General features: G+C 39.9%; 3 protein-coding genes across 6 annotated transcripts in view; 1 reads left to right on the forward strand and 2 right to left on the reverse strand.

The window, feature by feature from the left end:
• Positions 1 to 573: 573 nt before the first annotated feature.
• On the reverse strand, positions 574 to 49,486 carry eml3 (EMAP like 3). 4 transcript variants are annotated; one of them, XM_061912384.1, is made up of 26 exons: positions 49,306 to 49,481; positions 36,186 to 36,295; positions 36,041 to 36,106; positions 34,766 to 34,942; positions 33,233 to 33,311; positions 32,585 to 33,058; positions 30,184 to 30,294; positions 30,088 to 30,116; positions 25,493 to 25,519; positions 23,351 to 23,471; positions 23,127 to 23,276; positions 22,975 to 23,044; positions 22,780 to 22,890; positions 18,826 to 18,921; positions 16,170 to 16,304; positions 15,897 to 16,035; positions 15,537 to 15,688; positions 13,891 to 14,016; positions 13,681 to 13,812; positions 13,540 to 13,607; positions 13,361 to 13,449; positions 13,190 to 13,287; positions 9,500 to 9,587; positions 9,310 to 9,408; positions 9,107 to 9,237; positions 574 to 1,168 (listed from the first exon to the last, which is right to left on the reverse strand). In XM_061912384.1, exons 4-26 carry the CDS (start codon positions 34,890 to 34,892, stop codon positions 977 to 979), a joined length of 2,844 nt encoding a protein of 947 aa, XP_061768368.1. In that variant the 5' UTR covers positions 34,893 to 34,942; positions 36,041 to 36,106; positions 36,186 to 36,295; positions 49,306 to 49,481; the 3' UTR covers positions 574 to 976. The 4 variants fall into 4 exon arrangements, with proteins under 4 accessions (XP_061768368.1, XP_061768367.1, XP_061768369.1 ...); XM_061912383.1 differs by lacking the exons at positions 36,041 to 36,106; positions 36,186 to 36,295 and having other exon boundaries at positions 49,306 to 49,486; XM_061912385.1 differs by lacking the exons at positions 32,585 to 33,058; positions 36,041 to 36,106; positions 36,186 to 36,295 and having other exon boundaries at positions 49,306 to 49,484.
• Positions 49,487 to 49,972: 486 nt separating this feature from the next.
• ecsit (ECSIT signaling integrator) lies at positions 49,973 to 52,934 on the forward strand. The gene is made up of 8 exons (XM_061912387.1): positions 49,973 to 50,087; positions 51,046 to 51,210; positions 51,285 to 51,684; positions 51,766 to 51,989; positions 52,062 to 52,113; positions 52,183 to 52,325; positions 52,387 to 52,492; positions 52,559 to 52,934. The coding sequence occupies exons 1-8, from the start codon at positions 50,085 to 50,087 to the stop codon at positions 52,828 to 52,830; spliced, it is 1,365 nt and encodes a 454-aa protein (XP_061768371.1). The 5' UTR covers positions 49,973 to 50,084; the 3' UTR covers positions 52,831 to 52,934.
• Positions 52,935 to 59,140: 6,206 nt separating this feature from the next.
• Positions 59,141 to 72,089, reverse strand: part of si:dkey-28a3.2 (uncharacterized) — a 16,826-nt gene continuing 3,877 nt past the window's right edge. Inside the window, exons 2-7 of the mRNA XM_061912388.1 lie at positions 69,316 to 71,777; positions 68,378 to 68,944; positions 67,965 to 68,023; positions 67,843 to 67,892; positions 67,450 to 67,764; positions 59,141 to 60,572 (exon numbers count right to left, since the gene is read on the reverse strand). Of these exons, the coding sequence (XP_061768372.1) occupies positions 60,556 to 60,572; positions 67,450 to 67,764; positions 67,843 to 67,892; positions 67,965 to 68,023; positions 68,378 to 68,944; positions 69,316 to 71,637 (3,330 nt within the window). The 5' untranslated portion in view covers positions 71,638 to 71,777 and the 3' untranslated portion in view covers positions 59,141 to 60,555. The remainder of the gene's footprint in view (positions 60,573 to 67,449; positions 67,765 to 67,842; positions 67,893 to 67,964; positions 68,024 to 68,377; positions 68,945 to 69,315; positions 71,778 to 72,089) is intronic.

Below are 72,089 nucleotides of genomic sequence, written 5' to 3' on the forward strand. Positions count from 1 at the left end.
TAACACAACAGAACAAATACCCAGAAACCCTTGCAGCACTAACTCTTCCGGGAGAGTTCCAGCAAACTGAGCAATAATTAACGTTTTATTCATGCATTTTCTCTTGCTACGTCAAAGCTTGAATGTTTGGTTCATTCATTATTGTTATTTTATTTTCAAATGTATTATTAGCCTGTGGAAAAAATTTGATATTTACCTCAGAAGATTGCAAATAGAAAAAAAGGCATTCAAATTTTTATTTAAATTTTATTTGATATGCCATTGATATTTTTATTATTATTATTTGAAACTGGATTTTACATGTCACTAAAGTTATATAAGCCTTGCTTGTTCAATATTTAATGCAAATCTTGTTTGGGTCCCTATTAAAAGGTTAATTTGTTCAACCTTGGCCCACGGCTTTGTTCCGTTTAAAATTTTGGCCCACTCTGTATTTGAGTTTGACACCCCTGCTCTATACAGAAGAAAATTAAATGAATTAAAGTGGGCACGGACACATTTTGTGTAATACGGATACAAAAACAGTCCTATGAAGGACAATATAAGCTAAGCTATTTTAACAAAACAGACCTCTTTGTTTTTGATTTTATAGTTGACAAAGCACATTTGTGTAGTATCTAATAATACATCTCATTTTATTTTTTAGAAAGTGCTGAGGGCCGAACGGGCAGCGGGCCAAAGATGACGCCCAGGCCACACTTTGGACACCACTGATGTAAGCATAAAGGCAGCCTACAGCCAACAAATAGTTTAACACATACAACATAGGAGCACTATTGTAAATCCACATCAATTACAGTGTCATACACCACCACATAGCCTTATAAAAACCCAGGAATGTTCTCTTAATAGTCACATTTTGCATTTAGTTTTAGTTTCACCAGCATTTTATATAGGTGTTAGTCCTGGGATGTTAGTCCTTCTCCACTTATGACAGTTTTCCAACGGCTTCATGTATGCCGCTCTACTTCTGCTTTTAATTGCTGCTGTCATTCTTTAGCTGTTCAGAAGAGCTGGCTGCGGTGGACGAGGCAGAGGTCGGCCGGATCACCCTCCATTGGAAAATGCTGGAGTCCTTGCCACCCATTGAGAGCAGGTGGGAGTCGCTGTGGGTGAAGCGCACGTTGGTGACGTGGCTGCCGTGGCCCTCGTACTTGTGACTGGGCGCCTGGAGAGGGCAGATAACGGTGGCATGGAGGGGGATACAGAAAAAAGCACAAAGGATACTATTACAGTCAGACTATTTTTGGTGTTTTAATGAAAGGGAAGCAATGTACTGTATTGCATGGTGTAATGAAAGATGTCTGACACTAGGGGCGCTAGTTCTAGAACAAGAGGCAAGGGTGTGCAAGCGTCTCCTGAAACTTAAAGGATGTGGGAGAAAGGGGATTCTGATATTTTTTAATTGGTAAAAAGGTTAATCCAAATTATGATAATACATTATATATAAAACAACCTGGATATTTTTTTTTGTAAAACTGATGAAGCATATGTTATTACCATAATACAAGTGCAGTAGCTGGGTTGCAATCACGTGACAGAGCAGGTGTAACAAACTTATGGCCCGCGAACAGGTTTTATCTGGCCCGCGGGATGAGTTTACAAAGTTTAAAAATCAACCTGAAATTTTTGAAAAAAAGAAACAGCTGTTCTAAATGTGTCCACTGGATGTTGCGATATCAATTCTTTGTATCTTTGTAGCTGATGCTACACATGTACAAAATAAACCACATGATGTTCGTGCATAAGTTGAGGAAAATGATCAAACTACATAAATAACATACTGTAATTTCATTTTGAAAAACATTTTTTTTATCTTAACAGATTGAAAATGAACACCAATGAGTTGACTGATGAACATCATCATATAATTTATTCAGAAAATATAAATAACAACAAATAAAAACAGAATACTATTAACCACAACATGTAAGTGTAAAAAAAACAAAAACAATATGATTTGTACAATTTCAGAATGTGCTTGTTCTATATCTAAACAAAGAAAATAATCTGAAGTTTTTATTTTTAAGTTATCGTGCCATGTGGCCCTCGATCTAAAATTGATTTGACACCCCCGATCTAAATGCACATCCGGGCACTTCCAGGTTTCAGGTGATGGTCTAGAGTAGGCCTGGGCAATTATCTGACTTGGGGGGCCAGATTTAGATAAAAAAGTTTGTGTGGGGGCCAGTATATATATTTTTAGGAATACTAATACAAAGCCTCACAATAATGATTGGAAGCTTAAAACTTTATGACAGACCGCCTTAAAAAACGGAATGGAATTTGAAATTTTTCTACTGAATGAGACACCCAGAATGTACATGAAAATAAAGAATGTGGATTTACAATATTAACTATGAATGATAAAACACTGAATATTGACAACATATTTTACAATCAACCGAAACGCAACCAAAATGCAACAAACATAGTGAAAAAAACCCCTCCTACAATCTGAGATACCTCATAGTGACCATAGTAACTAATTAGATGACCATAGTTAACCAGTATATGATGTTGATTGCAACCATTGAAAGACTTAGTATAGTTGAAGACCTACGGTCATTAGAAAACATCACTACACATCATAATGGCAGCTACACTTTCCATATCAAACATCTAAAACAATTATTTGGGAATGTCCGGCGGGCCAGATTGAAAAGCTCAACAGGCGGCATGTGGCCTCTGGGCCCTAATTTGCCCAGGTCTGGTCTAAAGTCCCACTAGGCTACTGTTTATTTACCTGTATCAGTGTGGATTAGGGTGTATTTTTAAAGGTTTAGAGGCAAATATATAAGCGATCAAGAAAAAAAAGATTTAAAATGGGATAGATTGGATTTATACACTCCTAGGAAAAATATATTATTTAACGATTTAAAGCATTTATCATCACCATGACGTTACAGCGAGTTACACGATCACTTCATTTGATACTAAAGGTATTTAGAGAAGAAAAGATTGGAGCCACATCATGTCTTTACATTTACGGGGCCACAAAGTAATTATTATTCGGTGAAAGACAAAATTGCAGTTATTCATGCATCGCTAAGTAACGTATTTGATTTACATAGCAAGTGCCGTGCTGCTGTGACCGTAGCGCTAATAATTTGTCATCTATGATTCATGTCTGCAGTTTTTTTTTGGTGTGAAGTTCATATTTTGTTTCATTATTTAGCTACAAATGTCCCTGTTGTTAAGTTTTTGATTGCGATGTCAAGATTTAGCGTTTGCTGTTTGATTTGATTTTTGATTTGATTTTTATTAAGGATTCCCATTAGCTGGTTGCCACAACAACCCACTAGTCTTCCTGAGGTCCACAACTCAACACAATTACAAGTAAAAGCATATAATTGTAACTATGCAATACAGACAAAAAATAATAATAATAAAAGCATCAATAAGAAAACAGGCAAACAATTTACAGTCACAGAATAATAATTACCATATAAATATAACTACACAATATAAAACCAAACATAAAAAATCATCAACGAGCAAAGTAATTTAAAAACTCAGATAAAATATTACTTTCATGGAAGTCGGGTTTTTAGCAATCACTTTTCCAAAGTTTGATAGTTTTGTCGTTTTCTAGCGCTGCAGAAGCGATGATGTTCTCTGTCGGGTGGCAGGCGGTCGGAATGCCCACGTCTGTGTGGGTTCTTCCGAGGATGTTGTAGTCGTAATGATTTGCGCAGTCCTTTGAGACATTTGTGATTTGGGGCTATATAAATAAACATTGATTGATTGATGATTGAAACCTGTTTACTTTCAGTGCCGGTGAGAATTTGAGGCAGGTTATTCCAGAGCGATACAGATCTATAAATAAAAGATTTCCGCAAAGCATTCTTTCTGGGACGAGGGAGTACAACATGCCCCTCACTGGACGCCCTGGTATTATGATTGTGCATAGTGCTACTGTGAACTATTTGGGCCATAAGAAAAGCAGGAGTTTTACTACCGGTTACTGATTTGAAGAAAATAGGAGTATTAGCTGACAACGTCTTCTGCACTGTTAGCCAGGAAAGAGAAGCCTGCATTTGGTGTACATTGGTTCTTAGTGAACAACCCAGAACCAGCCTTGCGACCCTATTCTGGATAATCTGGAGCTTACTGATCTCACCACTTGCAGCAGATGCCCAGACTGTAGAACAATAGTCCAGATGACACAAGACTAAACTCTTAACAATCTGACAAAGAAGAGGTGGATCAACAAAAGCAGAAAATTTCCTGGAAATACCAATAGCCCTTCCCATCTTTGTAACTATATCACTGATATGATTTGACCAGGATAGAGTGCAGTCCAGCATCACTCCAAGGAGCTTGGCACTTCTGACCTGTTGAACTGTTGAAATACATGACATGAGAGCCCTTTTCAGGGTTACATTATTGTTTTATTTTTCAATAAGTCTCTCAGTTGCTTTCCAGCAATTGTATTTTTCTCTCTCGCTCGCGCTCTGGCTCCAGCCTCCACCCTGTCTCTCTTCTTGGCTGCTGCTTATAACAGAGCGACAGGTGATTAGATAACAAGGCCCAGGTGGGCCATGTACCCACCTGTCGCTGATTTCGAGGCCGGTCCTGGGACACCCAAGTTTGCTGCAGGCCCACAGGCCACGCCCCCACCACAGTTAGCTTCAGGATAACAATGTTATTACAAAGAATAAGAGACCTATTATACTCTAGAAATGTTGGTCTTACTTAAAAATTCACACGTTTAGTTGTGTTCAGTGTTATTAAATATTATATGGCTCTTACGGAAATACATTTTTAAATATTTGGCTTTCATGGCTCTCTCAGCCAAAAAGGTTCCCGACCCCTGAACTATAGCAATATTTATTACTAGGACTTAACATGATGTTAATGTATTAGCACAAGCAGGTCTTCGTAGTTATATTTAGGCATAGCAGCCACAACAGAACACAAACGTTATGCTTAGTTCTCCTCTCAAACACTACTAATATAGCAGAGAATAAACTCGATTACATCACAGACAGTTTCTCAAACAAATCAAATGTTTAAACAAACATTTTACATAGTGATCACTGCAGACACAAGCATGTACGATTATATGCCACAAGATGATGACAGTGATATCTTAATAGCCAATACCTTCAACTCACTTTTATTTTTTTCCTGACTTTATGAACAATTTATTTCGGGACTTTCTGAAAGCGCTTTCCTATCTCTCTATTTGAACGATTGGAATTCCAAAGAACAGAACAGCAATATAGCATTTTCTGCTCAATCTCTACACTCACTCTCAATTTGTTTAGTGCTACGCTCAAGCTGCTTGACCGTGAATAAAGCCGCAAAGAAGAAAAATGGATAACATCATATGCAACCCGGCAATATCAATAATTTTTTGAAAATGTAGAAAAGTGTAGGGCAAGATGTTGTGCTTTCACTGTTTGTTAGCTTATCTGCTATGTGCTCAGCTTACTGCAATTCATAGCATTTCTCGTGTGGCTGTAACGGTCCACTTGTATCAGGACCAAGTTGGGCACTGACTTTCCAGATTCAACAGACACGGGAGGCCAAATGTTTTATCATTAAAAAAAAATAGTCAATGCAGCGTAAATATTGCCAAAAGGTTTGCTCAGAGGTCCAACATCTACTTTCTCCAACACTACTATATGTTAACAACTTATACTACAATGGAAACTGTTTATGTCTGCATTGACAAAATCCCGTCAGGTTAAGAGATGTACTCGTCACGTGGACATGGGTTCGGCCGTGACATCACGTAATTCAGGAAATATTTAGGCACCGTCCATCCACCTGTCGAGGACGAAATAGGAGAGAAAAAGCAACGGACTTGCTCTACTTTTGTTGACCGCTTTACTATACGCATTATTTTTTATCATAACATTTACATTCAACTTTGTTAAAATCACCTCAACTGCACTCTGGATCTCAGCATATTTCATCAGTAACAGTGCCTTATTCAAACTTTGAACTAATCCATGCTCACATCTCAGCGACCACTCAGAATGTGGTCGCAATCAATGTCAATGCCAGTTAGCCAGCCACAGTAAGCGGTTGTCGAGATAACCAAAATGAGTGATTGCTTGCACATTTAATTCTGACTTTGACGCAAGACACAAGAAGAATGGACGATAGTAAAAACATTTTGATGGTGTTGTTGACATACTGTAAATTTCCACCATTTTTTGCATGTTTATATTTAGATTGTTCTGTTATCTATGATACTTTACAATGGTATTCTAACAAAACTGCTGCAGGGATATCGGTGTACCACAATGACAATAAAAGACAACATGCTCAAATATTCCTTCTGGTGGCTATCAATTTGAAATAGAAAAAAAATTAAATGTGTGCATCATGTTAGTCGCTGTGGTAGAATCCAGGGCCCATATTCCTAAAGATTCTATGAATACTCTCCTAACGGAAAGGGGCTGTTTGCAACATTGACACAGAAGCCGAGAGGGCGCCAACTTTACAATGTATTTTATACTGTATATCCCGCCCTTTTATGGTTTCTCGTACTTGATGATGTAATTCCGTACGTACGTAACACGTGCACGCACATTTGCTTTGGAATTTTTGGGTAATAATAGCAAATTGGATAGCTAGGGTTAACTGTCATTGGATGTATATTCTATCATAACAACAATATGACTTCAAATTGTTTGTTGCTTCTCTTGGTCTGCTTTTGTATGTGTGCACACGCTGTTGATGAGACAGGGTAAGTGACCACCGTAAACACCAATCATTTTATTTGGACGGGTAACATTTTTTATTACATAAACTTTGTAATTGTGAAAAAACTACAGAAAATTGTCAAACAAATGTGTTCTGTAAAACCACTAATGGTAACATAAAAATAGTTGGTGGTGTTCTTGTTGTATTTTTTTGCTGTAAAAAAATGTTACTGTGAGGAAGTTGCTAACAACACCTTAACCTAAAAAAATCCTGGCAAAGAGTCTTTGCATCGGAGTGATTCCAGAACATTCTCAGATAACTCTGAGCAAGGAATGGACATACACTTTCTACCTTAGTGGTAGTTTCAGGTGGTTTTGCATTGTGGCAAAAGTAAGTGCATCTCTAATGAGATGAACCCCAGACATGATTCCTGCAAGAGCCTATCTGTACCATTTCATTATTTCACTATCATACAGTGTTTGTAGAATATCTCTCCTGCCTCTTTCGTCTGCCATTTTTTCATCTGCTTGGGGAAGTCTTGGATTATTTAGGAAAATATTTTATCTTTAGTAGGACCTACTGTTCATTGAGAGGGGAGATTCTAAGAAAACATCATGATTCTAATCATTTTCTTAGAATTTGGCAATTAAGAGCACTAAGAATCTTTAGGAATAAGGCCCCAGGTTAATACTGCCATGCTTTTTTTAAGCTCACTTTGCACTGGACCGGAAGTCACTGTGTGCGCATTTTAATGCTGTGTAATAGACAGTAGTTATGTTGCTTTTGTTCTTTCCTGCTAATCAGCAATTAACAATGAACTTTACAAGATTACAACACATGTTGACGTTAACAGGCCGATGATGTCAACTTAAGCAGGCACTTGATAGTAATAATGAAAACACGGTGTACAAAGATTTGATGAGTTGGTCGACATAGAAGGGTTGTTGACATAAGTAGGACCTACTTAAGTCTGTTCCAGTGTAAACAGCCTGCATCTGAGCTTTGTGTTATAGACAGAGGTATGTAATTACGCGTTACATTTACGCCGTTACATTTACTTAAGTACCGGTAATTTTTGGAAAAAAATTTACTTCTCTGAGTAGTTGTGATGTACTGTAACACACTTGAGTATTTTTGTGAAGAATAAACACCATTTTTACTCCGTCACATGAAGTTTCATTACGATCGTTACATATGTTTATATCATAGTTACTTATATTCTATTGATTAAGGCTTACGAAGATGAACTCTTTAATTTTTTTTTTTTTTTTTTGCGAAGACAAACTAATTTTTCAGCCAGCCTTCTTCCGGCAAGCACTGACACGTGACTCTGTTTCGCCAATCCAATGTCAGCTTTTCCGACCCTGGCTTGGAATAACAAGCCACTGGTATGATAAAATAGAAACCTAATTGTTGAAAAAGTGTCAGAATTTCCCAAAATTATACAATTTAATTATGTGACATGACACCAGCGGTTTGAGATGATTGGTAAACAGAAACCTCCTAAAACAGTCGACTAAAAAGCGATCTTTTTGTATGTCTCTGATGAGCCTAATAACCACAAGTGTTTTTTAACATATTACCAACAAAACTGCATTGCAATGGAAATTTATACTAATCTGTTAGATCTGGAGCTTGAAAGTTACTAGCGATAGCTTATTAGCATGTAGCACTCGCTTCTATTGTATTTACAATTCAACATACCTAAACAAACTGAAAAGAATACAATCGCTCGCTAGTTTATGAGAGGCACCCTGCAGATGGCCAACAGTCACATTCGAGATAATAGGATGAAAACTAGAACTTCACATGTGGATGCGAAATTAGAAGAAACTTAATTATTTGGCAAATCAGACTGGTTTAGTGCAAAGGAACGTACAGACTGTAAAACGCGACGTTGGCCATTCAGCACAATTCTTCAATGATTACTTTCAAACAACTAAAAAGAACACGTATATCATGTGCTGTCATCTGTGTCAGTAGAAATGTTCACATTTCAGCCGACAATAATTCCATGCACTTCCAACTAGAGAAAACATTGTGCAATAATTGGATATCATTTTTTGTTTTACATATGCATACTCACATTACCTATAAATTTAGTCCAATAACCCTTAAGAAATAGCTACTAAATAAATAAGAAGTTACTCACAAGTTACTCAATATTTGAGTATTTTTGTCATAGAATACTTACTTATTCTAATTATTTTAGTGACTACTTTTACTTGAGTCATACTATTCTAAAGTAACGGTACTCTTACTTGAGTACAATTTTTGGGGACTCTACCCACCTCTGGTTATAGGTGACAAAGTATTATATATATTTTTAAATTAATTTTATTGCCATTTTATGCAATTATTTTCTTGTCTAATATTATGTTTAAAAATCACCTGGTTATCTTAAATCCCAACCTTATAACTATTAGTGCGGCATGTACATTACCTTAGGTTTGGGACAAGGGTACTTGAAGAGATGGACTTTGCAGAAGTCGTCGGCCACCGCCACCACGCTCTCGCTGTGAGAACGACACAGCGCGTTTATGTCGGTGCCGTCAGAGCCCTCCAACCACACACCTGCAACAGAGCAACCAAAGGTCTCTTTCAACTCGTTCATAGCAGTGGCGCTCCTCCGGTTTGATCTCTAACCCATGACATGGAAGCCCAGAACGCAGGTGTAGGAGGCCCATTCCCTGTCTTTGCTCTCAAAGCGATTCCTCAACAATTTGCAGCCTGCAGCAATGTCCCCTGATAGAGAGAATGCAACAATTGCATTATTTAACATACACCACAATGACACTGCACTAACATGCACTTAAATGCAAGTGAAGTCACTTACAGTAGAGGATCTCGTAGTCGCCTGAATTCGACATAATGTAGCCCCCATCTTTGGACCAATCCAAGTGAGTTATGAAGCTGGAGTGGCCCTGATGAGATAAACATCAACATATCACAGTAGTATGCTACGTTCAGCTAATTTGTTTTTAATATGATTACTTTTGGGTTGATGATGATTAATCACAGTTTAATTACTTACTTGTATTATTTAAATCAACTTCAAGAACATCCCAATATTTGGACACTAATGCAATTTTATTGTCAGACTGTCATCCAGTAAAATTTTTTAAATGTTTTACTTAAATCCGTGACATTTTTTGGCTCAAAACTACTGGAGGCAACAGTTTTGTCTAAAGTCCCATTGGGGTGTATTTTGAAGGGAAATCTCCCAGTGAGCACATCAGTCGGAGTCTCCTAACTCATCTTTGCACTGACATATGCACTGATTTCATCACTGCCCTTATAACAACTCGCGCCTTATTTCAGGTAACTATCTGCGGTTCAGGTAGAGAAGCATGTACGGTCAAAATACATTGTGTGATTAACTTGTGTATGCAAAAATGTTGTTGTGACATGAGTTAACTCGTTATTTTTGACAGCCCTACTATTAGAATAATATTAGAATAATATTTGAAAAAAACATCCATCCATCCATCCATGGATGAATGGTGTTTTTTTTTTCAAATATTATTTTAAATATTACAATTATATTTGAAAAAAAACAAACACCATTAAAAACACAAGCAGACACCAATAATAATAATAACTTAGATTTATATCGCGCTTTTCTAGACACTCTAAGTGCTCACAGAGAAATGGGACTCAACATTCATTCACACCTGGTGGTGGTAAGCTACATCAGTAGCCACAGGTGCCCTGGGGTAGACACCAAAACAAATCATTGAATTTGTTTTGACCAGCCTCTTAATTGATCCAGCAGCTCTAAAATTATAAAATAATATTGCTGAATAGAATAAAAGTCTATTTTTTTGACAGTTCAAATATGTTGACATGCACACAGATGGAACATTCTCTCTCTATTGTCTGTCTTTGCCGATCGATCGCCTCCTTTCTCACAGCTATTTCTGTTTAACTGTACCAGTTTGCATGAACATTTCAGGCGTGTGGCCGCAGAACACTTTTAGCCTTGATAAATCACATTGCGAACGCAAAATAATTATATGATACAATCGGCCTTCCCGCCCGATTGTAGCTGAGATAGGCACCAGCACCCCCGCGACCCCAGAAAGGGAATAAGCGGTAGAAAATGGATGGATGGATATATATATATATATATATGTATGTATATATGTATGTATATATATATATATACATATATACATATATATATACATACATATATATACATATACATACATACATACATACATATATATATATACATACATACATACATACATACATACATATATATATATATATATATACATATATACATATATATATACATACATACATACATATATATATATATATATATATATATATATATATATATATATATATATATATATATATATATATATACACATACACACATAAGGGGGTATTTGCATTGAACCGTTTCGGTACGGGGGTTTCGGTTCAGTACGGGGGTGTACCGAACGAGTTTCTAAGCTAAAGTCTTAACAAGCTGCTTTGCTTCTTCTGCCTCTGTCTCAGCACCCAGCATTGTCCCACCCACACAACTATCTGATTGGTTACATATATAGCGGTAACAGCCAATCAGCAGTGCTTATTCAGAGCGGTAACAGCAAATCAGCGGTACGTATTCAGAGCGCATGTAGTAAATGCTTCAGCGTCCAGCAGATAGGTGTTTAGCAGGTGAGCATAAGGCAGCGTACTCTCCCCAAATGATAATAAACACCTCCCAGTCAACTACTACTAACATCACTATGAGACCGTTGACTTTCTAGAAACTTAAACTGCAGCTCAGCTCGCTCGCAGTTCTGGCTTGAGGTGAAGGCTAATTATCTTTTAGCGTAACGTTAACTCATTTTGCAGTGTGTGTGTGTGTGTGTTTTATGGACAGAAAAGCTTGAATGGCAGGGTCCCTGCTATCACATGTTGATAAAAATATAACATTTACATAATAAAAATAAACTACAGGCTTCCCAAATGCTGTAATAAATTAAGCATGATGAGTTGACTTGAAACTGTTTAATGTTGCACTTTTTTTACGGAGAAGAAAAGTTTTGTCATTTTATTTAATCTGAGCAACAATTTGAGGCAGTTTAACGTTGATTAAAGTGGACAGAATTATTATAGTGTTCCCAATGTTAAAAGGATAAAGCCATTGTTTACAAATTTGGTAAATAAATAACCAGAACATTTACATTTTGTTGTTTTCTCACTGTACCGAAAATGAACCGAACCGTAACCTCTATACTGAGGTATGTACCGAACCAAACTTTTTGTGTAAATTACACCCCTAACACTGTATATATATATATATATATATATATATATATATATATATATATGTATATATATATATATATATATGTATATATATATATATATATATATATATATATATATATATATATATATATATATATATATATATATATATCAGGGCTGTGAATCTTTGGGTGTCCCACGATTCGATTCAATATCGATTCTTGGGCTCACGATTCAATAATATATCGATTTTTTCGATTCGATTCGATTCTCGATTCAAAAACTATATTTTTCCGATTCAAAACGATTCTGTATTCATTCAATACATAGGATTTCAGCAGGATCTACCCCAGTCTGCTGACATGCCAGCAGAGTAGTAGATTTAAAAAAAAAAAAAAAGCTTTTATACAGTAATTGTAAAGGACAATGTTTTATCAACTGATTGCAATAATTTAATTTTGTTTTAACTATTAAACAAACCAAAAATACGACTTATTTTATCTTTGTGAAAACATTGGACACAGTGTGTTGTCAAGCTTATGAGATGCGATGCAAGTGTAAGCCACTGTGACACTATTGTTCTTTTTTATTATTTTTATAAATGTCTAATGATAATGTCAGTGAGGGATTTTTAATCACTGCTATGCTGACATTATAATTAATATTGATACTGTTGTTGATAATATTCATTTCTGTTTGATTACTTTTGGTTTGTTCTGTGTCGTGTTTGTGTCTCCACTCAATTGCTCTGTTTATTGCAGTTCTGAGTGTTGCTGGATCAGGTTTGGTTTTGGAATTAGATTGCATTGTTAAGGTATTGCTGTGTAATGGTTTGTTGGATTGATTAAAAAAAAAAAAAAAAAAAAAATTAAAGTAAAATAAAAATAAATAAGAAAATAGATTTTTTAAAAATGAAAATCGATTCTGAATCACACAACGTAAACGATTCGATTCGTATTCGGATCGATTTTTTCCCACACCCATAAAATATATATATATATATATATATATATATATATATATATATATATATATATATGCAAACTTTTATTAGATCTGGCCACCAGTCTTTTCAGTGCATTCAAACTGAGAAGTAATTAAAAATGCAGTGCACAGTAACAGACAGTACACAGTACTTATTGAAATCTACTGATGGAAGTATTCCATTTGAAACCCAGCAACATATGTGCTGGCAAATAATATACAACAAAAACACAATAAAATGAAATGTGTAAATAACCACAATAACAAATATGATGTAGCTTACATTGCATCTCCCAAAGCGAGTGTAGTGCCGACCATTTTCTGTCACATTGTAGATGTAGATAAAGTTGTCATGTGAGCCCACAGCCAGACAGCTGCCATCTGCAAACATGTTTTATAATACTGCAATGTAGTTTGGACTTTTGTCCGACGAGCTAATGGGTCAGTGTCTTACCAGGAGAGTACCTCATGACGGACAGCTGCTCGTTCCCGTCAACAAAATCAGCGATGACTTCTCTCGTCAGCAAGTCCAGGACCACCCATCTGTTGGTGGCGACAATAAAAACAAGCCACACTTAGCAATCATGTTAATTAACACAGCTTTTACTGCCCGAACATGTTTGCCCAAGCTACCTTCCTGTGCTGAGGCCAACTGAAACCACTGATCCATTTGGACAGAAATCAGCACACAATCCATAGTCCTGAAGAACATACGGGACGACATTGCCTTGCATTACAGGCTTTTTATGTACAGCAAAACAATGTGTTGCATACCTCAAGGGTGATGGACCAGTCCAGCTTGTGTTCCTCAGTGTTCCATACACACACCTGCCTGTCATGGCCACAGGAGAGGAAGACGTTGAGGGAAGGATGTGTCGCGAGTCCCCACATCTCATCCACATGACCCTAAGAGATGAGCATAGACAAGTTAGTCTTGTTAGCTGAACTTTCGGTCAAAAGTACAAAGTGAGGTGATGTGCTTACTTGCACAACGGCCACAAATCCCTCAGAGAAGGTGCCTCTGAGGATGGCGTTTCTTGTTGTTCCCACTAACACTTCCTCACCGTCCATATCAGCAATGGTGCGGGCCGCACCAAACTCCTCCGGAATCTGGACAAAACAGTTTAATTAATCCTGTTAACATACTGAAAAAAATAATTATGTCAGGGACATTTTGAGTAATTTTCCTAAAAGGCTAATCCAACATCTATCCATGCATTTTCTATACAGCTTATCCTCATTAAGGGGATCACTGGTAAACTGGAGCCTATCTCAGCTGATTTTGGGCGAGAGGCTAGACTGGTCAGTTAAAGTTAAGTTAAAGTTAAAGTGCCAATGATTGTCACACACACTAGGTGTGGTGAAATGTGTCCTCTGCATTTGACTTATCCCCTTGTTCACCGCCTGGGAGGTGAGGGGAGCAGTGAGCAGCAGCGGTGGCCGTGCCCGGGAATCATTTTGGTGATTTAGAAAAGCGCTATACAAGTACAACCCATTTACCATTTCCCCCCCGATTCCAACCTATAATGCTGAGTGCCAAGCAGGGAGGTAATGTGTTCCATTTTTATAGTCTTTGGTATGACTCGGCTTGAACTCACAACCTACCAATCTCAGGGCGACACTCTAACCACTAGGCCACTGAGTAGGTAAGTCGCCAGGCAACCGAATCTAACATGGATATGCTAATGATTTAGAGATAAAACTGCAAATCAATTACATTTTTCAAACGTTCTAATAGGGTGCAAGACAAACAGTATTATTAGTGTTATATGTGCCAACATTTACATTTGTCCTCGCTACATTATGCTTTTTTGTTTTTCCCCCTCCATTTGTGCTTTACATCCTTGAAATACTTTTACAAATTAGTTCCGAACGTTTGTGCTGCAAACTTTTTGTTAGTGCCATTACGTTTTTCTAAGGTATTCAAAAATACCTTATTTACCGTATTTCTTTGAATTGCCGCCAAGGCGCTAATTAATTTAAAACCTTTTCTCACTCCTGCGCTTACCAAAGGCATGCGGTAAAAGTAAGCATGCGCTAATTATTTTAAAACCTCTTCTCCCTCCGGCACTTACCAAAGGTATGCAGTAAAAATTTGAGTGTAATGTAAGCTTGCACCTTAAATCCTACTGAATAGCACTTAATCCTCTTCCCTTTATGCGATTTCAAATTACCGGTATGGAAATCAGCCTCCTCCATTTTGAAAGTGATGACAGGGGAAGTGTCACTCATGACGTCACGAGTTTGACCAGGCGGTAATACTAAGCATGCGCTAATTATTTTGGGAAGTGAGTTTGACCCGGCAGTAATTCAAGGCAGGCGCATACTATAGGCCCTGCGGCAATTCAAGGAAATACGTTATTCTAAAATGGACTAGTGATTTTATCCAGCCCCCCCACCTTGTCCACACCATTTCATTACAACACAACAAAGCCAATATGGGAACATGCATGATTAGGTAGCAACAGCCATTAGACACAGGGCATGCTAGCAGAAGTCAGGTGATAAATAACACCCCAAACTTGTTTCATTCATTTGGTCTACTTTTTTGCTGCAAAATGTTTTTTTTTAATTTCACTATTGTTGTAGTTTTTAAGTAATTAACATTTATTATATTTTCCCAGGTTCACCTCACACTCTCGCTCTGGCGCAAGGTCGGCGCTCCAGCGGATGATCTTGCGGTCTTTGCTCCCACCACTTAACACAGCACCGTCCTGCAGGATGCAAAGGGTAAACACGCTCCCTTCGTGGGCTTTGGTCTGTCGCATAATCTGGAAGGTTTCTAGAAATGTGGGCAAAAGCAGACACAAAGTGTTGTGTGAATGAAGTAAAAACACATAACTGGCAACACATCCATCCATTTTCTTCCATTTCGTCAGGTCTGGGTAGTGGGGTAGGCTTCTCAGTAATTTCCTGGTCTTAGGCCACTTCTTCACCCTTTCCCAGCCTTCAGTTGTAATGATTAAATGGATATTAGGTCCAGTACTGACCTTTGGCTCCTTTGCCAAGAGTTTTGATATCTGCGGCAGACTTGCCCCATGTCAGGATGTTTCCCTCCGAATCTCCCGTCAGAACCTCACCAGTCAGGCTAAACACAAAGCACTGGATAAACTTGGGCTTCTTGTATTTCTGAAAACAAAACAACACCTTTCTTAGCTCCATTGGAATTTCACTTCTGTTTGCGCTCTGGATTCTGCATTTACCGGTATCTTACACGCAAACACACCGTTATAAAAGTGAAAGTGACGTAAAGGGCGCCTTACTCCAAAGATGCCTTGCTTCTTGGTAAACTGGCCCGAGCTTAGAGTCCAGAAATGGACGTGGGATTTACCACAGGTGATGATGTTGGTGCTGTCAGCAGGGTGAAACTCAACGGCAAACACTGCCTCGTTGGTGGTCTTCAAAGACAACAACAAAAATGAGCCGACAATGAAACAAAGCTCCGTGTTGAAACCAAATTTCATGTAAGGACAAAAACAAGCTTTTCCTCTGGGGGCAGCTGTTATGATAACCCATAATGCCGGTTTGTATAGAGAACACACAAACCTTGAAGTTATTACATCACAAATATAGAAAACATACACAAAGTAAACATCACCTTGCTTCCCAATGGTGTACAACACGGCCATTTAAGTTTGGTTTAAAACATTTGGAAAACACAATTTTTTTTAAGCAGATTTCTAAAAACTGCTGTCATAGAGCTGGCCTGCCCTAAACGGAGGACGCGCACTTGATATGAAATTTGGCACTCATTGTGCACACAGTAATGCTTGTTTTGCAAAGCAGATGGTACTGGTTTGAAATCCTCGTTGTAGTTGGTTTATAATTTGATGTTTTAATGATGTCAAATTGTAAATTTGCACTGTAACAAATAATTATTAAACAATTTAATACAAAACATGCATTAAATCAAGTTCAAGTTTGATTAAAAAAGATAAAAATTGTTCCACGGAAAAATGAAAAAAAAGTGAGAAACAAATTGTAACGGAGGGGAGAGCCTCCAAATAAAATTTTGCAGAGGGCCCCAATTACGCCGCTATATAGGGGATCTTTCACTAGTTATCCGGAAGTAGATTTTTAAAAATTTAGTAACGCAGACATAACAAACAAACTAAAATCAAATGTGCACTACAGTGGATACTGTTCTCAAAAAAAAAAAAAAAAAAAGTATAAAAAATAGAAAAGTAATAAATCCTTAGCTTTCTGGAAACACTAACGTGTGATCGGTCATCCCAAAGACCCACTCTAGCTAGTTGGCCTGCTGCAAGAAGGACTTCATTCATCTGTGACTACCCTAAGTTGCAAAGTGTTGACTCTTTGTTCTAACTAGGTCATGTCAGCTTGACAGATTTTGTTGAACTTTGACCCTTTGTGAATGTAGTTATAAATGTGTGTGTCTGTGTGTGTGTCTATATATATATATATATATATATATATATATATTTGATATACACACACACACACACACGCATTTATAACTTCATTATATATATGTGTATATTTCTGTGTATACATGTATAAATATACATATTTATTTATATATATGTGTGTGTATGTATATATATATACATATACACGTGTTTATACATGTATAAATATACATATTGATTTATATGTGTATATATGCATATATATACATATATACACACATATATAAATCAATATGTACATTTATACATATATACGTGTATGTGTAGTAATATACATATTTATTTATATATATATGTGTGTATATATTTAAATATATATAAATCAATATGTATATTTATACATATATACACACAAGTATATAAATATATATATATTAACTTTATATATATATATATACTGTACATTTATTTATTTATATAGATATCATGTATATGTATACATATATATATATATATATATATGTATATATAGATGTATATATAGATATATATATATATATCTATATATACATCTATATATACATATATATATGGTTCATTATATTTGTTGGCTCTCATGATGTCTGCAGTTAGTAGTAACCAGTGATGTTGCTGAAGGGAAAAGTGAACGTTGTGATTTGTTTGTGAAATTAATGCACTGCTGAATGCCTAAAATGACAAAAATAAATAAATATTCCATGTTAGTCTGAATGTGCCTGTTACTACATTACATGTACAGTTACAGTGTGTATGTATTTTTTAAAGCGCTTTATAGGCGGAATAGAGTGACTTTCACAGGCTCCATTGTGAGCTGACTTTTGCTCTCATTTATTTACTATTTAGAATGCATAGAAAAGTAAAAGTATGTGTGCGCTTGTCTTACATAAGAATTATGAATGATATGCAAAATTTTCAAAAAAGAGCAGTTCCCCTTTAACATAGCACATGCTAAGCACAGGAAGTAAACAAAATAGCAGTAGAAGCTGAGACATTGAAAAAAGGTTGGATTAAAAAAAACCTGATTCTTCTTATTCTTTTTCTGACATGTGATGTACCTCAATGTAACTCTGTTAAGCATGTTGCACATCAAGTAAAGCATTACCACTGCCAAACACAAGGCTACAGGTCTACTATGTTTCCTACATTAGTTCATGTTGTTGCAGCTGGCCAAAGAAAACTTCTATTAAGTCTTAATGAAGCTTTCAGCATGTCTGGCAGATGTTTCTCGCCATGTTGCAAGATGTAGGCTACATTCAAACACAAAAAGCTCATTCATGCACATTCTGTAAGGTGACATATGTACTATCCCAAAGCGATCCAAAGGGGATGGGCGGGTATAATTATCTTGTTCCACTCGTACCATCCTGTATGTTTATACACTGGGTCAGCGCTGGGACGTCCGGAACCAAGCTGCCTTTTTGCACGGAAAGAAAACGTATGTTCTTCTTCTAGACATGAAATCCACTTGCAACAGAGAACATAGCAGTTTGCTTCCCCTTTTCACTTCTACCTTGACCTCCGCTTGCTTTGTGCCTTTGGTGCAGTCCCATACAGACAACATGTGTTCATTGGAGTCATCAATCACACAAAGGAAAACACCAGAATCCTGAAAACAAAATAAAAGATGTGTACACTAAGGTTACATCATTAAGGTGATTGACTAAAGACTGCAAATCTGTTTATTTTGTCAAGGTATTTGATCTGTTTGAAAGTTTAGCTCCTTACAGACACATTGACTTTCCAGAATAGTTTTGTTAGGTTTATTGTAGCATGGAGCGATATAATGTAGCACAAATTCAGAATAAAAAACAGTAAATAAATGTTTTAAATCAATTTGTATTTGATTGAGTACAAGTATTTGATCCCCTAATAATAAGCAGGCATTTTCGCCCCCACAAACCAATTGTGTGTATATGAAGCACACAAATTAGTCCTGCTCCTTTAGAAACATACTCTCAACTAATTAAGTGGACAAGTCAACTGTCACAGAAACCGTCTCTTTCATTTAAACCTTTTCAACGTCACAAGAGGTAAGACCAAAGAGTTGGTAATGAACGAGTGTAGAACTTCACAAGACTGGAATAGACTACACGAACATCAACAAAAAGCTTTTTGAGAATGAGATTACTATTAACATAGTTATTCATAAATTTAAAAAGTACAGGATAACAATCAATCGCTTTCACTCTGGACTAGAGGCTGACGTTTTTGCAGGAATTCCATGGGTCATGAGGTTCTCATGGAAATCATGCAGGTTTGGAGTAGGTGTTCTACAAATAATCACATGACTGGGCCTATACAAGATTTAGCAGGAGCAGACAGGAGTGGGAACCACATAATAGGTAAAAGAAGCAATTACAGGCGCTGCCATTTTGTAGTTCATAATATATATAATAACATAACGTGATTCCTACATGTTTGGTGCACTTCATGTGTTTATATAATGTACTTTATTAAGTGTAACGATTGCGTGGCATCGTGATGCGGGTTCGTTTTCTCAGGGTGCAGTCCGGCTCGGAAACAGCGTGAAGGTAAGGAACAAATCATTTATTTAATATTAAAACAGACTATGAACAGAAAAACTTGCAATAGGCAAAACAAAACTACTAGCATGGGAGCTAGAGGAGCAAAGGCTTAGCGTGGAAGCTAGCAAGTACAGATCTGGAATCAGAGTTGTCACTGTTGTGAAACACAAATTAGTAAGCAAGGTCGAATCAACGGAAAAGCTAGGCTTGAATAAGGGCAGTGATTAATAAAAACAGGTGTGCGTCTGGAAACCGCAGCAGGTAAAAATAATACGTTACTATGGTGACAGAACAAACAAGGAAGTGCAACCAGGAACTAAGGCAAACAGCAGAACATAATACAAAACAGACTCAAAACCTGAACATGATATGATTCAGGCAGCGGATCATAACAATTTAGAGTGCTTAGTTTTACAGTGACTTTATTGTGAAGAATATCAACAAAACACGTCAAGTATTTTTTGTCAAATCTAATTCAAAGGACTGTTTACATATTTGGCAAACCAAATTGCAACTTTCAGTGAGGGCAGAATAAAGTGTTACCTTTTGTAATAAGCAACAGTTGAAACTGCTTTGAACAAAGAGAGCTATAACAAGCCGAATTCTTTGTGTTAAAGCTAATTGTGATTGTGATGATATAAGAATTTTTTTTAATATGAATATATTTAATGGTATTATTAATAACTAATACCACTAATATGTGTTTTTGAATATACATACAAAATTTGTTTATCCTTTTTAAAGAAAATATATGCATCCTTCCAAATCCACATTTTTATGTCATATATACGGTGATGTCATATCAACCACGCCCCTACCTACTTCCCCACCAGGAAAACCTGATGGAGGTGAAAAAAATTATACTTTGGGCTTTTCTCCTACTAAAATCCCTTCTGATATGTTCACAACCATGCAGGCCAACTTGCAAGAAACATCGGACCTATATGCTTGCTAACTAGGGTTTCTCCACCAAATACTCAGTCGTGATTTATCCATCCATCCATCCATCCATCTTCTTCCGCTTATCCGAAGTCGGGTCGCGGGGGCAACAACCTAAGCAGGGAAACCCAGACTTCCCTTTCCCCAGCCACTTCGTCTAGCTCTTCCCGGGGGATCCCGAGGCGTTCCCAGGCCAGCCGGGAGACATAGTCTTCCCAACGTGACCTGGGTCTTCCCCGTGGCCTCCTACCGGTTGGACGTGCCCTAAACACCTCCCTAGGGAGGCGTTCGGGTGGCATCCTGACCAGATGCCCGAACCACCTCATCTGGCTCCTCTCGATGTGAAGGAGCAGCGGCTTTACTTTGAGTTCCTCCCGGATGGCAGAGCTTCTCACCCTATCTCTAAGGGAGAGCCCCGCCACATGGCAGAGGAAACTCATTTCGGCCGCTTGTACCCGTGATCTTATCCTTTCGGTCATGACCCAAAGCTCATGACCATAGGTGAGGATGGGAACGTAGATCGACCGGTAAATTGAGAGATTTGCCTTCCGGCTCAGCTCCTTCTTCACCACAACGGATCGGTACAACGTCCGCATTACTGAAGACGCCGCACTGATCCGCCTGTCGATCTCACGATCCACTCTTCCCTCACTCGTGAACAAGACTCCTAGGTACTTGAACTCCTCCACTTGGAGCAGTGTCTCCTCCCCAACCCGGAGATGGCATTCCACCCTTTTCCGGGCAAGAACCATGGACTCGGACTTGGAGGTGCTGATTCTCATTCCGGTCGCTTCACACTCGGCTGCAAACCGATCCAGTAAGAGCTGAAGATCCCGGTCAGATGAAGCCATCAGGACCACATCATCTGCAAAAAGCAGAGACCTAATCCTGCGGTCACCAAACCGGAACCCCTCAACGCCTTGACTGCGCCTAGAAATTCTGTCCATAAAAGTTATGAACAGAATCGGTGACAAAGGACAGCCTTGGCGGAGTCCAACTCTCACTGGAAATGTGTTCGACTTACTGCCGGCAATGCGGACTAAGCTCTGGCACTGATCGTACAGGGAGCGGACCGCCACAATAAGACAGTCCGATACCCCATACTCTCTGAGCACTCCCCACAGGACTTGCCGAGGGACACGGTCGAATGCCTTCTCCAAGTCCACAAAGCACATGTAGACTGGTTGGGCAAACTCCCATGCACCCTCAAGAACCCTGCCGAGAGTATAGAGCTGGTCCACAGTTCCACGACCAGGACGAAAACCACACTGTTCCTCCTGAATCCGAGGTTCGACTATCCGGCGTAGCCTCCTCTCCAGTACACCTGAATAAACCTTACCGGGAAGGCTGAGGAGTGTGATCCCGCGATAGTTGGAACACACCCTCCGGTCCCCCTTCTTAAAGAGAGGAACCACCACCCCGGTCTGCCAATCCAGAGGTACCGCCCCCGATGTCCACGTGATGCTACAGAGTCTTGTCAACCAAGACAGCCCCACAGCATCCAGAGCCTTAAGGAACTCCGGGCGGATCTCGTCCACCCCCGGGGCCTTGCCACCGAGGAGCTTTTTAACTACCTCAGCGACCTCAGCCCCAGAAATAGGAGAGTCCACCACAGATTCCCCAGGCACTGCTTCCTCATAGGAAGACGTGTTGGTGGGATTGAGGAGGTCTTCGAAGTATTCCTTCCACCTATCCACAACATCCGCAGTTGAGGTCAGCAGAACACCATCCGCACCATACACGGTGTTGATAGTGCACTGCTTCCCCTTTCTGAGGCGTCGTGATTTATTACGATTAAATACTTATTGTATTTCCTTCATTCAAAAAAAAAAAGTTTTTATATTTTCAGGTGAATTTAATTTTTTCATTCTGTCTCTCTGTTACAATAAAACTACCACTTAGATTCTGCACTGTGCCTATCCTACAAAATCTGAGGGGGTAAAATACTTACAGTATCTAATGTAATAGTTAAATTTTTTTAAAGTTTGGATTGTCCTTACCATCGTGGAAAAGGCAACAGATCCAATTCCTTTATGGAAAGTTCCCAGTCCGATCTGCTGAAGGGTTACCAAAGTTGTCGAGTCCCAAATATGAACACACTGCTGCACGGGCTACAGGACACAATGACACAAGTCATCGAAAAGAACATTGTGATGATCATAAATCAATGGCAGAAGGGATTTCATTTCAGCGACCTTGCCATCTTTGTCCACGCCCGCTGTTTGGCCCGACGCTATTCGCACCTTATCAGGATGGAGTGTGAGACTGTGAGAAAAAAAAAACAGGTATAAGTAAGTAGAAATAATAATCACTGGCATCAAGTAAAAGAATGTTGTCATCCACTGACCAGCGGATACAGTCAGTGTGTTTGCGATAGTGACGTTGTGTGCGCTTGTTGATGTGGTAAAGGACGATGACGCAGGAGGTGAAGTAGACCGCCTCGCCCGTCGGGAGGAAGTACAGGTTGGCACGACAGTCCCGCCCCCGGTAACCATAGCTGTTGCAACAGGGTCAAGGTGGAACCCTTTCACTTTAGTACAGCATGTCAGTCAACTTTTAAGTTGTGGATACATCCAGTCCAGCTCCAGTCTCTCGGAGGGCGGCTCCATCTTCAGCTCTTCGTAATTCTGGATGTTGGAGGGGATGTACATGGTTATGGGACGGCCCCGAATGAACATTTTGATGGACTGTTCTGGAAAACAAACATCAGAGTATCACAAAACTGTATGTACTTAACACGTAATCCATAATAATAATTAGGGATGTCCGATAATGGCTTTTTTGCCGATATCCGATATTCCGATAATGTCCATCTCTGAATTACAGATACCGATATCAACCGATACCAATATTAACAGTCGTGGAATTAACACATTATCATGCCTAATTTTGTTGTGATGCCCAGCTGGATGCATTAAACAATGTAACAAGGTTTTCCAAAATGAATCAACTCAAGTTATGGAAAAACATGCCAATATGGCACTGACATATTTATTGTTGAAGTCACAAAGTGCATTTTTATTTTTAAATGCCTCAAAACAGCAGCTTGGAATTTGGGACATGCTCTCTCACTGAGAGAAGCCAGTGAGAGAGCACTGGCTTCTCAAGAATGACAAACATATTTCGGGAGAACAGCCGCACCGTAACACTACATAAACACAACAGAACAAATACCCAGAATCCCTTGCAGCACTAACTCTTCCAGGGCGCTACAATATACACCCCTCCTCATGCTCACTGAGAGAGCATGAGGAGGTTAAGGTGGGCAGGGTTGGGAGGGGCGGGGTTGAGGTGGGGGAGGTAGGAGGTAGCATGGGGGGTGTATATTGTAGCGCCCATGAAGAGTTAGTGCTGCAAGGGATTCTGGGTATTTGTTCTGTTGTGTTTATGTTGAGTTACGGTGCGGCTGTTCTCCCGAAATATGTTTGTCATTCTTGTTTGGTGTGGGTTTTACAGTGTGGCGCATATTTGTAACAGTGTTATATGGCTGTTGACCAAGTATGCCTTGCATCCACTTGTGTGTGAAAAGCCCTAGCTATTATGTGACTGGGCCAGCACGCAAAGGGCGTGCATTTAAGGTTTATTGGCGCTCTGTACATCTCCCTACGTCCATGTACACAGCGGCTTTTTATAAAGTCATAAATTTTACTTTTTCAAACAGATACCGATAATTTTGAAACCTAAACCGATAATTTCCGATATTACATTTTAAAGCATTTATCGGCCGATAATATCGGCAGTCCGATAGTATCAGACATCTCTGAAAATAATCCATGAATGTACAAATAGTAAAAGATCACAACATTTTGACTAAAGTGAAAATAAAAGGAACAATTTAGAGATATTGTTGAAATGCAAAATATACCAAAGTAAAAATACAGGATATAGACACGAAACGAAGAAGCTTTTGTGTTTTTCTATATGTGGAGTTAAATCATGGAACACTTTGAATGCGGGTTTAAAAGAACGTCCAACCATAGCTCAGTTTAAAAATTTATATAAAGACTTTGTTTTAAATATGTAAAATAATGATTGTTTTAAACTATCTCAAGGTGCTTACATTATTACTATTTGTATTATTTGGATATTTATTTATTTATTTGTTGGTTTTACCGTCACTCAGTAATTGTTCATTATGTATGTGTCTATATAGTATATGTGTTTACAGACGTATGTTTCTGCTAAAAATGTCTTTATACGTGAGGTAAAGATTATTAATGATGTATCAAAATAAAACCAGTTATTTAAAGATTGTGTAAATGTTAATGACAAGAAAGCTAGGTAGTTGATTTATAAATAATGGGTGGGACTAAATTAATTTCATTTCTTCCCACTCGTTTTTGGATACAAAAATCCTAATCATTATTTATTATGTGTTTTTATTGTTAAGTCTTTGTTTTTATACTACGGTATTGTTTTTTTACATTTTTTTAATCATTATTTATGTTGTTTGGTTTTTAACATGTTCAAAATAAACTACTACTGCAACTACTAAGAAAAACACGGAAAGAGTCCGTCATTAGTTTTCCTCACTGGAAAATGGTGCCAGCAAAGGAAGTGAACAACGCTTGAAAATTTGAAAAATTGTAAAGTTATGAATGATCAAATTTCAAAGACATAGAAAAGGGTTGGGACTGAATAAAGTCTAATTCCTCCAACTTGAGTGAGAGCAACTTATCACTGAAAATAATGTTCATATGATGAAAGGTCTACCTTGACTGTAAGTTCCTCTTCTGGAGCCTGTGAGAGGAGACCAAAAAAACAAGATAAGTCCTAGCCTTGTAAACATTAAGACAAAACAATACTCAGGACTCAACATGCCAACCATTAGAAGTATATCAGGATTTTAATATTATAACATTTTGCAATATTTTTTGACTACTGTATGAGCTAATATTATTGTGTACAATGCCCTGCACATAAAGCTCAGCGTTTGAAGATGGTAGGACCTCTTGTAGTTGCTATATTGCTAAACATTTTTTTCCCCATGTGCCTATGACTAGAATCACTGCACTCAATTTATCATTTTAATCTTTTCTCCACATTATTGTAACGTAACGTTGCAAATGCAGTCAAAACAAATGTTTTTTCATTATAACTGTAAATTCTCTGAGTTGAAGCCCTTTAATATGTAAAAACTTCAATATAGACCCTACTGGAAGAGGAAGATAACATTATCAGTGATACCTCATTATTTATACACACACACACACACACACATACTCCCTTATGTCCATTTTGGGGGCGCCCATAAAAATACACACACACGCACATGTGCGCACCTACACACGCACACATATATATACACACGTACACATACAAATGTGTATATATATACACACACACATACATACATATACATATATGTATATACATACATTTAAACATACATAGATACATACACATATACATATATAGTATATACATAAATACATATATACACTGACAGTATATATATTTACATATATGCATACATATACTTACAGTATATATATACATACAGTACATACATACATATATACATACGTATACTGTATATCCCATATATATATATATATATACGTATATATATGTATATATATACAGTATATATACACACATATATATATACATATGTATATGTAAACAAATATATATACACATATATATATACACATATATATATATACACACACACACACACACACACAATATATATATATATATTTATACATATAAATAAAAGTATGACTTTCTTCCCATATTTTTGTACTTAATTCTGATCAATTGTTGTAGCCTTGATCAGAATTAAGTACACAAATATGGGAAGAAAGTCGTACTTTTATATATGTATATATATATATATATATAAAAGTATATAAAAGTATGACTTTCTATATATATATATATATATATATATATAGATCAATTGTTGCAGCTTTGATCAGAATTAAGTACAAAAATATGGGAAGAAAGTCGTACTTTTAGACTACAAGAAAATGGAAAAAAAAAAAAAAGAAAGTTAAAATATTTTTGGGGAAAAAGCAACAGAATAACTTGAGAATGTTGTTGTGGTTTGTGAAGCCCTTTTGAGGCATTTGTGATTAAGGACTATAAAAATAAACTTTGATTGATTGATTAATTGAAAAGAGCATAACAAGGGTATTGTAAGGATAAAAAGTTTATCAGATGTGTTTCACATCCATCTGTTCATTTTCTACCGCTTGTCTTTCAACAAAAATGTTGGTTTTGTTTTTGCTTCCATCTTTCATGTGTTGAACATATGTAAAACTTTTGGTATGAACACAAAAGGCCTAATTCGCTCAAATAGCAGTCTATATCTGTTCTCGTGAGCATTTTTCCTTTGCCGAGACTATTTATCCACTTCACAGATTTGGGATATAAAGATGCTGATTAAACAACATGATGAATAAATAGATGGCCACTATAAAAGGAACCAACAACATGTATTTTTATCATACAGCAGATGTTGCAAGGGTTGAATGAGTGTGCAATAGTAATTCTGACTGTAGGAATGTACACCAGAGTGGTTTTCCGATAAAGTGAATGTTAATTTTTTTACAACGCGCAGTCTCAATTGGCAGTACATCCAACTCAGACCACATGTAACCACACCAGCCCCAAACCTCCACATCAAGCATCTTCACTCCAAAATGGTCTGAAACCAGCCACCCAGACAGCTGCTGCAACAATAGCTCTGAATAGCCAAGGAATCTTTCTCAGAGATAGTCTCTGAGAAGTTGGACAGTACAAAAATTGCATTGGCCTTTTACCCTCAAGGCAAACCTGTCTAATTAGCATCTTAATATGCCACACCTGTGAGCTGGAAGGGTTATCTCAGAAAAATGATTACCAACACAGATTTAGACAGATTTGTCAACAATACTTGAGGTGAACTGGCCTTCTTGCGTACCAAAAAATGTTTTACATTTAGAGAAGGGGGTAAAAGTGTTTTTTTATACTTTTTTTGTTGCGTGTATAAAAATTATGAGCAAACTGTATGTACATGGGTTGGTTGAAAAATTTAAAATATCAATGTTGACACTGTATCCTTTGAATTTTCAGTATGTTGGAAAACGTTTGGACACCCGTGCTATACACAGTGAAGCGGGATACACACAAAGACAATCGGGCAGTTTTTGTCCCAAGTTTCCGCCTCGGGCTACTTTGTTGACAACATACTCAGCTCTAACTTGATCAGTAAATGATTAAGTCTGTGTTTACGCCATCTCCATGAGTCTTTTCTTTTAAGTTTGGGATTTTTCTGTCAAATATATTGTCCAAACTAAAACCACCATAATTTCCTCTTCTCATACCGTATGTCCTCTTCCATAGAGTCATCCCTCGCCACATCGCCCTTGCGGTTTTACTACGTCACATGTTTTTGGGCCTATTTTTTTTTAGCATATTATATGTATTTTTGGCCTAAATAAAGCATTTTAAGCATTACAATGGCTATATAAACTACAAATATCGATACTACAGTAGTATTGGCAACTAGATGAGACCCAACCAGAGTGCAATGTTCAGGGCCATGGCCACTGATTGCCCAAGCCTCTTACAGCATCCATTACCATATTTTTGAGTGTAAAGGTGACTATGTGGGTTTTAATACATTTTTTAAAACCTTTTGTAATTTCAAAAAAAAAAATAATTTCGAAAGTTTTATGCCCTAGCTATGAAAATATCTTATTTAGAATGAATAAATCATACTTTGCAGCAAATAATTTACCACGGTCTGGCTTGAAATAAAAGAACAGCAATAAACAAGGGTTTAACTGTATTGCCTGTTTTAAGTTCACAGCCATGGTGGCTGCTATGACTCTTCTTCAGTTTTGTTAGATCGCGTTTGTTTATGCAATATTTTGGGATTGGAGGATTAGAGTCTAGATAGATGGAAAAACAGAATTGTTATGTGTATAGTGTTGTGTTTATAACATCGCAGCACAAAACGTTCAAAACTGCCCTATGTCTAATTTCCTAAATTTATGTGAGGGGTCTGTAGCAGATAAAAACACCCTGATATATGTATGGACAAAGATAAGACCTTCTGGAGGAAAATTCTGTGGTCGGATGAAACAAAAATTGAGCTGTTTGGACACAACACCCAGCAATATGTTTGAAGGAGAAAAGGTTAGGCCTTTAATCCCATGAACACCAATTCCTACTGTCAAGCATGGTGGCAGTAGTATTATGCTCTGGGCCTGTTTTGCAACCAATGGAACTGATGCTTTAAATGGGACAATGAAAAAGGAGGTGTACCTCCAAATTCTTCAGGACAACCTAAAATCATCAGCCCAGAGGTTGGGTTTTAGGCACAGTTGGGTGTTTCAACAGGACAAAGACCCCAAACACATGTCAAAAGTGGTAAAGGAATGGCTAAATCAGACTAGAATTAAGGTTTTAGAATGGCCTTACCAAAGTCCTCACTTAAACGTGTGGACAATGCTGAAGAAACAAGTCCATGTCACAAAACCAACAAATTTAGCTGAACTGCACCAATTTTGTCAAGAGGAGTGGTTAACATTTCAGCCAGAAGCTCGTGGATGGCCACTAAAAGAACCTTATTGCAGTGAAACTTGCCAAGGGACATGTAACCAAATATTAACATTGCTGTATGTATACTTTTGACCTAGCAGATTTGGTCACATTTTCAGTAGACCCATAATAAATTCATAGAAGAACTAAACTTCAAGAATGTTTTTTTTGACCAACAAGTATGTGCTTCAATCACTCTATCACAAAAAATAAGAGTTTTAGAAAGTATTGGAAACGCAAGAAAGCCATGACATCATGTTCTTTACAAGTGTATGTAAACTTTTGATCAAGACTGTATATATATATATATATAATTTTTGTGAGGTACTTGTTTGGGGGAGGGAGAAAAAAAACATTTAATGTGTTTATTTGTATTTCTGGACTATATAAAAAAGAAGAAGATTGAATTTGACAAAAAAAATCTGAACTGCACATCCTATCCAGCAGTGTGAACATATCCAATGTCAGGGGCGAGTAAAAAAAATGCTACTGCGGGTTTCAAATGGACCCTAGGCCACTTTTTGGACCATCCTACTCTGATATAATAACACCATATTAAACTATGGTGTGGAAATTTGTTAACCAGTTGAGATATTTTGCTTCACGTTCACAAACTGGAGTGAGTGTTTCTTTTACTGTGGAGGAATGCTGCCTTAAAATAACCTCAACTTGTCAAAAGTTGACTCTTAACCGCAAACATGGTTGACTTGGAGACCTTTTCAACCGCTGGCCTGCTGCTGCACGAGTCATAGCAACACAAAGAACATCACCTGAATTGGCCATAAGCTCCCTGGCACGACTGTGGAGAAAGAATAAGAGAAGATCAGCAAACATGAAAAGTGACGACGTGCGTACGTGTACTTTACATCTCCAAGTTTGGCGATTGGCACAGGAGGTTGGCTGAAGACATGGCTTTCTTTTTCAGAGGTTTGATCTGCCTCTTCGGGAGTACCAGGTAATCGCTTTTGGTTCTCACGCTGCAAAAAGAAAAAGAGAGAAGTAATGCATTGTTTCCATTTCTAGTGGAATCATTAAATCCCAAACATCTGCTGATTGTGGAAAGCAAGCAGCAGGAGAAAGCACGAAAGAAAAGAGCTGCAGCATGTGTCAACCATGAGGCAGTAAGTTGACAAACCACAACAAGGCAGGGAGGAGGACAAGAGAAAGAAAGCATGCATGCACATGCTTGCATCAACAAAAGGCAGCCGCGCCTCATCACATCCCGGAAATACAGGACCAGTTTGTTGGTTGATTCCAGGAAACCACAATCAAACGAATGACCAGAGCTTAGTTTTCCAAAACCAGGGGGTCCAGTGCCTGTTTTTTTATTTGACTCTTGCAAATTGTCATAAAATAATTATTTATTATGAGATACCAAAACGCAAAGTTAATAATATATGTGGATGTTTTGTCCTGATACCTTAGTGTAACCAGTCTTGGACTCAAACTTACGTACTTAAAAACACTAATAAGGCTTAAGCTCAATTCGAATACCCCTCCTCTGCCCTTGTTTTTTTGGTTTTAAGAGGCGTTCAAATTATACGCCAGGTTGGAGGGAAAGGCAAAATACCTCCCTTGAAGTGAAGTCAGCTTGCAGACCAAAAACCCAAAGAAGCGTACACATGTAAGTAATAAGCATAATTGATGCTAAAAATAACTCTTGTGGTTTTGGCAGACTTTAATCCTTTGCTACTGCACGTAAATTATGGCTGCGAATCTTTGGGTGTCCCACGATTCGATTCAATATCGATTCTTGGGGTCACGATTCGAATCAAAATCGATTTTTTTTTCAATTCAACACGACTCTCGATTCAAAAACAATTTTTTTCCCGATTTAAAAGGATTCTCTATTCATTCAATACATAAGATTTCAGCAGGATCTACCCCAGTCTGCTGACATGCAAGCAGAGTAGTAGATATTTGGAAAAAACTTTTATAAATGTAAAGGACAATGTTTTATCAACTGACTACAATAATGTAAATTTGTTTTAACTACTTAACAAACCAAAAATATGACTTATTTTATCTTTGTGAAAATATTGGACACAGTGTGTTGTCAAGCTTATGAGATGCGATTCAAGTGTAAGCCACTGTGACACTATTGTTCTTTTTTTTTTTTTTTTTACAAATGTCTAATTATAATGTCAATGAGGGATTTTTAATTACTTCTATGCTGAAATTATAACTAATATTGATACTGTTGTTGATAATATTCATTTTTGTTTGACTACTTTTGGTTTGTTCTGTGTCGTGTTTGTGTCTCCTCAATTGCTCTGTTTATTGCAGTTCTGAGTGTTGCTGGGTCAGGTTTGGTTTTGGAATTGGATTGCATTGTTATGGTATTGCTGTGTATGGTTTTGTTGGATTGATTAAAAAAAAAAAAATCGATTTTTTAAAAATGAGAATTGATTCTGAATCGCACAACGTGAGAATCGCGATTCTAATTCGAATCGATTTCTTCCCACACCCCTAACGTAAATATTGGCTTCAAACACAAATACACAATGAAACACATTTTACATACCACAAGCTGATTTGCCAGCACTTGCATATTTCACCAAGAACCTTGTCTTCTAAACGGTCGTCTTCTTAATAAAGACATGTAAAAAAATAGAAAGCTGAAGCAAAGCCGAACGACGCGTGCAATGGCATCTTGAAAGTAAACAAACATTTGTCGCATCTACCTTACGTCACGGCTGGCAAACGGCGAGGGTTGATGGTTGATGACATAGCGAGACTCAATCGACGTCCGTATGCATAGGGGCGTAAGGCACTAGATGCGAGAGCCAAGGGGGTCCAAGTAGAGCAGGAGACGGGGAGGAGGGAGAATTTGAATCGAGCCTTAATGTACAAGATGCCAAAGTGACCACCCAGCGTCCTGTAATTTTTCTCTTTGCATGTAGAAAGTTTGGACACCCCTGTCTTAAATGAAGTGTTCTTGTAAAACCCAGTTGGACAACATGCATTCCAACATGTGCTTGTTTGGCCATAAAATGACTTCCCTACTGTAAGTTTATGTTGCGTTTGCATGACTCTAACTTGTATGAATCCAATTATAGACAAATCCTGTCACATTTTCCACTGAGCTCTATTACAACTCATTTATTATGTTCCCGCTGCTTAAACATGGGGAGTAAAAATTACTTGCAGGCGCAGTAAGTGCAACTGGGTTTTGGAAGAACACCAGAGAAAAGCTGAAATCGTCCCTTAAAGCAATGCATTGATTGGAAGGACAGGAGAGTAAGAGGGTGCTAATGGGGGACGCACAGAGGTTTCTTCTGCACTTCTCGGATAGGAGACAGAGGACTGGTCGAGGGGCCCGAGTTCTGATCTGAACGTCTGTTTAAAGCTGGTGGAATGTCGGCATCTGCGGGACCAACATGTCCATCTTGGAGGCTGGTGATCGTAGTAGCCCGAATGGGCTCTTCCACTGATGAAATCGAACTCAAATCCTTGTCCTGCTCCCCAACTCCTCTTTCGTCCTCGTCATCCTCCAGCTCATCGTCCTCCATAAAGGGGGCTTGGTGCAGCCTTGACCGCATCTCTTCTGACACCCCTGGTAGGAGGGCGTCCTCCAGGTGCAGGCTCTGCACCCGCCTGGATAAAAACTTCCTCTTCTGGCCTCCACCCAGCTCGGTACTGCTAGCTTCTGTCTGGGTGCATCTGTCAACGCTGGCTGGTCTGGGATCTGCTGACAGTGTGTGGCCATTTCTACTGCTCACAACAATCTGTGCCGATTGGCTGGACAAAATAAGTGAGGTCAACACAAAAATATGTGACAAAAACACCCATCTTAACGTCAATTATTAATATTTAATGACAAGCATCCAAAGATTTTCCTCACTGGTCCTGTTGACGTTTTTCAAAACCAAAATATATGATACAAATCATTGGGGTTATTTAGGACAGGACTACCTGTTACAAGGCTGGTGACCTCCATGGATGGAATTATGGCAGCAGACTTGGTTGATGATTCTGGCAGCAGCAGGGTTTACTGAGCATGATACATGACAACAACACAGTATTTCAGTCCCCTACTGATTTTGTAACAACTTTTTGGTAGGTTTGTTGTAAGCCCTCCAGGTGAAATATTGCATAGAGCTCCAAAGTGGTCCACTTTAATCATGCATTTCTTTTAGTTATGAGTTTTTGCGCTAATTGTAGTTTCTTTCACACCAAGCTCCTTGCTGATAATATTGTATTGCATTCCAGTTTTCTGTAGGTATACAATCTTGTCCCGGAGGTCCCTTGACAGCTCTTTGGTCTTGCCCATGGTGGTGTAGAAGTGTGAATGGAAGAGACTGTTTCTGTGCAGGTTACTTTTTGAGATTAGAAGTACAACGAACCTAAATTTATGACCCCCTCATTGTACAAACAGTTGACCGAATAAAAATATGCTTTGGTGTATAACCCATCAATGGCGTACCTACAAGGCAGCCATTTTATTCCTTGCAGCCCATTGTGGGCGGGCTGATCCATCTCCGGTGCTCACTGTTTATTCAGCCAGCAGAGCAGTGATGTTCTTAGCTACTGTGCTACTTTGGGTGTTTTAGGTGGATTTTTCACCTATTTAGAAATGTTTTCTAGTTTGGGGAGCTCAATAGGAGTCTAAAAAAGCAATGGACAAGCAATGTGTGGTTCTGAAACATTCAGGAAGTACCACAACGTTGCAGACACTAACAGCCCTCTCCCCTTATCTTCCGCCCACGTAAAGAAGATCAACCAACTAGGTAAAGTGGACTTGACTTTTTATTCCTAATCTTTGTTGCGACCTTTCTGTTGACGTTAAGAAGTTTTGTGTTTTCAAACTGTAAGTGCAACACAGGGCTAGTGACAATATGTGTACGTGTCGGCAGGGCAGCTACGAATGAGGACAATTCAGCTGGTTGTTGTTTTAGAATCATTAATAAATAGAAAGTTGATCCATCACCCCCTTATTATGTTTGTTTGATATACAGTACTGTATATCGCTTTATATTTTGTTTAAGGTGTACAAACCTTACTAAAATATGGACTTTTGTCAAGGCTAAAACCCATTTTGCATGTTTACATTGTTTATCATGGAGAAATTTGCTTCATAATACAAACTTTTCTATTTATGAACCCTGTTTAAGAACCAATTATGTTTGTAAATCAAGGTGTCACTGTATGTTTCTAAGGGGACAGGATTATTTGTGTGCCTCATGGACACTCTAACACATTCTGTGGGGGGTCAAAATGCTCGCTGGTTAGTAGGTGATCAAATATTCATTATCCTATATCGAACACAAATAATTTATAATCATTTTTTCACTATTTTCTGTCCACCACTCCAGCAAACCTACCATAAAAGTTGTGGACTGTTCATGACTTTGGTAGCGGGTAAACTTACACATTCAGCAGGGTATTGAATACTTATTTTCCCCACTGAATAAGCAGTAGATGCTAATTTAGGAAAGTAAAGCTAACCTGCAATTATCTGTTGTGTGAGTACAGGGAGGAGCTGCTCATGCAGGTGGATCCTGCGCAGGGCGTCTGCCAATGAGGACTTGAGCAGCGTGATCTCATCCTCCTGAGCCTGAAGACGCGTCTCCATCACGGATGCTTGGTCGGTAAACTCCCCGCTTCCCTCCGCCGACACATCATCTAGGAGAAGAGGTGCAAGCTGTTTAGGTGTGAATAACTTTACATCAAACTAAACAGAAAGCTGAAGTTGAAGAAGCAAGCAGGATGCTCACACGTTCAGTGAAATGTAAATGTCAAGTAAAAGCGTACCAGCGGGACCATAAGCTGAACTTTTCACATCACAATTCAAACAACATAGTGTCTGCTTCCAGTGACGTGAGGTAAGGTTCATGGCTGGTGAGGCACTTACTTCATCACAGTCAGACTTATAAACATATGAACCCTATAGATTATCTTCTTCACCATTTGATTGGCAGCAGTTAACGGGTTATGTTTAAAAGCTCATACCAGCATTCTTCCCTGCTTGGCACTCAGCATCAACGGTTGGAATTGGGGGTTAAATCACCAAAAATGATTCCCTGCCGCTGCTGCTCACTGCTCCCCTCACCTCCCAGGGGGTGAACAAGGGGATGGGTCAAATGCATAGGACAAATTTCACCACACCTAGTGTGTGTGTGACAATCATTGGTACTTTAGCTAGTATAGTAGAAATTCTCAATATTTGGGCGAATCAGAAGTCTAGATTACGACTCGGAGAGAGTAGGACATACACAATTAAATACTTTAAATGATACTGGTGTTATTTAAACATGTACAGTGCAACAACTAGTGGACAGACATTAATAGGAATGGCCATTCAAAACAAAAGAAAAAAACAGAAAGGAATCTCAACAAACAACGTTGGTTTAGTTCAGGTAATTCATAAAAAGTAATATCAAAAGTTCTTCAACTTTATAGGAGCCATATGAGACTGATCACAGTCCATATGTGCATTCGCAGTTCATACAGCCACACGGGTTGGCTTTGTGGATATGGCAGTTTGTAGTGAAAGTTCAGTTTTTGGGCAGGTTGTACTGTAGCATAAAAAATGCAGATGGCCTTAAAACGCCACAATACTCAGTCACCATATTTAAGTACCCAAAATAAAGACTCGACATAATTATAAATTCAATCGGATCAGAAACATTGGAGGAAACGGGATTAAAACCCGATGCTAACCGCCCATAGAAAATACATGGGTACGGCTGGTAGCTACTATTAACAAACAAATTCACTTACCAACTCGGCTTAATATCTCAACATCGACACACTCTTTCGTCGCAACTCAGCCCTGATGGTCGGCACCTATAAGTTTACAATTAGTTGTAAAATGTTGGACGGTTGTTTTTACGATATGCAGGCAAACGACAACTTTAAAACATACCGGCTTTAGATGTCCCCAGGCTTTGCCGAGTAGTGCAAGAATGATCTCTGGGATCACTAGCGCCTTCTACCACAAGGAGACCGGAGAACAGGTGCCTCACACAGTGCGATCTTTGCAGCCGTTTTATGATTGCCCAGCACAAGAAATACGTTACACAGATACAGTTGTTGACAAAATACACTGTACATTATATACCTCAGCTAACCAAAGTATGGAAATGTACAACATAGTTTATATAGCAATACGGTCTCACTGCACCGCACAGCAGCCAGCAGTTAGCCGAGTCATTGCGCAATCCACAGGGAGGCTCAGCTGGCTGCTGACTCACCGCAAGTCTTTGCTCAGTATTTGAACGGCAAATGTGAAAATTCAGCGATTTTGAATAAAAATAATCTAAAACTGGTGAAGTTATATGGAAAATAACTTTATAGTATAATCACTGGATACATATAACAATTACATTTTTTTTCTTTCCTTTTTTTCTGCACGTCACTGTCTGCTTCTTACTTATGTCTAAATTACACAAAGCTGTAGGAGCCTGCACACCCACTCCTGCTTGTTGGCCACTATTTTTCTACTTCGCAGGATGCTTGGGTACTCAAATACATATTTGTAGGAGAATACACTAACTTTGAGAAACATTTTAATTGACATCTTCAATCCACAACGTGAACTGAGTTGCATCATCAATTCAATGGAACCCCAAGTCAGATGCAACACTTCTGGTTAACTTCCAACTACTATTCCCATGGGATGTAAGTGATGATGAATGATGGTGAAGCATTTGGTTTGGCCGTGAAAGGCAACTTGGGCAAGGGACTTGCAGTATTGCCTTTATTTTGACACATGACTTTGTCCCGGAAGTGAAAAAAAGCGGTGGTCAACCAATCAAAGATGGTTGTTGTGCTCCAAGCATCGCGCAAGCTATCGGAGTACGCAAGGGGCCTATATCTTCCTGCAAAAAGCAGATACGATCAAATAATTCAACAATACAATGGAATAGATAACTTCACTTTATTAAAGAAAGATTTGCCGGGTGATGTCAAGGATTATTCGTCAGCGGAGTTACCAGACATATTGAACTACCTTGTCCTCCAACGTGATTCTACACGACAAATCAGATGAAAACTTGGAAAAGCATGGAGGCCTGCAACTACTTTGTGTATGGCTTGGTCAAGGAAATTTGTATCAAGCCTCTCCTGGATAAATATGCATCATTTTTGCTCGGGTAAGATTAAAAGCAGCCCTTTGATACATTTGTGATTAAGGGCTGTATAAGTAAACTTTGATTGATTGGTTGATAGGAACCTTACGCTGGTATTTACCCTCTCAAGCCTGAACAATATTTCATACATTTCATTAAGTATATCTTTTCTGCCTTGCGACCTAAAATATTGAATAGAAATTAATGGCGATCTTGAGTCGGAGCATCACCATCACCTTTTTTAGCTGTGACTTTTTACCAATTGTAATGCTGCTGTCATTGCCAATAGCTCAACTGTAATCACTGCCAATTATTTGTTCTTCTTTCTTTAACTTCAATCTGGAGCCTTGTTACTAAAAAGGAAATCCTGTGCTTCCTGTGATAGGATCTTTTGATCCATCCATGAGTAATGGAGTAAACAAATTGTATTTTGCATTCACACCAGTGAGTAACTTCTGTAACTCAAACCGTTGTTGGTGTGTGCGTGCGTGTGCTTGCATGTGTGTGTCTGTGTGTATGGGTGCATGCGTGAGTGTCAGTGTGTGTCTCAGATAAGACACTACAAAAGCATGTACGAACACGCACAATTTACAGTCACTTATGACGTTATAACAGGTCTAATGTTAGCATATGCGCAGCCAAAACTTAAAAAAACATCTGCCATGTACTGTTTTCTTTAGTTGGAAGTCAAATTATTTTAGACTTAATTGTGAACCTATTTACTGACACAGATGACAGTGCATGATTTACGGGTTTGTAAGTAACCATTGAAAATTTGTACTGCCTCATTTGCTGTTATGTCACTTTGTACAGTGTGTAGTATGAGCGCGGTCATGTGACTGCCAGGCTACATTTGATTGGTGAGATGGAGTCGAAGGTCAGTGGTGTTTACGTCGGATTGGTTAAAACAGTTTCATGTGATCGTGTCTGCTGGAAGTGGTCTCTCTAATCAGCCAAACGAATGCCTCTTTGCAAGCAGTAATCCATAGAGCCATAGATAACAAAAATATAATGACCACGAAGGTGACGATTGATCGGCCATTGATCAGTATCGGTCGAGTTTCCTTAAAAAGTATGTGTTCGCCATTGCCAATTAGTGCATTTTAATGTTAACACACAGCGATCAGAGGGCGACTCAATCCATAAATTGGTGGAGGTTTTTTTTGTTAATGGTTACAGATTCAGAGAATACTTACAGTGACTGGACAGAGGAGGATTTTGAGGACAAAATGATTTCAGTAAGTAGCATACAGTAGTTTGTGATTTTGTTTAGTTATTGTATAGTTATTATTACTTAGTTTTGCTCAAGCAATTGTATGTATTAAAATGTATTAAGGAACTGGTTCAACTTATTAAAACGCTGATAGCACTTACCATAAATAAATAAAAAAATGTACAGTTAATACATGTCGGTATTGGTGTCGGCCAATCTCACTCATGGATGATTGGTTTTGGAATCGTCAGCATAAAACATTGATCGGAAAATCCCTAATAATTATATTAATTTATACTAAATATGTAATGATCGGAATGAAACTCAATATAAAAGTTGTGTTTCTTCTTCACAAAAAATACTCAAGTAGAAGTAAAAAGTATGATGCATTAAAACTACTCTGATAAGCACAATTTATACATTAAAAAAGTTAGTTAAGCAAACAGAGTTTAATTAAAAGAATGCAAGTGCTATATTATAATTAATTTTTGAAAAAGGCTAAAACCAATCCAGTGTAAATATATTAACGAGCTATATCATCCATCCATCCATCCATTTTGTACCGCTTATTCCCTTCGGGGTCGCGGAGCCTATCTCAGCTACAATCGGGCGGAAGGCGGCGTACACCCTGGACAAGTCGCCACCTCATCACAGGGCCAACACATATAGACAGACAACATTCACACTCACATTCACACACTAGGGCCAATTTAGTGTTGCGAATCAACATATCCCCAGGTGCATAACTTTGGAGGTGGGTGGAAGCCGGAGCACCCGGAGGGAACCCACACAGCCAAGTAAAAAACAAAACAGCCTGCATTTCAGCTTTGTTCTCTTTACGAAAATGTATGTTTTACTAGTTGGCGACTTGTCCAGGGTGTACCCCGCTTTCCGCCCGATTGTAGCTCAGATAGGCTCCAGCACCCCCTGCGACCCCGAAGGGAATAAATGTTAGAAAATGGATGGATGGATGGATGTTTTACTCGTATTATTATAATTACTGTATTAGCAAAACATTTTTCCCTGTTTTCTTGTTTAATTTTACTTTTAAAATGAGCGGTCGGCAAAAAAAAAAAAAAAATCTACCGACTACAAATTGTTTCCCTGAACTGCACCCTGGACACCCCTCGGCTAGATATTAATCTACACGACAAAGAAAATAAAAAAACATGGTTTGAGCTGTCATTGCGGTCCGGAAATATGAATTTATGGAAGAATCCCAGTTATAAAATCATTTTGCAGGCAGGGGAATTGGATGGATAGCGTTCTTGTGCGCTTCCTCCACATATTTGGGAAGGTCCGCTCCACAGCTGCACATTGATGTGTATGGTTTAATTACTGCTAGTTATAGGTCTCAAACTAGTTCAATGTTTAATTATAACAGCAAAAAATAAAGAACAGTGCTAACATTTTATCTTGACAATGCTGGGATTTAGGATAAATGATACTTAAAGTTTTTGCTACCTCTGCAGAGTGTGGCACTGCATGTATTTGCACTCTCTGAATTTATACATAATGACCTTTTACACAACCCGATCTTATGACTAACCTTTATGCAACTTCCTGTACGCCCCCTGCATGGCAAGGCGTGCAACGTTTGTCCTCCCCCGCCTTGTGTTGCTCCACAGTGAACTACCGCTTTGATTTGGATATGATCTGTAATTACATTACATTCTGCATAACAGGTTTGTCCTGTCTGGCCTAATGGGAAGCACTCTTCCCTCTAATTAAACTTTTGCTTTCAAGAGTCATTGGAGGACACGAGGTGCCACATTAAGATTGACGTGATGATGAAATGGCTGCTGCCTCAATTGTAGGCAAAAACGTTGAGCAAGATGGAGCTTCCTGTCCACGCCATCCAGATGTAAATAACAACTGCTGCTAATAGAATGTGAATATTATTAAATAGCGGCACAGTTAAACCATGCATGTCTCAAATAAGAGTGGTGGTTTCATACATTTGATTTATGTAAAAAAAAGTGTTGATTTCATGACGCTTTGATTTTGTGTGCATTTTTACCTAATCTTTTCTCAACTATTCAGCTCTATTTTCTTGTATTATTCCACTGAGCTAGCCTGGAAACTTTGGATATACATTCATGCAATTTTTGGCCTCTCAATCAGTATCTACATAATCTTAATCCAGTTGTTTGCAGATTTATTTTACTATTTCAACCACAAATTTTAGCGTTTGGCCTAATATTCAAAACAGGAGCTTAAAACAATGCTTTCTTTCTTTTCAATTGAAGGCACACAGAGATTCGCACATGGTGTTAGATGACCAAATACTCAAATACAATTGTAAGAGGGACCAAATGGCAACTTTTTTGTTACATGTGAGAATAACCATGCATGTCCAACTACATGCAACATCACCACTTCTTTTTTCGGAACAAGCAGCTGTTCAACAAAACCTATTATATTAGGAATGTCAAACTCATTTTCATTGAGGACCACATCGCAATTATGGCTGCCCTCTGAGAGGGCCGCATGTAACGGTGAATATGTATGAATATCAGAGTAGAATTACTTTATGATATTATTACACAATTGACTATTCATTTTCTATATATTTTCTATATACTATATATACCCAAAGTCACCCGACCGTGACTTTGGACTTTTTTTTGTAGAACGTCTGGTATCCGTTATCTGAAGGGGGGCTACTCTCAGACTTGTCACTGACAGTTAGGTTATGTTTTAGTTTTTCCTGTTGTGTTTGTTTTATTTCCTGTCAGCACTCTTATTTTTAAGTTTCCTGCTTGTCTACCTGAGCGCTGTTTCCCCTAGGGTGCGGCTGATTGACACCTGGCCACACCTGGTGTCAATCAGCCTGATGCTATTTAGACTTGCCGTGCCCTCCAGTCAGTGCTATAGTTTTCTTTGCTGTATGCTGATAGGTGTTTGCAGCTTGCTGTCTCCTAGTTCCTCGTTTCCTGTTTGCTGGTTCCTATTTTTGTTTTTCCTGAATTTTGGACATTAAATCATGTTTTCCTGCACCAACCCTGCCATCTCTGCATCTTGGGATTCGTCACCACCTTACCTGACAGACACACTGTTACGTTAATTGGACAACTTGAAAACCCAAAAGAGCAGATTTGTCATTTAAACAGGACAGTGATAATGATGCCAATTGTGTACCACGTGTGTAGTTATACAGAATAAAACTAGTTTGCTTCTTCTTATGACCATTTTAGTCATGTTATTCAGCATTTTTTTAAATGCTTAAATAATAACACACCGTAAGGTTAGTGTGAAATGCACTTATATATTCATGGACTGCAGATCTTGTGAATTTGGTTTTTTAAATGCTTTGCAATAATCTTCATATTGCAAATATGAGTTATTATTGATAATTTAGTCGGAAAAATGTACTGTAATTTTAGTCGATGAAAATGTGGAAAATGTTGAGAAATTGTCGACTCAAACTAAATCAATTTAGATGAATAAAATATGACAAACAAAAGTAAATTTTTGTCAAAAGACTGACTAAAATGAAATTAACACTGCTTACGCAAAATCTACCTAGGAGTGGGACCATATGAATTCCTTCCATACTGTAGAATCGAATCCAGTACATGTTTTACGTCAAAATTGGATTTACTAAGAAAATGTTTATGTATTTATTTGACAGGGACAGTACAATCAAACATTGCTATACCCACAGGTAGCTAATGTCAAAGTACATAAGACTTCTAACCACGGGCTAATTTGCAACCCTTGTCCCTGGTTAGGTTTAAAAAAAAAAAATGAGGGAAGTGAAAAACACATACAAAAGGATTAAGGCAAGTACAAAAATAAAAACACTTTGAAAATAATTGGCCCCATCTGTCCATACCTCACCCAGTTCTAGCGCTTACACTTCTGATTTTCCTTAAGCCACTTTGTCAGTTTTGTGGAGAAAAGTTTAATCTCCGACTGTGACTCTAACTCCAGTGGCAAAGAGTTGCAAAGATCTGAGACCTTCACTGAGAACGCAGACTGACCCACCTTTTCACTCTATAGCTCCCACCGATTAACCTGACTCGCCAGATCCTTGTAGTTCGCTGAGCACCACACAAGGATCTGGGCTCGAGGACAGTGCAAAATCTTTCAAGATAGCAAAAAATAATGAACCAATCGGGATCGCTGGGCGGGATTTCATAGATGTGACGTAATGCTGAAGCGACTGTTTGATTGAAACAAAAATGCTGGCACGCAGCGAGGAGTCAGTCGTGTGCTGACATTGATTCTGCTATTGCAAATGTTTTGTCGAATCTATCGAATATAAATAATGCAAAAGATGAACAGAGAACTTTTTGCTCTGTCGTTATCCAATATGTCGGCTGTTCTGTTTTGGATTTCCCAGCGTCGCTCTCATCAGCGTCACGGGTTGATTTGGATGTGAGTGGTTGAAGTAGCACGTCATTCAAGATAACGAACAATTGGTTTATCCAATCACATATAATGATTTTTTTACAAGGCTCCACCTTCTGAAATGCATCTCCAATTGACAACTTCCAGATCCTAGTGTGGAGCTCAGGGAACTACGAGGCTCTGGCGAGAGTCAGGTTACCCACCGACTGGAGCTGGAGATGGTGTGGCGCGGTTGGGAGAGTGGCCTTGCCAGCAACCTGAGGATTCCTGGTTCCATTCCCACCTTCTACCAACCTCGTCACGTCTGTTGTGTCCTTGTGCAAGACACTTCAACCTTGCTCCTGATGAGTCGTGGTTAGGGCCTTGCATGGCAGCTCCCGCCATCAGTGTGTGAATGGGTGAATGTGGAAATAGTGTCAAAGCGCTTTGAGTACCTTGAAGGTAGAAAAGCGCGATACAAGTACAACCCATTTACCATTTATAGCTTGAGTCTGCACACCTTAACTAATGAACCTTTGTATTTTTTGACACATCACATCAGGGTCTAATCCATTTAGACACCTAAAAATAGCTTTTAAAAATGAGAAATGTATAAAATAATCAAAACTCATCATGTTATATTTTTGAGTAATATGTCAGTGATGATGTTTCATTGGTTTTTGATCAAATATCTTTAGTGATTGTTTATATCATTGTTTTTCAACCACTGTGCCGTGAGATACAGTCTGGTGTGCCGTGGGAGATGATGTAATTTCACCTACTTGGGTTAAAAATATTTTTTGCAAACCAATAATAATAATCTGCAAATGTGCCGTTGTTGAGTGTCTGAGCTGTCTAGAGCTTGGCAGAGTAACTATGTTGTAATCTTCGATATGAGTAGGTGGCAACAGGTAGCTAATTGCTTTGTAGATGTCGGAAACATGGTTTGTCGAGATCACAATATGCTAAGGACAGCGTGCAGGTAAAAAGGTATCTAATGCTTGTACCAAAAATAAACAAAAGGCAAGTGCTGCTACGAAAAGGCTTTGAAGCTTAGGGGACGCTATGCAAAACGAAAGTATAACTGAACTGGTTGCAAAGTAAACCAAAACATAATGCTGGACGACAGCAAAGATTTACAGCATGTGGAACAGACAGCGTCCACAAAGTAAATCTGAACGTGACATGACAATCCACAATGTCCCTGCAAAGAAGGATAGCGACAACTTAAATAGTCTTGATTGCTAAAATAAAACACATACTTGTTATAGCGCTCAAAGAAGACATGAAACTGCTACAGGAAAATACCAACAAAACAGGAAAAGCCACCAAAATAGGAGCGTAAGACAAGAACTAAAACAGTACACACAGGAAAAAGCCCAAAAACTCCAAATAAGTCTCGGCGTGATGTGACAGTACTTTGAGACAAGCGCAATAGTGATGCTTGGTTATTGTTTGAATTCTTATCCAACACTTGCGAGAACAAATGTTTTATTGTCAATATCAGCGGCTGAGTTTCATTTCTGATGTTTTCTGCTGTTGGTGTGCCTCCACATTTTTTCAATGAAAAAAATGTGCCTTGGCTCAAAAAAGGTTTAAAAAACACTGGCTTACATAACGACAACAGAGGCTTCACTACACATTTTGTGGCCTGTCCCCAGACCACGGCACAATAAGACATCCATCCATTTTCTACTGCTTGTCCCTTATGGGGTGGCAGGGGATGCTGGAGCCTATCCCAGCTGCACATGGGCGGAAGGGGGACCCTGGACAAGTCATATGGAATAAAATCAATGCATGCATGTAAACTTGTGCAGCTTGAACAGACAAACAAAGTCTAATAAGCCTGAAACATCCATCCATCCATTTTCTACCGCATATTCCCTTTGGGGTCCAGGGGGGCGCTGGTGCCTATTCAGCTACAATCGGGCGGAAGGCGGGGTACACCCTGGACAAGTCGCCACCTCATTGCAGGACCGACACAGATAGACAGACAACATTCACACTCACATTCACACACTAGGGCCAATTTAGTGTTGCCAATCAACCTATCCCCAGGTGCATGTCTTTGGAATTTGGAAGTGGGAGGAAGCCGGAGTACCCGGAGGGAACCCACGCAGTCACGGGGAGGACATGCAAACTCGACACAGAAAGATCCCAAGCCCGAGATTGAACCCTGACTACTCAGGACCTTTGTATTGTGAGGTAGACGCACTAACCCCTCTGCCACCGTGAAGCAAGCCTGGAACAGTTTGTATTTATTTTTGACAACGGTGTCTTGCAAAGCATTTTATAATGCTATACTTCCTGCATGGTGACAGTCAAAATGAAGAATATTTTATCCCTCAGACTTCCTTGAGTGTTTCAGCAGACCTCAGTGGTCCACTGACTGACAGCAAGCACTTTTACATGATACAAGCTTTTAGTGACACAGTAGCAGAAAGGGGAGCACAAATGTGTCAGCCAGGATGAGGAAACATCCATCCATCCATCCATTTCTACCGCTTATTCCCTTTTAGGGTCGGGGGGGCGCTGGCGCCTATCTCAGCTACAATTGGTGCAGAAGGCGGGGTACACTTTCTTTTCTTTTCTTAGTTTATTTCGAACATGACATACATACAACATTATACATCAGGTAATTTCATCATTTCGCAATACACAATACATCATGTCCGAAAAGGAGTAGGAAGAAGCAAAGCTTATGCAATCCTACCCCTTTTCCCCTTCAGAGCGCCCACAAATATATACATTGATTCACTGACCTTCTTTACAGCAAAATATCAAAATAGCAAAATGACATCTTTGAGTGAGTAACACAGCAGTTTTGTAACATGTACTTAATTATTTCAGTCATTATTAACATACTAAGATGAAAAATATCTTGTTTTCAATGAGTTTGAAAGTGTTTCTCATAATACTTCTTCTTTATACTTTGTAAGCACTATTAATTTGAACATCCTCTTAAACTGGATCATATCAGAACAATGTTTAACTTCTTTACTTAATCCATTCCATAATTTAATTCCACATACTGATATGCTAAAAGTTTTAAGTGTTGTACGAGCATACAAAAGTTTTAAGTTAGATTTTCCTTTAAGGTTATATTTCTCCTCCTTAGTTGAGAAGAATTGTTGTACATTCTTTGGTAGCAGGTTATAATTTACTTTGTACATCAATTTAGCTGTTTGCAATTTTATCAAGTCATCGAGCTTTAATATTTTTGACTCAATAAATAAAGGGTTTGTATGTTCTCTATATCCAACATTGTGTATTAATCTAATCGATCTTTTTAGTAACACAGTTAACGAATGTAATGCACATTTGTAGTTGTTTCCCCATATTTCTGCACAATAACTCAGGTGTGGTAACACTAGCGAGCAGTAGAGAATATAAAGTGATTTTTAGCCAAGGATGTATTTTGCTTTATTCATTATTGAAATATTTTTGCCACCTTATGTTGTATGTTTTGTATATGAGATTTCCAGTTTATTTTATCATCTATTAATACTCCCAAAAATCTGGTTTATTTTACCCTTTCGATATCTATTCCATCTATTTGTATTCGTGTCTGATGCTCTTTTCTACTGTTACCAAATAGCATTATTTTAGTTTTACTGAGATTCAAGGATAGCCTGTTTTTATCAAACCATTTTTCTCCCGTTATTATTTGTATTATCTTCTGTGTGTTCTCTCCTGAACAGAAAGCAGTTGTGTCGTCTGCAAATAAAACTAACTTCAAGTCTTTTGTAACTTTGCAAATATCGTTTATATAAAGATTGAATAATCTTGGTCCCAGAATTGATCCCTGGGGTACACCACAAGATATATCCAATCATGTTGACATATTTTCACCCATCTTCACATATTGCTTCCTGTTGGTTAGACAGCTTCTTATCCAGCTCAAGACCAAACCTCTGATGCCATATCGTTCTAGTTTTTGAATTAAAATATCATGATTAATTGTGTCAAATGCTTTTGTTAAATCCATGAATACCGCGGCTGCACACTCTGGACAAGTCGCCACCTCATTTCAGGGCCAACACAGATAGACAGACAACATTCACACTCACATTCACACACTGGGGCCAATTTAGTGTTGCCAATCAACCTTTCCCCAGATGCATGTCTTTGGAAGTAGGAGGAAGCCGGAGTACCCCGGAGGGAACCCACGCAGTCACGGGGAGGACATGCAAACTCCACACAGGAAGATCCCAAACCCGAGATTGAACCCTGACAACTCAGGGCCTTCGTATTGTGAGGCAGACGCACTAACCCCTCTGCCACCGGGAAGCAAGCCTGAAAAAGTTTGTATTCATTTTTATGGTATTAGTTTCAGGATTTCGCAAGCCTCATGAAATGACATGGCGGGCTAGATCTGGTCCCCGAGCCTTGAGTTTGACAAGGGTGCATTTTATAATGCTATACTTACTGCATGGTGACAGTCAAAAGGAACAATATTTTATCCCTCAGACTTCCTTGAGTGTTTCAGCAGACCGCAGTGGTCCACTGACTGACAGTAAGCACTTTTACATGATACAAGATTGTAGTAACACTACAGTAGCAGCAAGGGCAGCACAAATGTGTCAGCCAGGATGAGGAAACATCCATCCATCCATCCATTTTCTACCGCTTATTCCCTTTTGGGGTCGCGGGGGGCGCTGGCGCCTATCTCAGCTACAATTGGTGCGAAAGCCGGAGTACACCCTGGACAAGTCGCCACCTCATTGCAGGGCCAACACAGATAGACAGACAACATTCACACTCACATTCACACACTAGGGCCCATTTAGTGTTGCCAATCAACCTATCCCCAGGTGCATGTCTTTGGAGGTGGGAGTAAGCCGGAGTACCCGCAGGGAACCCACGCAGTCATGGGGAGGACATGCAAACTCCACACAGAAAGATCCCGAGCCCGAGATTGAACCCTGACTACTCAGGACCTTCGTATTGTGAGGCAGACACAGTAACCCCTCTTCCACCGTGAAGCAAGCCTGAAACAGTTCGTATTTATTTTTATGGTCGTGGTTTCAGGATTTCGCAAGCCTCATGAAATGACATGGCGGGCTAGATCTGGTCCCCGAGCCTTGAGTTTGACAAGGGTGCATTTTATAATGCTATACTTACTGCATGGTGACAGTCAAAATGAACAATATTTTATCCCTCAGACTTCCTTGAGTGTTTCAGCAGACCTCAGTGGTCCACTGACTGACAGCAAGCACTTTTACATGATACAAGCTTTTAGTAACACTACAGTAGCAGCAAGGGGAGCACAAATGTGTCAGCCAGGATGAGGAAACATCCATCCATTTTCTACCGCTTATTCCCTTTTGGGGTCGCGGGGGGCGCTGGCGCCTATCTCAGCTACAATTGGTGCGGAAGCCGGAGTACACCCTGGACAAGTCGCCACCTCATTGCAGGGCCAACACAGATAGACAGACAACATTCACACTCACATTCACACACTAGGGCCAATTTAGTGTTGCCAATCAACCTATCCCAAGGTGCATGTCTTTGGAAGTGGGAGGAAGCCGGTGTACCCGCAGGGAACCCACGCAGTCATGGGGAGGACATGCAAACTCCACACAGAAAGATCCCGAGCCCGAGATTGAACCCTGACTACTCAGGACCTTCGTATTGTGAGGCAGACGCACTAACCCCTCTTCCACCGTGAAGCAAGCCTGAAACAGTTTGTATTTATTTTTATGGTCGTGGTTTGAGGATTTCGCAAGCCTCGTGAAATGACATGGCGGGCTAGATCTGGTCCCCGAGCCTTGAGTTTGACAACGGTGTCTTGCAAAGCATTTTATAATGCTATACTTACTGCATGGTGACATTTAACATTAAGAATATTTTATCCCTTAGACTTCCTTGAGTGTTTCAGCAGACCGCAGTGGTCCACTGACTGACAGCAAGCACTTTTACATGATACAAGCTTTTAGATATACAGTAGCAGCAAGGGGAGCACAAATGTGTCAGCCAGGATGAGGAAACGGTTCATTAAAAAAAATAGAGTGAAAGTGTTTCTACGCACTTTTATAAGGCACACGTAAACTTGAATTAACTTTGACCACAGTGGGCTAACAGTGTTTATTCATTAAAAAGGGGACTTTCCTGAACTTGTGTCGTTCTTTAGCTCGGCGTAAACAACTCTGTTGCATTTTTCCGCAAATAAAGACACAATTAACTGACTGAGTTCATATTTTGTATTTTTCAAATGATACCCTATCGAGCAATTCTGATGATTTGAATTAGTTATTCTGGTTGACAGTGGTCTTGTTCAGGTCCCAAAACAAATCACAGCGACCATGAGAACGATTTGTAAATCGCTTCTTGGTCAAAAGTTAAATAATTCTCCCACTTTTACTCACCCAGGCTGTTGGTTGAAGACTCCATGGGGTGAAGTTTGACATGTGAAGAGAGACTAAAGTGGTCCTGAGTGAGGCGTGCTTCCCTTGCCCACCAGAGAGAGAGTGAGAGAGGGGAGTGGCAGTCCGGAGCTCGCCTCCCTTCTGGGGGGTGAAGCCTTCACAACAATTCACTGTAAATATTAAAAGTGTCAGAATAGCTACAAAGTTATGACAAATCTGGAATCGAGTGTCCACACCTTTAGAGGAGAATTGTTTTTTAGCCATAGTCCACTCGTGTTCTAGCTTCTTTGATGTGTGTAGCTTACGCCTATTTTTGGTTGATCTTTGTCGCCACCATGCGGCTACTTTTGTATTTGACGGTGATGACCACTTTTGTTCATATTAAAACATATTTACCACTTGTCGTCTACTTTACTTAAATGTTATCGCGTCAAGTGTGTAGAAATGTTCATTAAGATTGATATTATGAATGTATAGGATAATCCCGTTTCGTATTTGCAGGTTTACGTCTCATATTGTTTTTGTAACTACGGTAACATTGTTTTTTTGACAAGAAACATTCATTACCAAGAAACAAAAATAGACTAAATTTACACAAATACTTCCATTTTTCCTAGTTTTGTTATTTACTACAAATAGTCCAGGGATTTAAAAAAAAGAGAGAGCGGAACTATTGTTAATGGTAAGGGGAAGTGTTTGAGGGCAGAACCCGGAAATCAGTCGACTTTTCAACATGGTGACACCCTTGAAGAATAATCTCTGAAGGAGACACGTAATTCATGGTGAGTATTTCACGAAACATGAAGTAAAAGGAGAAAATATTATTTTATTAGTTATTTAACCCGACCGGTATTTAATATCAATTCCCAGATCAGTATTACTTATAGTGTTCATAATTCATTCATCCATCCATCCATTTCCTACCGCTCACTCCCTTTTGGGGTTGCGGGGTTCGCTGGCGCCTATCTCAGCTACAATCGGGCGGAAGTCGGTGTACACCCTGGACAAGTCGCCACCTAATCGCAGGGCCAACAGATAGACAGACAACATGGGGTAGCATGGCATAGTGGGTAGAGCGGCCGTGCCAGAAACCTGAGGGTTGCAGGTTCACTTCCCACCTATTGACATCCAAATCGCTGCCGCTGTGTTCTTGGGCAGGACACTTCACCCTTGCCCCCGGTGCCGCTCACACTGGTGAATGAATGATGAATGAATGATTGGTGGTGGTGGTCGGAGGTGCCATAGGCGCAAAACTGGCAGCCACTCTTCCGTCAGTCTACCCCAGGGCAGCTGTGGCTACTGATGTAGCTTACCACCACCAGGTGTGTATGAATGATGGGTTCCAACTTCTCTGTGAGCGCTTTGAGTATCTAACAATCGAAAAGCGCGATATAAATCTAATCCATTATTATTATTATAACATCCACACTCACATTCACACACTAGGGCCAATTTAGTGTTACCAATCAACCTATCCTCAGGTGCATGTCTTTGGAAGTGGGAGGAAGCCGGAGTACCCGGAGGGAACCCACGCATTGCAAACTCCACACAGAAAGATCCCGAGCCTGGGATTGAACCCAGGACTGCAGGACCTTCGTATTGTGAGGCAGACGCACAAACCCCTCTTCCACCGTGAAGCGCGTTCATATTTCATAGTTATTAAAAATTAAATGTGTTCATTAAAAAATGGAAACTGATTGAAAAAATACTCTTGTTGACTACCTTATGTTTCCCATGCAGTTCCGAGGTTTTTCTAATGACATCACCATCATGAAGGGTGCAAACTGTCTGGTCCAGCTGCAGAGGCTTAATAGGCTGCTGGCCCAGTCCGCCTCTTCTGCAGCCCAATATGGCGCTCTGCCCCAGTTTGGTCATCCCCATGTGCTGCACAACACACAATACCAGGTAAACACTGCACATATAAGACTTGACTTCAATCCCATGGATGTAGATGTAAAGTTCTTACATTATCCTGATAGATGCTGAGGCGTTTCCACTGCAGCCCTCTGTGCTCTAAAGGTCGCCGAGGACTGGCAGAATTCGTCAGTAAGGGCGATGGCGAGAATCCATCCGTGGTCCATTCGGACATCTTTGAGCAGCTGGCCCCGGATATCAGAAGCAAGGCCTCCTTCACAAAGGTGGTGGACTTCTTCAATAAGGCTGATGTGAGACGGCGGGGTCACGTGGAGTTTATCTACGCTGCTCTTAAGAGGATGCCCGAGTTTGGCGTGGAGAAAGACTTGGCCGTCTACAACAAGCTCCTGGATGTTTTTCCCAAGGAGGTGTTCGTGCCCAGTAACTTCATCCAGCGCATGTTTAACCACTACCCCCGACAACAGGAGTGTGGGGTGCAGATACTAGAACAGATGGAGAACTATGGTGTGTGTCCAACAAAGAAAGTTCTCAACCGTTATATTTTCTACAGCTGGGATTAATTATTATTTGTATTTCTTTTTACAGGAGTCACACCGAATATGGAAACTAAGGTGCTGCTGGTGCAGATATTTGGAGAGAAGGGTCATCCTGTAAGGAAATACCAGCGCATAATGTACTGGTTCCCTAGATTCAAACACGCCAACCCCTTCCCCGTCCCACATCAGCTGCCCAGAGATGCAGTGGATCTGGCTCGCTTCAGCCTCAAGCGCATTGCCAATGACCTGGATGCTGCTGTCACTGTTTATCAGGTGACTAGTTTAAGCTACAACATATGTAGATGCCTTTTTTCATAGAATGGATTTAATTGTTGTCCTCACCAGATGCCCATTGTCACAGAGAGTGAGAATCAGACCAGTCTTCCACTTATAATAGGTATGTGCACACTTCTTTCTTTGCATTACTCACTGTCATACATGTTGACAGTTTGTTGTGTTCCATCAGGCATCCAGAGTCCCAACCAGATGGAGCTCCTAGCCAAACATAACCCCAGCAAGCCAGTGTTTGTGGAGGGACCCTTCCGGCTGTGGCTGAGGAAAACATGTGTCCACTATTACATTCTCCGAGCTGACCCCACGCCGCCCGAGGTGACACAAACTATGGGTCAAAGCTCTTCTCAGCTCGGCTGACTCTTCAGTGTTTCTCCAGGTGGAGGAACCCTATGATCCAGAGCGGTCCTTTTACTACCCTCTGCAGCTCGACCTCAGCTATGACCGTGACCTCGGAGACATCGAGACGTTTGACGTAGAAGACCGTGAGATGTTCACATTTTGTCAGCAGCTATAAAAGTGTATCCTCTAGCGTGTGTTTGTTCCCACAGTGGATGAAGGGCCAGTGTTTGCCATGTGTATGACCAGTCAGGGAGACCAGGCCACCCTCAACCAGTGGATCTCCAGCCTCCAGGAGACCAACCCTATCCTGGGTCACATCCCGACCCTGTTTCGCCTTGAATCCGGCCCCACGGAGCTCCAGGCCGCAACCCTGGAGGACACGGACCAACATCACGGCAATGATCCAGAAAATCAAAGGGACAAGTCCACCCCAGAAGAGGAGGAAGAGGAGCTGAAAAGTAGTAGTGGAATGACGAGGTGAGGAAGACATCGCATCATGAAGTAGGAGGAACTGGCTCTGAATGACTCTCAATAAGTTATATGGACAAAATGCAGAAACAACAAATAAATCCACAACGAGTACGAGTCACGTTTGTCTTTGTTTCCTAGCCTAGCAAAATCAGACTTACAGAAAGTAGAAAATCTTTTATTTCTTCAAAGGCATTTGAAAACATTCCCTTTGAACTGGTAAACAAGACACTTGTAGAGGATCCCTTGCAGCCATTGATTGACAAGGAGGAATTCTCTCCAGCAAAGCCAATGATGCAATAAATAATAAATAATGGTTATTGAAAAATGTGGACATTTGGCATCTCAAATATAGTATTTTTGTATTTACAACTGTCACATGACCAGGGCCTATTAATCGTAGTTATTATTGTGTATTGGCTGCATACAAATACAGTGGTACCTCGGTTTTTGTGTACTCCGCTTGACCAAAAATATTGTGAAAAATGTTTATTTTCGTATAATGCCTCAGTTATAACACCAAACTTTACAAACTAGTTTGCCATTCAGAATCCCCACACAGTGACGACTCCGAAGAATCGATAGTTTTTACAGTTGGCACACTATAGACAGATGGCAGCCCCATAATCTTTTAATCATCTTTATTGTGTGTTTGTGGGTGGTTAATTCGTTCATAGAACACACACAGACCGATGAACAACTCTGTCTGTCTCGTTTCTTCCTATGAAGCACTGTGTTCCTTGTGTGGATGGGTCCTTCGAGCGCACAATGTATTTCTCAGTTTTAGGCAAATACCCTTTCAGTCTGTGCTTTTCTTATTGAGTGCGGCTGCAAAATACCCCACTACTGGGCCGAAGAATGTTACAAGTGACAGCACTTTGATAAAGGTGAGAAACACTATTGAATTGGAGAAAGAACTCAGAAGTACGAAATGTATCATCTGTTACTATAGGATTGTCATGTAAACGTTCCTAGTTAAGAGGTTTCAGAGGGAAAATATTAAAAAGGGGAAACTACAAAAAAGGAAGCCAGGCAAGAGCGTATGATTGTACCTTCTGATGACATACACAGTAAAGTTCAAGTGGGCAAATTTACACATCTAACCTCTTTAAAGTTAACTTTGTAAAGGACTACACTAGAATGAAACATACTGTATAAGGTCAAGCAAACGTGCTGTCGTAGGTTCAAGCATGTGGTCAGTTTCCTTGAAGATCACACTTTTTAAGGCGTATTGCACACCTTTGAATATTGCCCACCTGTGGTGTCGGTGTAAACAAGCCACTGTTAGAAAGCTCATAGTGCCTTAAAATAACAGCATAAGGCTGCTGCTGAGAGCCCCAAGGAGCTCCAGTCCAAGCCAAATGTCAGTGTTGGGGTACCCAGCTGTTCTGCAACTTTATGTAATCTCATGTATAGGTTCATATGTATAACAGCTGAGTATGAAAATGTATTAAATGGTCTGACGAACCCTATTCGAAGTTCTGTCAGATTTATATCCGTACCGTGGAACCATGCCTGTATGCTGGACATAGAACACAGGCGTCAAACCCAAGGCTACATCATTGTATGTGGCTCACAAAAGCCTGGAAAAAACGTGCATCCACAACGTACCTATTTTTTTTTTTTTAACTAAATGTATTCATTCTTTCCTTTTTGACAGAACAATACATGTGCTGCATGCAGTTGCATAACTTTTTTAATTTAAATCTAATAAATAGGGGACGGCATGGCGTAGTGGGAGAGTGGCCGTACGCAACCCAGAGGGTCCCTGGTTCAATCCCCACCTAGTACCAACCTCGTCACGTCCGTTGTTTCCTGAGCAAGACACTTCACCCTTGCTCCTGATAGGTGCTGGTTGGCGCCTTGCATGGCAGCTCCCTCCATCAGTGTGTGAATGTGTGTGTGAATGGGTAAATGTGGAAGTAGTGTCAAAGCGCTTTGAGTACCTTGAAGGTAGAAAAGCGCTATACAAGTACATCCCATTTATTTATCATTTAATGCAACAAATATACATTCGGATCAAATTTATAAAGAACTTAGTTACTCAAATATCGACTTAATTTATATTAGCCATCAAGTTGTATACCATAATAATGACAATAGATTGTACAGTAAAAAAACTTGCAGCTCAGTTGCCAGAATTTTACTGTAACACCGAACATTTAACGGTAAAATTCTGGCAACGTAGGTGCTAGTTTTTTGAACAATTTTTTTTGTAGTGTACGTAAAAAATATATAAAAATGCGTTGGGCTTCAATAAAAAAACTAGTTTGACAGCTCTGACAGAGTGTTGTGGAGGTTTTTGTATTTTCTGATTTTAATTATTTTTCTGTGTTATTCTGCTGCTTGTATTGCTTTTGCTTACGTTAGTGTGCTGTTTTTTCTGTGATATGGATACCCCTGGATCTGAAACAAATTATATACATATACTTATATACATATACACATACAGTCCATACATACACACATATGCCTACATATACGTACATATATTATATATACAGTGGGGCAAAAAAGTATTTAGTCAGCCACCGATTGTGCAAGTTCTCACACTTAAAATGACAGAGGTTTGTACCTTTCATCATAGGTACACTTCAACTGTGAAAGACAGAATGGGAAAAAAAATCCAGGAATTCACATAGTAGACATTTTTAATAATTTATTTGTAAATTATGGTGGAAAATAAGTATTTGGTCAATAACAAAAATTCTACTCAATACTTTGTAACATAACCTTTGTTGGCAATAACAGAGGTCAAACGATTACTATAGGTCTTTACCAGGTTTGCACACACAGTAGCTGGTATTTTGGCCCATTCTTCTACGCAGATCTTCTCGAGAGCAGTGATGTTTTGGGGCTTTTTGCCGAGCAACACAGACTTTTAACTCCCTCCACAGATTTTCTATGGGGTTGAAGTCTGGAAACTGGCTAGGCCACTCCAGGACTTTCAAATGCTTCTTACAGAGCCACTCCTTCGTTGCCCGGATCATTGTTTGGGATCATTGTAATGCTGTAAGACCCAGCCACGTTTCATCTTCAAAGCTCTCACTGATGGAAGGAGGTTTTGGCTAAAAATCTCACGATACATGGTCCCAATTATTCTTTCCTTAACACGGATCAGTCGTCCTGTCCCCTTAGCAGAAAAACAGCCCCAAAGCATGATGTTTCCACCCCCATGCTTCACAGTAGGTATGGTGTTCTTGGGATGCTACTCGGTATTCTTTTTCCTTCAAACACAACAATTTGAGTTTATACTAAAAAGTTCTATTTTGGTTTCATCTGACCACATGACATTCTCCCAATCCTCTGCTGTATCGTCCATGTGCTCTCTGGCAAACTTCAAACAGGCCTGGACATGCACTGGCTTAAGCAGGAGGACACGGCTGGCACTGCAGGATTTGATTCCCTGTCGGCATAGTTTGTTACTGATGGTAACCTTTGTTACTTTGGTCCCAGCTCTCTGCAGGTCATTCACCAGGTTCCCCGTGTGGTTCTGGGATTTTTGCTCACTGTTCTCATGATCATTTTGACCCCACAGGATGAGATCTTGTGTGGAGCCCCAGATCGAGGGAGATTATCAGTGGTCTTGTATGTCTTCCATTTTCTGATAATTGCTCCCACAGTTGATTTTTTTTCACACCAAACTGCTTGCCTATTGTAGATTCACTCTTTTCCAGAGTGGTGCAGGTCTACAATTAATTTCCCGGTGTCCTTTGACAGCTCTTTGGTCTTGGCCATATTAGAGTTTGGAGTCTGACTGTTTTAAGCTGTGGACAGGTGTCTTTTATACAGATAACGAGTTCAAACAAGTTCCATTAATACAGTTAACGAGTGGAGGACATAAGAGCTTCTTAAAGAAGAAGTTACAGGTCTGTGAGAGCCAGAGATCATGCTTGTCTGAAGTGACCAAATACTTATTTTCCACCATAATTTACAAATAAATTCTTTAAAATTCCTACAATTTGAATTCCTGGATTTTTTTTCACATTCTGTCTCTCACAGTTGAAGTGTACCTATGATGAAAATTACAGACCCCTGTCATCATTTTAAGTGGGAGAACTTGCACAATCGGTGGCTGACTAAATACTTTTTTGCCCCACTGTACATATGTATATACACATACACATATTATATATATATATACTTAAATATATATATATACACATACTGTATATACATTTGTACACACATGCCTACATATACATTTGTACACATATATACATACATATATATATATACATACATATATATACATACACATATACATATATACACATATATATATATATACATACATACACATATACATATATACACATATATATATATATATAAATACACATATACATATATATATATATATATATATATATATATATATATATATAAGGGCTGCAAATCTTTGGGTGTCCCACGATTCGATTCAATATTGATTCTTGGGGTCGCGATTAAATTATAAATCAATTTTTTTCAATTGAACATGATTCTCGATTCACAAATGATATTTTTCCGATTCAAAACGATTCTGTATTCATTCAATACATAGGATTTCAGCAGGATCTACCCCAGTCTGCTGACATGCTATCAGAGTAGTGGATTTTAAAAAAAAAGAAGCTTTTTTAACTGTAAAGGACAATGTTTTATCAACTGATTGCAATAATGTAAATTTGTTTTAACTATTAAACGAACCAAAAATATGACTTATTTTATCTTTGTGAAAACATTGGACAGTGTGTTGTCAAGCTTATAAGATGCGATGCAAGTGTAAGCCACTGTGACACTATTGTTCTTTTTTAAAATTTTTATAAATGTCTAATGATAATGTCAATGAGGGATTTTTAATCACTGCTATGCTGAAATTATAACTAATATTGATACTGTTGTTGATAATATTCATTTTTGTTTCACTACTTTTTGGTTTGTTCCGTGTTGTGTTTGTGTCTCCTCAATTGCTCTGTTTATTGCAGTTCTGAGTGTTGCTGGGTCAGTTTTGGTTTTGGAATTGGATTGCATTGTTATGGTATTGCTGTGTATTGTTTTGTTGGATTGATAAAAAAAAAATCAAAAATCAAAAAATCGATTTTTAAAAAATGAGAATCGCGATTCATTTTCAAATCGATTTTTTCCCACACCCCCAATATATATACATATGTGTGTATGTATGTAATATATATATACACATACATATATATTTACACACATATATATATACATATATATATATACATATATATATATACATATATATATATACATATATATATATATATATATATATATATATATATATATATATATATATATATATATATATATATATCCAGTAAAGGCCAAAAGTACAGCTCATTTATTGCGTTTTCTTTATTTTCATGACTATTTACGTGGTAGCTTGTCACTGAATGCATCAAAATGAATGAACACATGGAGTTATGTACTTAACAAAAAAGGTGAAAATACTGAAAAAATTATTTAAATCCTAGTTTCTTCAACATAGCCACCCTTTGCTCCGATTACTGCTTTGCGCACTCTTGATGAGCTTCAAGCACACCTGTGAAGTGAAAACCATTTCAGGTGACTACCTCTTGAAGGTCATCGAGAGAATGCCAAGAGTGTGCGAAAAAGTAATCAGAGCAAAAGGTGGCTATTTTGAAGAAACTAGAATATAAAACATGTTTTCGGTTATTTCACCTTCTTTTGTTGAGTACATAACTCCACATGGGTTCATTTATAGTATTGATGCCTTCAGTGACACTCTACAGTGTAAATAGTCATGAAAATAAAGAAAACGCATGAATGAGGTGTCTAAACTTTTGGCCTTTACTGTACATATACACGTTTATATATATATCTATATGTACACACACACACACACACACACACACATGGCCTTTCTGTCCCCTGTCTTGAAAAAGTGATAATAAATATTCATTAATCCTTGTCATTTATACAGTATTTCACCTTGTTACTCTCTATAAAATTTGTTTTGGGTTAATATTTTTTGGAATGGATCAATTTGATTTGCATTATTTCTACTGGGATGACGATGAGGTTTTCGTACAGTTCGAGGTACCACTGTATGATTCTTTTTGCCCTTCTCTGCCAACACAGATTCAGATGTCTTACAAAACATGACCGGATATTAAAAAAAGGATTAAGTGCTTGGAGTACGGTCAAAGATGCACAAAATAATATATACATTTCTCCAAGAACAAATTATCCGTTATTGTGCTCATTGGGTGGGTTCATCCATATACATGCCACGATTTTCCAAGCGTAGCACACTTGATGGCATGTGAAAACCTAATTTAAGTGTGTGGGCGGTGTTCAAATTCATTGTTTTGTCTTTATTTTTTTTTTTCAAACAAAAGATCCATCCATCCATCCATTTCTGCTGCTCCTTCGAGTCCAAATCGTTGGGGTAGCAGTCTAAGCAAAGATGCCCAGACCTCCCAGTCCACCTTTAGTTCTACTGTGGGACACCGAGGCATTTCCCGCCAGCTCTACCCTGAGGCCTCTTCTCACCTGGATATGCCCCAAACACCTCATCAGGGAGGCGTTCAGGAGGCATCCGTAGTAGATGCCTGAGCCACTTCAGCCGACCCCGCTCGACGTGACGGAGCAGCGGCTCTACTCGGAGCCTCTCCCGGATAACCATGCTCCTCACCCTATCTCTGACGGTGGTCCTAGACATCCTGCGGGGGAAACTCATTTCTGCCGCTTGAATTCGCAACCTTGTCCTTTCGGTCATTACCCAAAGCCTGTGACCATAGGTGAGGGTAGGAACGTAGACTGACCAGTAAATCGAGAGCTTTGCCCTCTGGCTCAGCTACCTCTTCACCACAACAAACCGGTTCAGTGACTGCACCGGTCCGTCTGTCAATCTCAGATTCCATTCTTTCCTCACTCTTGAACAGAACCCCGAGATGCTTAAACTCATCCACTTGAGACAGAACTTCACTCTCAACCCGGGGGCGGGGGGTGCAGTCCACCCTTTTGCAACTTAGAACCATGGTCTCAGATTTGGAGTACTGATCCTCAAGTCAGCAGCTTGACATTCGGCTGCAAACCACCCAGTGAGTGCGCTGAAGGTCCCAGCCTGATGAAGCAAACAGGACCACATCATCTGCAAAAAGCAGAGATGTGATCCTCTTGTCCACCAAACTGGAAACCCTCCCCACCATGACTGCGCCTAGAAATTCTGTCCATAAAGATAACTAACAGGACCGGTGGCAAAGGGCAGCCCTGGCGCAGTCCAACGTCTGACATGACCGAATGACCCGTAGCAACGGACCTTGGACCCCGTACTCCTGGAGCACCCTGCACAGGATACCGCCAGGGACACGATCGAACGCCTTCTCCAAATCCACAAAACATGTCGACTGGTTGAGCAAACTCCCATGACCCTTCCAATACCCTAGCGAGGGTATGAAGATGGTCCTGTGTTTCAGGACAAGGATGAAAACTGCATTGTTTCTCCTGAATCCAAAGCTCAACTAACGGCTGGAATAAACTATCTCCGGGTGGCTGAGAAGTTTGATCCCTCTATAATTGGAACACACCATACCTACGGTCCTCCTTCTTGAAAAGAGGACACCACTACCCCAATCTGCCAATCCAGATATACTGCCCCAGACTTTCACGCGATGTTGAAGAAAGAAAAGAAGACAATAAATAAACAAGGTAGAGTTATGTAGAGTTACTCTTCTGATTGGGGCGGTGGGAGGGACCTGCACGTCCGTCACTTTCCATATGTTTCTGTAAAACAAATGTGAGGAAAAACACATTAGTATAAACATACTTCATAAAAAAAATGATACTATTTACAAAGGGTAACATACATTTTTTTTCCCTTGCTGATTTGATAAGTTTAACCCTTTATAAAGTTTTATTGTAAGAGAGACAGAATAAGGAAAAAGGTATTCGATTATTTACAAACCAACAGGAAAAATGGTGGTGTACGTGAAGCACGCAAATTGGCAACTTTTCCATTCAAACCTCTCCCAACACCATGGACAAGACCAAAAAGCTGTCAAAGGACCTCAAAGACAATATTGTGGACCTGCACAAGACTGGAATTGATTTAAAGACCAACAATAAGCTTTTGTTGAGAAATAAACTACAATTGGTGCATCCCATCCATCTATTTTTACCACTTGTCCTTCTCTGGATTGTTGGGGGGCTGGAGCTCATCCCAGATAATTTGTAAATGTAAGAAATACAAGAAAGCAATCATTTACCCTCGCTTTGGAACCCCATGCAAGATTTCACATTTGTGGGGTAAGGATGATTGTGAGAAAGGTGAGGGACTAGCACTGAATTACAATGGAGGAACGGTTTAATAATATGAAAGGACCACAGTCACCAATACAACTACTAGTAACACACAAGTAATACAAATGAGCTATGAGATCTAACAAGGTCCCCATGCTAAAGCCCAGATGGAAGTTGATCATCAACATCGAATGAACCAAACAAGGCTTTGGAGAATGTGATGCGGTCACATGATGACACAAGTATTGAGATCTTGGGCTTTACGTGGACTTAACGTTTCCGGAGGCAGACAAATGCAGAATATCATTCAAAAAACAGCATCCCAATTGTCAAACATGGAAATTAAAAACTTTCTGCCAGGAGCTTTTTTTTTTTTGGACCAAAAAATCGCCACAAAGCTTTGCAACCCTGTGACCAATTGTAAAAAACAAAACATCTGATCTCTATGTTTGTCAACAAGGGGTTACTACTCCAACAACTAAATCATAAGCAAATACTTATTCCCCTCAATGCAATACCAAAAAGGGAGCACATGAGCGTGGAGGTTTGTGTGTGGCAGCTAACAGCTAATACTTTTTTTTTAATTAAATGCCTACTGAAATGAGATTTTCTTATTTAAACGGGGATAGCAGGTCCATTCTATGTGTTATACTTGATCATTTCGCGATATTGCCATATTTTTGCTGAAAGGATTTAGTAGAGAACATCGACCATAAAGTTCGCAACTTTTGGTCGCTAATAAAAAAGCCTTGCCTGTACCGGAAGTAGCAGACGATGTGCGCGTGACGTCACGAGTTGTGGAGCTCCTCACATCCTCACATTGTTTACAATCATGGCCACTAGCAGCGAGAGCGATTCGGACCGAGAAAGCAACGATTTCCCCATTAATTTGAGCGAGGATGAAAGATTCGGGGATGAGGAAAGTGAGAGTGAAGGACTACAATAAAAAAAAAATCTTGACGGTAGAGCGATTCAGATATTATTAGACAAATTTACTAGGATAATTCTGGAAAATCCCTTATCTGCTTATTGTGTTACTAGTGTTTTAGTGAGATTATATGGTCGTACCTGTACAACCAAAAAGTCGGAGGGGTGCGGCCACGAGTGTGGTGACCGCCAGTGTCTCCGAGGTAAGCCACGTTTCTCGACGAGGCAAAGGCAGCCGGTAGGGCCGGGCTGAGGATTTTTTTCCCCCTTCTCCACGATAAAAGCATCTGACGGCCGGGGGCGGCTGGTGGGAGGAGGCACCTACTCAGTGGCCTAGTGGTTAAAGTGTCCGCCTTAAAATCGGTAGGTTGGGAGTTCAAACCCCGGCCGAGTCATACCAGAGACTATAAAAATGGGACCCATTACTTCCGTGCTTGGCACTCAGCATCAAGGGTTGGAATTGGGGGTTAAATCACCATAAATGATTCCCGGGCGCGGCACCGCTGCTGCCAACTGCTCCCCTCCCCTCCCAGGAGGTGAATAAGGGGATGGGTCAAATGCAGAGGACAAATTTCGCCACACCTAGTGTGTGTGTGACAATCATTGGTACTTTAACTTTAACTTTAAGGTGCAGGAGGAACGACGCAAGCTCTGCGCTCATGTCTACGGTAAGAGCCGACTTATTACCACCATTTTCTCACCGAAACCTGCCGTTAGACATGTGGTAGAGAACCATGTTCGCTTGACCGCTCTGTTCCATAGTAAAGCTTCACCGTCATCTTTCGGGAATGTAAACATGGAAACACCGGCTGTGTTTGTGTTGCTAAAGGCGGCCGCAATACACCGCTTCCCACATACATCTTTTTTTCTTTGACGTCTCCATTATTAATTGAACAAATTGTAAAAGATTCAGCAACACAGAAGTCCATAATAATGTGGAATTATGCGATGAAAAGAGAGGACTTTTAGCCGTGAACGGTGTGGACCAAAATGACCTCTACAATGCGTGACGTCACGCGCGCGCATCATCATACCGCCACGTTTTAGCATGATACTTCCGCGCGAAATTTAAAATTGTATGTGAAACAGTTATGTTAAATAAGCTTAAAGTTTGGCATGTGTTGCAACGTTAATATTTCATCATTGATATATAAGACTGCGTGGTCGGTAGTAGTGGGTCTCAGTAGGCCTTTAATGCACACATGTTGAAAGGAAGAATGTTGCAGCAGAAAATCTTTAATCTTTTTTCCCAAAAATGCACATTGAAGCTACAAAGTGTGTTTTACCCGATTACCTGATTAATCAAACAAACTAATCAATAGATTACTCTATTACAAAAATAATCGATAACTGAAGCCTTAAAACTACCACAAAAATCTGGATTGTTCGTATATTTTTTAAGGAGCAAAACTGCAGAATAAACAGGGTCAAATACTAATTATCCTCTTCTATACATGTAACCAAATGTCATGATGTCAACGTAACATAGGTAAAAAAATATTTTTTGTAGCAGGGGTCTCCAACCCATTGCTTGCGAGTGAGTTAACATCCATCCATTTTTATCGGCGTGTCCCTCTTGGAGCCGCAGGGGAGAGTTGGAGCCTTTCGCTGCTGCACTCGGACGGAAAGCGGGGTACACCCTGGACAAGTTGCCACCTAATCATAAGGCCAACACAGATAACGTAAAATACAAACCCCGTTTCCATATGAGTTGGGAAATTGTGTTGGATGTAAATATAAACGGAATACAATGATTTGCAAATCCTTTTCAACCCATATTCAGTTGAATGCACTACAAAGACAAGATATTTGATGTTCAAACTCATAAACTTTATTTTTTTTTGCAAATAATAACTAACTTAGAATTTCAAAGCTGCAACACGTGCCAAAATAGTTGGGAAAGGGCATGTTCACCACTGTGTTACATCACCTTTTCTTTTAACAACACTCAATAAACGTTTGGTAACTGAGGAAACTAATTGTTGAAGCTTTGAAAGTGGAATTCTTTCCCATTCTTGTTTTATGTAGAGCTTCAGTCGTTCAAAAGTACGGGGTCTCCGCTGTTGTATTTTACGCTTCATAATGCGGCACACATTTCCGATGGGAGACAGGTCTGGACTGCAGGCAGGGGAGGAAAGTACCCGCACTCTTTTACTACGAAGCCACGCTGTTGTAACACGTGGCTTGGCATTGTCTTGCTGAAATAAACAGGGGCGTCCATGATAACGTTGCTTGGATGACAACATATGTTGCTCCAAAACCTGTGTGGACCTTTCAGCATTAATGGTGCCTTCACAGATGTGTAAGTTACCAATGCCTTGGGCACTAATACACCCCCATACCATCACAGATGCCGGATGGTTATTTTCCTCTTTGTTCCGGAGAACACCACGTCCACAGTTTCCAAATATAATTTGAAATGTGGACTTGTCAGACCACAGAACACTTTTCCACTTTGCATCAGTCCATCATAGATGATCTCGGGCACAGCTAAGCCGGCGGTGTTTCTGGGTATTGTTGATAAATGGGTTTTGCTTTGCATAGTAGAGTTTTAACTTGCACTTACAGATGTAGCGACCAACTGTAGTTACTGACAGTGGTTTTATGAAGTGTTCCTGAGCCAATGTGGTGATATCCTTTACACACTGTTGTCGGTTTTTGATGCAGTACCACCTGAGGGGTCAAAGGTCCGTAATATCATCGCTTACATGCAGTGATTTCTCCAGATTCTCTGAACCTTTTGATGATTTTACGGACCGTAGATAGTAAAATCCCTAAATTCCTTGCAATAGCTTGTTGAGAAATGTTGTTCTAAAGCTGTTTGACAATTTGCTTACAAAGTGGTGACCCTCGCCCCATTCTTGTTTGTGAATTACTTAGCATTTCATGGAAGCTGATTTTGTACCCAATCATGGCACCCACCTGTTCCCAATTAGCCTGCACACATGTGGGATGATCCAAATAAGTGTTTGATGAGCATTCCTCAACTTTATCAGTATTTATAGCCACCTTTCCCAACTTCTTTGTCACGTGTTGCTGGCATCAAATTCCAAAGTTAATGATTATTTGCAAACAAAAAATGTTTATCAGTTTGAACATCAAATATGTTGTTTTTGTAGCATAATCAACTGAATATGGGTTGAAAATGATTTGCAAATCATTGTATTCCGTTTATATTTGCATCTAACACAATTTCCCAACTCAAATGGAAACGGGGTTTGTAAAAAAAGCGCAACACCATAAGAAAATGTACAAACCCTGTTTCCATATGAGTTGGGAAATTGTGTTAGATGTAAATATAAACTGAATACAACAATTTGCGAATCCTTTTCAACCCATATTCAGTTGAATATGCTACAAAGACAACATATTTGATGTTCAAACTGACAAACATTTTTTTTGCAAATAATCATTAACTTTAGAATTTGATGCCAGCAACACGTGGCAAAGAAGTTGGGAAAGGTGGCAATACATACTGATAGAGTTGAAGAATGCTCATCAAACACTTATTTGGAACATCCCACAGGTGTGCAGGTTAATTGGGAACAGGTGGGTGCCATGATTGGGTGTAAAAACAGCTTCCCAAAAAAATGCTCAGTCTTTCACAAGAAAGGATGGGGCGAGGTACATCCCTTTTTCCTCAACTGTGTGAGCAAATAGTCAAACAGTTTAAGAACAACGTTTCTCAAAGTGCAATTGGAAGAAATTTAGGGATTTCAACATCTACGGTCCATAATATCATCAAAAGGTTCAGAGAATCTGGAAAAATCACTCCACGTAAGGGGCATGGCTGGAAACCAACATTGAATGACTGTGACCTTCGATCCCTCAGACGGCACTGTATCAAAAACCGAAATCAATCTCTAAAGGATATCACCACATGGGCTCAGCAACACTTCAGCAAACCACCGTCACTAAATACAGTTTGTCGCTACATCTGTAAGTGCAAGTTAAAGCTCTACTATGCAAAGCGAAAGCCATTTATCAACAATATCCAGAAACGCCGCCGGCTTCTCTGGGCCCGAGATCATCTTAGATGGACTGATGCAAAGTAAAAAAGTGTTCTGTGGTCTGACGAGTCCACATTTCAAATTGTTTTTGGAAATATTCGACATCGTGTCATTCGGACCAAAGGGGAAGCGAACCATCCAGACTATTATCGACGCAAAGTTCAAAAGCCAGTATCTGTGATGGTATAGGAGTGCGTTAGTGCCCAAAGCATGGGTAACTTACAAATCTGTGAAGGCACCATTAATGCTGAAAGGTACATACAGGTTTTGGAACAACATATGCTGCCATCTAAGCGTCGTCTTTTTCATGGACGCCCCTGCTTATTTCAGCAAGACAATGCCAAGCCACATTCAGCATGTGTTACAACAGCGTGACTTCGTAAAAAAAGGGTGCAGGTATTTTCCTGGCCCGCCTGCAGTCCAGACCTGTCTCCCATCGAAAATGTGTGGCACATTATGAAGCGTAAAATACGACAGCGGAGACCCCGGACTGTTGAACGACTGAAGCTCTACATAAAACAAGAATGGGAAAGAATTACACTTTCAAAGCTTAAACAATTAGTTTTCTCAGTTCCCAAATGTTTATTGAGTGTTGTTAAAAGAAAAGGTGATGTAACAAAGTGGTGAACATGCCCTTTCCCAACTACTTTGGCACGGGTTGCAGCCATGAAATTCTAAGTTTATTATTTCCAAAAAAAAACTAAGTTTATGAGTTTGAACATCTAATATCTTGTCTTTGTAGTGCATTCAATTGAATATGGGTTGAAAAGGATTTGCAAATCATTGTATTCATTTTACATTTACATCTAACACAATTTCCCAACTTGTATGGAAACGGGGTTTGTAAATATAAAAATTTTAGAGCGACAAAAATAACTTAAATTGCATGCATTTATTTGTGACAAAGTCAGTAGTCAATGGAGCAGAGAAGGGGAGGGGCAAAGTGTGTCTGAGTGAGCAGCAGACATAGCGCTGTTTGGACTTACAGCCTAGGAAAGATGCTATGTTCACATAAACTCTGTGGAAAGTCTAGTAATTTGTTAGAAGGGACAGATGAGAAACGGCAACAAAAGTATCAATCAATTTGGCTAGTATCGATCCGATACCAATACCCACCTTGGTATCAACACTATCGATACTGACATCGATATGCCCAGTGTGCAGAACTCATTGTATATTGCTTTCACTATTGGAATTAGTCACCTCTTTACAAAGCAAAATACTGATTCCACTACGACATGAGGTGTCCAGGCTGATCTGTCCGTGTTAAAATGATCAAATTTCACCTAGTAGTTCTGAATAGTACTAGTTACTTACTACAGCAAAGTGTAGTGAAAGGCAGAGAAAACAGTCACCACGGCAACTACAGAACTACAACACATTGAAGCTAACAAATGTATTAAGGCATGAGGATGGCATCTTACCCTGCAGAGTAGCTCCATGCTGCTGAAGCTGGCTGGTGAAAAAGCGCTCCCGTTGGGACACCTGCTCATCCCAGGCCTCCAAGATGCATCGTCGCTCGGCGGGCTCCAGGGTGAGTGTCTGCGGGTGTGCCTCCTCGATATGTGCCTGGACCCCCTCCAGGCTGTGGGAGTACTGAAGGTTACCGCACACCATGCAGACCAGCAGCTGGTTGAGGGGGTCGTAGTCCATGAGGTAGATGTTCCTCCATGTGGGCTCTGATATGAAACTCTCCTCACTGCCGGGATGGTGCTCGTCGTTGGCAAACAAAAGCTCGCCTGAGCAAGCCAGGCAGAGAAAATTATCTTTTACTGACGATTCAGTCTCTTCTGAATTAAATTGTGTCAATACTTCACTTTTAAGTGGCACTGTGTAATCGGAGTAGGCCTCAGTCTGCATTGAATTGCTGCAACCAAACAAAAACATTTGATGTGGCAACTATAACACACAAAATACCAAGACCAGAAAAATAAAGTACCTGATGAGATGTTCTGAATCTTCACTTAAACAATCGGAGGTCAACCACTGATTGGAATCCTGATGTGATTACAACACAAAGTGCATTGTATGTGAAACAGTTATGTTAAATAAGCTTAAAGTTTGCCTTTATCAGACTAGAATCAATGTTGGCCAACTACTCAAAGGGAATACAATCTCAATAACACAGTCAAATAAACTTTTTAAGAAGATATTTCAATGTGAAGATGACAAATTGGGCCTGAATTGTAACATCTCGTCCTTTCAACTTGCAATAGCAGCTTTTTGACATGGAGATTAGTGTGTGCTGTTGCCACGGTGGCCCCGGCTGACCTACTTCAGCAGCCCTGAACATCTCTGTAAATCTTTTTTTTTTTTTTAAATGAAGAAATATGCATTGTCAATATGTTGTACCTGCAGGATGGGTTTGCAGTTGGAGGCTGTCCTCGGAGCCATCCCCTGATCCCCAACAGCCTTCCTGGCTCTTTGCTCCTTCTTTTTGATCCTCCAGTACTCCCTCTTCCTCTTCTGAAAGTCCTCCTTGGACTCTCCAGGAAGAGGCTTCGGAGGACCCACAGGGCTTAAAAGTCCCAGTGCTTGGAAATGTTTTGTGCTCTGGGTGATTTTAATCGGACGCAGAGTGGTGTTTGTGGAAGGACCAGGGGGTTCGATAGGGTGCAGATTGATGCTGGAAAGAGGGTTTTCTGGGGGCTTTAGGGTCGGGAGGAAATCATTGCTTCTGGATATCCACTTAAGTGAAGCTGACGTTGTGTATGGCTCGTTCACATCACATAGCTCACTGGTGACGGTGGGCTTTACTTTGATTGTGTCCACTGACTGCTCGGCACTACAAGACAAGGACCCGAGAACCAGTCGAGTGGGATTTTTTCTCCCTGTAGAAAAGGGAGGGATGGAAGCTTTGGGGAGAAGTTTTGCTGGGGTCTTCACAACTTTGATGGATTTGATGGCGAGAGCTGGGCCCTGAAAGGCAAAACACAAAATGATGACTTCCTGCAACATGGAGATTCACAAGTACTGGGACAGCTCAAGTTCTTCCACACTAAACCCATACAAGAACATAGAAGTTGGAAGAAAATGACCTAAGATTTGGGGATAAATCAGAAGAACCACAAGACTTATTGATTAGTAGACATTTCCTAAGACTTTTACCTTGGTGTTGGCGAGTGATAAGATCTACTCATTTTCAAACACCCCTCTGCGCCCCAACTAAGTAGTATTTTTGCTGCTGCAGTGTCGAATCCCAGAGAGACATTTACAGTCTCTATGTTACATTTTAACACATAGTGCTCTAGACATGACGATTTTTAGGAAATCATAAAACAAACGGTCACCTGGTTTTTCAAACGCGCCCTCTGCTGCCTCTTCATGAGCTTCCAGTACTCCCTCTTCTGCTGCAGACTGCTCATGGCGCTCTGCTCCACTCTGTCCAAGGCCTGCCGACAACCACCGATGATTTGGTTTGGTCGACTGTGCTGGGAGACGTGATGGAGCTTGGGTGGCTCTGTGGAGCGGTAGTTCTGATTGGATACTGCCCTGGTGGGGCGAAGCCTGGGGGTGTCCGTCCGATTGACCAGAAGAGTGCTTTGGGATGAGCGCTTACATGTGGGCTGCAGGAGGACCATGTCTGAGGTAGAAAGAGGTGATGTTTGGGGGTCCTTGAAGAGGGGCCGGGTTTTGACTTCCAGTGTCAGGTCAGCAACAATGGGAGCCACAGGACTTTGATTAGGCCCTAAAGCCTCTTCTTTAATCTCAGCCTTGATATGGGGTTCTTCGTTTTTACACTCACTGTGGACGGTGCTTAGTGACTCCTCCAGCAGCCTCTTCATAGAGGCCACAGCTAGCAGAGTGGTAGCCTGGCTGTCTGCAGCCACAGCTGGGTCAGGCTCAGGCTGGGGCACTGGAGGTGATGGGGAGGCCGGAGCTTTGAGGTCTCGACATATGGCTGCTTGTGGGACACAACTTAGGTCAGCTGCTGGTGTGGGCTCCTGTTTAATGGCATTTAAAAGTGGCGTGGCAGGCTGGCTGTCGTTAAAAAGAGGCGCTTGGTTTCCTGGACTCTCCACTGGAGGCCTGCGTGGTGCCACAGCTGTTATTGCTGCTTCTTGTCTCATGGCTTTCCTCCTCTGCAGTGTTGCTGCATGTCTCGCCTCAGAGACACTTTGCCTCAGTCGGGCAGCCCGCGCAGCCCGCTGTTGCCGCTTTTTCACCCTCCAGTACTCCCGCTTTTTGGCCATCCTATTCTCCTCAGTCAACACTGGATCCAAGGCGAGCACGCTATTTGACACGGCCATTCTCATGACACAACCACCCTGGGGCGGACTCCCAAGAAGGGAATTCTGCTGTGTTTTAGGATGAGTAAGAGTGAGATGGCTGTTGGCACTTTGAATGGCTGATGTGTTTGTGCTTTTAGTGGCCTCTCTAGCAAGGGACACGTTTACCTGGGGGGGGTGCTGCTTGACACAAAAAGGTCTCCACTTAGCATCAACAGGATTTGGAGTGTGAAGCCCTTCACCACTTTTGGATGTGTTTTGATATAGGGGAACAAACTGGGGAACGTTATCAGACACCGTCCCATCTTCTTTGATGAAACCCCCGAGGATGTCAGACGCTTGGCGCAGGCTGCTTCCTGACGACTGGGCCAGTGCTCGAGCCCTCCTCATGTCCTCCAGAATGTTCTGGTAGCGTCGGACACGTCGCATCAGGGTGTCTTTCTCCTTGAGTCTGGCCTTGGCCTCCATGGTCATCTTTGCGCGCTGTTCTCTCTTTTTAACCCGCCAGTACTCCCTTTGTTTTGCAATTATCTGCTCCGGTGTGTCGCAGGAGTCTATTCTAAGAACGTGTCTCATGTTAAAAGTTGATGTCGGACATAAGTATTTAAGTTTTAGATGTCTTTGAGCTTCTATAAATCTCTGCCGAGGTGTTCTGCATCTGGGGATCCCTCGAGGGACAGAGGACAGTACAAAATTTGGAGACTTCCTCCCTGAGTTCCCATCAGGAATCCCCACTTTGGAGGCTGTATTCCTATAGGACGTTTGTGTTTTCACCTTTGCAAGAGGATGAGCAGTTTCAGTTCTCTTAGATGTGACATTTCTGTTCTGCGTCCACTCCCTGGCTTTGGCGAGCTTTGCGGCCATCTTGGCTCGCTGCTCTCGTTTTTTCATCCGCCAGTTCTCTCTGCGTCGTGCCGCCATCTCCTCCTCAGACTGGAATATAGGGAGAGAGTCGGCATTGTTATTTCTCCTTTGAGGTCCTGTGTCTTCAGTTTTGATAAGTGCAAGGTCACACAAAGAGGGCACATCAGGAGGTGAAGGTTTCTGAGAGCATAACGTAATGTGTGTCGCCTGGTGTGATCTGAGTTGCCGTGTGTTTTTAGCTTTCCTCCCATTGGTCAACCTGGTCACAACCCTCTCAGTGGTTTTGGACCTCTGAGACACAGATGAAGTAGAATTCACCGCCACAGGAGCACTCGGACGGGAAGCTTTAACCAAACTCTCCTGCACTGGTTTCTCGCTTTTCCCCGAAAGCCGGGCTCTCTGTTGTCGCTTCTGGGTTCGCCAGTATTCCCTTCTGCGTGCCAAAGTGGCATCGTCGTATTCGGAGGCAGGTCGGTATCGCTGAGATGCAGATCCACCTTTCCGTTTGATGCATGGCATGCTGTTGCCAGCTTGGACGCCCGTCAAATCTCATCAAAATGGCTGGTCACATGGATCCATTCATTCAGTCCTCAATGACACAACTTGGTCTTCTTCATGATGTCATAGTGGGGACAGCATCATATTGGGAATCAGGTGTTCTGAAGGGAGAGGAAGCAGATCAAACATTAGGCATTATGTTCAGTGGGAATAGAACAATTACTATATGAATCTCCCCTTAGTTTCCCTGTGAACAACAATAAATATTAGTGTTGTCGAATTATCCTTTTGAATCAGATTAATTAAATTTTAGAATTTGGATTAATCATGATTAATCACAGTTTTTCACTCACTTGTATTATTTAAATAAAATCTACAAAAGAGCCCAATATTTGGACACAAATGCAATGTTATTGTCAGAATGTTATACAGGTGTTTACTTGAATTAAAGTCATTTATTTGCTGAAAACTTG

Source organism: Nerophis ophidion, linkage group LG10 (genome assembly GCF_033978795.1).
Source record: "Nerophis ophidion isolate RoL-2023_Sa linkage group LG10, RoL_Noph_v1.0, whole genome shotgun sequence".
Classification (NCBI taxonomy): domain Eukaryota; kingdom Metazoa; phylum Chordata; class Actinopteri; order Syngnathiformes; family Syngnathidae; genus Nerophis; species Nerophis ophidion.

What these genes read in the sequence shown, in the direction of transcription:
- eml3 (XM_061912383.1), bottom strand. Translation starts at nt 49,330, where the DNA reads ATGGAGTCTTCAACCAACAGCCTGG. An exon ending in GCGTGGACAAAGATGGCAAG is followed by an intron (nt 22,891 to 22,974) that starts GTCGCTGAAATG and finishes TGTGTCCTGTAG; the next exon opens with CCCGTGCAGCAGTGTGTTCA. An exon ending in CTGTTGCCTTTTCCACGATG is followed by an intron (nt 18,922 to 22,779) that starts GTAAGGACAATC and finishes TTTTGTTTTCAG; the next exon opens with GATTCTGGTGTTTTCCTTTG.
- ecsit (XM_061912387.1), top strand. An exon ending in AGAACAGATGGAGAACTATG is followed by an intron (nt 51,685 to 51,765) that starts GTGTGTGTCCAA and finishes TTCTTTTTACAG; the next exon opens with GAGTCACACCGAATATGGAA. An exon ending in CTGACCCCACGCCGCCCGAG is followed by an intron (nt 52,326 to 52,386) that starts GTGACACAAACT and finishes GTGTTTCTCCAG; the next exon opens with GTGGAGGAACCCTATGATCC.